The 72,089-nt window shown below is 32.9% G+C and overlaps 2 protein-coding genes and 2 long non-coding RNA genes across 7 annotated transcripts; 3 read left to right on the top strand and 1 right to left on the bottom strand.

Moving 5' to 3' along the window:
* Nucleotides 1–11,860: 11,860 nt before the first annotated feature.
* LOC8261199 (14-3-3-like protein A) lies at nt 11,861–15,165 on the bottom strand. The gene is made up of 5 exons (XM_002516700.4): nt 15,015–15,165; nt 13,464–13,976; nt 13,148–13,270; nt 12,530–12,646; nt 11,861–12,317 (listed from the first exon to the last, which is right to left on the bottom strand). The coding sequence occupies exons 2-5, from the start codon at nt 13,947–13,949 to the stop codon at nt 12,249–12,251; spliced, it is 795 nt and encodes a 264-aa protein (XP_002516746.2). The 5' UTR covers nt 13,950–13,976; nt 15,015–15,165; the 3' UTR covers nt 11,861–12,248.
* Nucleotides 15,166–47,222: 32,057 nt separating this feature from the next.
* Nucleotides 47,223–50,325, top strand: LOC8261200 (uncharacterized protein DDB_G0275933). Its single transcript, XM_002516701.4, has 3 exons — nt 47,223–47,470; nt 47,573–47,720; nt 49,909–50,325. Exons 1-3 carry the CDS (start codon nt 47,416–47,418, stop codon nt 49,979–49,981), a joined length of 276 nt encoding a protein of 91 aa, XP_002516747.2. The 5' UTR covers nt 47,223–47,415; the 3' UTR covers nt 49,982–50,325.
* A 1,065-nt stretch (nt 50,326–51,390) lies between these two features.
* On the top strand, nt 51,391–52,505 carry LOC125370156. The gene is made up of 2 exons (XR_007216053.1): nt 51,391–52,055; nt 52,143–52,505. It is a non-coding gene; the product is annotated as an uncharacterized LOC125370156 (long non-coding RNA).
* Nucleotides 52,506–57,648: 5,143 nt separating this feature from the next.
* Nucleotides 57,649–60,644, top strand: LOC125370053. 4 transcript variants are annotated; one of them, XR_007215730.1, is made up of 4 exons: nt 57,649–58,237; nt 58,525–59,184; nt 59,261–60,049; nt 60,123–60,644. It is a non-coding gene; the product is annotated as an uncharacterized LOC125370053 (long non-coding RNA). The 4 variants fall into 4 exon arrangements; XR_007215728.1 differs by having other exon boundaries at nt 57,649–58,232; nt 59,261–60,644; XR_007215729.1 differs by having other exon boundaries at nt 58,525–59,175; nt 59,261–60,644.
* The last annotated feature ends 11,445 nt before the right edge of the window (nt 60,645–72,089 follow it).

The raw sequence follows: 72,089 nt of genomic DNA, 5'->3' as shown, positions 1-72,089 counted from the left end.
TTGATAAAATTTCTACAAGCCTTAAGCAAGCAACCCGAATTCTTCAACACAATTTTAAATTTCAAGCAACCTAATAATCTTGCAAGGCCTTATTCCTGCAATATCATTAGCTTCCAATTCTCTTTATATTAATAGCTAAGTTCCTATCAATCTAGACATATTAGGATTCAAATCCTTATTGTGATTATTAATCCGTTTACTAACCTACCAAAAATCGTCTCTAAAAAATACACTTATTTTTATTGAAAAGTTTATTCTCTTTAATGATTTCTCATAGTATATATTTCTTTCTCTGTCACAACTGATTGTGATACCTACATTGTCTTTGCTAGCTGATTTTCTTTACAAAACTAAAATCTTTCAATCTAGCTTGCTTTTGGTATACATATAGTAATTTGTTAGTACTAAAAATTATTCCTAGAAGATAACCTTCTTCAATATTTAAACTTTTATTTTCTTCATCATTATCAACAAAACCAACTTATTCTTCTTTTATATCTAAGTTTTTATGTCCTTTAATATCATTGGAAACATTAAATTCTTATTTCACATTATTACTAGCATTATCTTCATCCTCATCAAGCGTATTATCATCTCCTGAATATGCATTTATTAGATTAGTGCATTTTTATTTTGAGTATAACTTGTTTCATCAATTTAGATGAATAATCAGCCAAAAAGGCCAAAAAAAGTTTTTTCGCGTGTTAAAGAAAGAAAAGGGAAAAAGATTTAATTTGATCTTTAAGAATTTAGATATTTTTACTTTGGAAATGAAATAAAAATTTTGAAGTCAAGTGCTACCTATATTAATTTAGATTTAGTTTCAAGGTGTATTTTATGTGTTACTTTGGTATTTAAACTTTTATAGAAAAATATAAGTTAATTGAAAATAAATACAAAATAAAGGGACAATATGAATATCAATTTGGCACGATAAAATTTCTTAAGATTTGTGCCACTTTTATACAAAAGCAGCCATGTATTTGCACGTGTTGAATGAATCATTTATTGTTATTGATCTAGATCTAATTGGGCCAAATAGCATTGTCCATAAAATAGTAAGATAACATAATCTAATACTATTGTTACTAACATGATAAAAGTAAAAACTACTAGTGAAAAATTAGCATCAAAGATGACGGATAGTGATATTTGAATACTATTTATTATGTCCAAATCCAAACAAAAATTGTAAGCTTAATACATAATTTCACTTATAAACTTTAACTAATTAACCCCCAACATTCGTCTGTTGGTATTTTAACTCATTAATATCATACTTTTATTTCTAACGTTTTTCACCCTTAAACATATATATTCCTTAGTTATATAACCATAAATTACCAATATAAAAAATACGTGTTGTTTAAACCCCATAAAGCAAGTTAAGACATTATCTCAGTTTATGTGTACTAATCTTATCAAATAACTTGCAACAACTTTCCCAAAAAAGTATTTAAACGATATTATAGTATTTATATTATTTCTTCTGCTTTCTCTTAAATAATAAAATATTTTTATTCACTTTTTCTATTTTTAATTTTTTAAATGTTACTATTGTTCTCTTGTCTCAAAGAAAATAACATGCAAAATGCTATTAAACCGCCACTATCATCATAATGGCATTGCTAAACAACAACACCAGTCATCATCAACCATCATTACTACAACTCCACCGCCATTGCTGCCTCCATCACCGTCCACTGAAAAACATATCTATTAAGAAATCAATACATATTCTTAATTACTCGTTTATAGAAAAAGACTCATCATCAATATTCAAGTATTAACAATTCTCTCAAACATGTTATCAAATACCTTATATGCTTCTTTGAAATCACCACATCCCGTAAGATGCATATCAATCAAATCCATAAATTATTTTTCCATTTGATAAAAATATCTAATAATTATATTAATAATATGTTGAATGTATGTGATAAGATTTTCATATCATAGTGCCTAGAAAAGATGAAAGAAAAGAAAACATGAGTACTTCCATTTGAAAAGATAAAGTTTGTTAAGTATTAGATGAAATATATGAAATTTCATGTCTAAAATATACCAAATAGTGTTAAAGAACCTCCAAGAATAGAATCTATGAACTCTAATCCTTATGAACCCATAAATCACTAACTTGAAAATCCAAAGAACAACTTGAAATCAAATCCTAGGATCATCTAATTAGATTGTAAAATGACAAAATATTAGAAACTAAGGAAAACTAAGTCTCTTAAACCCCAATTTCAAGTATGCCACAATGATAGATCAACTCCTTCATAAATAAGTTTTGTATTCAAACAAGAACACAAGACACAAGCAATCTTGGCTTGAAAGAAAATAAAAATTTTAATTAGTCATAATCTAAAAAAGGCATACGAATTTGACATGTTTTAAAGACATATCCAAAGTCATAAGAAGAATAGAACTCTTAACTAATATGATCTAATGTGAATTTTCTTACAAGCTTAGAAAACTCTAACATCTAACCAAATAGGATACTAATAGCTAAATAAAGCCTTCATAAACTTGGACTTTAAGAACATTAAACAAAGCCCATTCCTTATGAATTTCATTTGGGTCGAATCCTATTGGACTTCCATTGTTAGCCCATTCTTGCATATAGCCATTTAAGGACTCTTAAAGCTTCTTGGCCCTTCACCTTATAATTGGACCTAATGAAAAAAATTAATGGATCATTCTTTGATTCTTTCTTATTGCCCTTGTCAGCAAGCCTATCCAAATCAATATCTTTAAGTCTTGGCTGATCTATATCATTCTCTCCTATTTTAGGATGATTCATCATTGAATCAAGCTCATCACCTACATCAAAAGGACTCAAATCAACAATATTAAATGTGCCTCTCAAGTACTTGAAATGGTCCATCACCCTATGGATTTAGCTATGACTTTCTTTGATTTGGAAACTTTTTCTTGCAAAAATGCACCAAAATCCAATCACTAGGTTAGAACACCACTGGCCTTCTTCCTTTGTTAACCCTTTCGGCTACTCTAGTATTTTGCTTCTCAATCCTCTCTTTAACTTGTTCTTGTAGTCTTTTAATGAAATCTATCTTAAAAGAACCATCGACACTAATAAGCTTGTTAAGAGGCAAATGAATTAAATCAATAGGAGTTAATGGCTTAAAACCATAAACAATTTCAAATGGAAAACAATATGCACTGTTATGAACAGCCCTATTGTATGCAAACTCCACATATAAAAAAGATCCTCCCAAAATTTAAGATTCTTAGAAATTAAAGAACAAAGCAATTGAACCGAAGTTCTATTAATAACTTCAGTTTATCCATCTCATTGTGGATGACAAGTAGTAGAAAATTATAATTTAGTGCATAACTTACCCTATATAACTCACACTAAAATTGACTTAAGAATTTAACATCTCTATCACTTACAATTGTTCTTGGAACTCCATGCAATCGCATAACTTTCCTAAGAAACAATTCAACAATGTAAGGAGCATCATCGGTTTTATGGCATGGTATAAAATGAGTCATCTTACTAAATCGATCCACAACAATAAATATATTATCTCGACCTTTTTTAGTCCTAACCAATCCAAATACAGAATCCATAGATAAATCTACCTAAGGAACATCAGAAATTGGCAAAGGAGTACATAACCCTTTGATTGCAATGCATCGGCCACACACTTTATTCACATCATGTTTCATGCAGGGTTAAGAGAAATATTCAATCAGTATGTCGTAAGTCTTATGCATCCCAATTGACCCATTAAATCGCCCCCATGTGCCTCCTTAATAAGTATCTCACGCAAAGAACAATTAGGAATGCATAGTCGATTCTTTTTGTAAGGATATTCATCAAACACATAGAAATCATTAAAGGCAGCCCCATTAAGTATTGAACACATTACCAAAGTCACTATCATTCAAATATAACTCCTTAATAAACACAAAATCCAACTTAAAATTAAGAGTATTAAGTAAAGCATACCTTTCAGAGAATGCATCAGCAACCACATTCTCCTTACCTTTCTTATACTTGATCACATATGGGAATGTCTTAATGAACTCCATCTACTTTGCATATCTTCAGTTAAACTTGTCTTGCCCCTTGAGATGCTTTAAACACTCATGGTCTCTATCTATGACAAACTCCTTAGGCTAAAGATAGTATTGCCATGTTTGCAAGACACGAACCAAAGCATAGAGTTTTTTGTCATATGTTGGGTATCGAAGTGCTGCCACATTTAGATTTTCACCAAAATAGCAAATTGGCCTTTGTTCCTACATCAAAATAGCCCCAACAATAATGCCACTAGTATCACATTCAATCTCAATAGTTTTGTTAAAGTTAGGTAAAATCAGCAAATGAGCATTACATAATCTATCTTTAAGAAAATTTGATACGAATCCTACTCTAATAAGGAGTCTTGATGATGCAAATCCTACTAGCTCAAGAAATTCTAATCCAATAAGGAGTCCTGACTCAATTGAAAATCCTAATCCTGTAAGGAGTCCTGATGATATTAGGAGTTCAAGCAACAAAAGGAATCCTAATTCAACTAGGAATCATAGTTTGATTCAAATTTCAAGTCAATGAGCTTATCCAAGACATTTGGGCTAAGGACATATAAAGGCTTGAAGAATTGAATTTAAATTCAAGACTCACTAATCTAATTCAGTTTATTAGGCTTGAATGAATTTAATTGGGCTTAAAAAGACCAAAGAAACTGAATTGGAGCATATGAAGATTTTAGGCTTAACTTGGCTTATGTTATGAGACCCATCTATATGACTTATGTAAATTAGGATTTTATGGCTTATTTTGGACGACAACACATGTATTTTAACCTAGTTAGGACTTTGTTTAAGTTATCTCTTTTAGTTATGAAGGTTATCTTTATCCTAGATTAGATATAAATTCTTATTAGTTAAGTAAGAGTTCTATTCTTACTAATAATTTGGATATGTTCTTAAAACATGTCAAATTTGTATACCTTTGGCAAATTATGATTATTTAAAGTTCTTATTTCCTTTCAAGCCAAAATTGCTTGTATCTTGTGTTCTTGTTTAAATGCAAAACTTACTCAAGAAGTTGATCTATCCTTGTGCCGTACTTAGGATTGGGGTTTAAGGGACTTAGTTTTCCTTAGGTTCTAATTCTTGATCATCTTTCTAAGAAATCCGTCTTCTAACCTTTCTTAGGGGTTGAACCGAATTAGTCCTTGGGGTTTTTATATTAGTGTGTTGGGGGTCCGCAATTCAAAAGGGGTCTCAAGCTTATTCGTGGAGGTTCCATATCAATTGGTATAAGAGCTTTGACTCTAGATCGAGTTTTATCCTTCATATTTTCATTAGTCAATTTTGATTCCTTGTGTTTCTTTGTTCTTTCTTTTAATTTAGTTCTTATTGTTGTTCTTTGTTTGACTTTTATTTTGAATAAATTTTTTTTATCAATTCATATTCGTTTTAAAAAAAAGGAATAAAATAATATTCATTTCAGTGATTTAATTTTGTCCTTTTTTATTTATTCGTTTATTAAGATAGTAATTCTTCATTACATCTTATTGTTATATGTTTTATTATGTTTAGGCTTAATCTTGTTCATTAAGTCTAATTTTGTCTTCTTCTTGTTGTGTTGTTTAATTCTAATTTATTTTGAGTGTTAAACACGCGAGTTGTATGTGAGAGATGTATTATCAAGAGGAGAATTTCCATGAGCAACAAAAGGACAACTTGTTTCACACAAAATGTCCTGTACAAGGTAAGACATGGCATATCATTATTGAAAGTGGTAATTGTACAAACGTTGCTAGCACTTTAATTGTAGAAAAATTAGGATTAAATCTCATTCCACATTCAAAACCTTATAAGTTATCATGGTTAAACAACTATGGTGAGATAAAAGTGAATAAACAGGTTATTATGGCTTTCACTGTTGGGAGGTATTCAGATGAAGTGTTATATGATGTAGTGCCAATATATACTAGCCATATCATGCTTGGTAGGCCATGGCAATTTGATAGAAGGGTTGTCCATGATGGGTTCCTTAATATGTACTCTTCTGTAAAAAATGGGAGAGAAGTCACACTTACACCACTTTCAACAAAAGAAGTGTATGAACACCAATGCATAATGGAAAGAATGAGAGTAGAGGCTGAAAAAAAAAGAGATAAAAATTAAAAAAAGTACTTTAGAGGGTAAAAATAAAAAGAGTGTTTTGGAGAGTGAACAAAAAAGATTGATGACGTAGAAGAGTTACAATGCACTATTGAAATCAATGAAGATACTAAAGGCATAATGAGTGAAGATGGTAAAAAAGATAATAATTTACAACTTTTGAGCAAAATCCAAGATGAAGAGATCATTCTTGAAGATGAAGCAAAAGTTGAGTTGGTGAAGAATGAAGATGTTTTGTTGATGCCATTGAGCCAATTGAACATGTTGATTTTACTGACATTGAAAGTATTATTTATTCTAAAGTTCCTCTAACAACTTTTGTGAAAGATCTGCAGGTTGATAATGAGTTAGTATTGTTCTTGGAGATTATATGTTTGCTTATTTCACAACATTGTGGTAAGATTCGAGGATGAATCTTTTTAAAGAAAGGGGGAATGATACGAACTAAATTAGCACAACGAATCCTACTCCAACAAGGAGTCTTGATGATGCAAATCCTACTAGCTCAAGGAATTCTAATCCAATAAGGAGTCTTGACTCAACTAAAAATCCTAATCTTGTAAGGAGTCCTGATGATATTAGGAGTTCAAGCAACGAAAGGAATCCTAATTCAACTAGGAGCTATAGTTCGATTCAAATTGCAAGTCAATGAGCTTATCCAAGATATTTGGGCTAAAGACATATCAAGGATTGAGGAATTAGATTTAAGTTCAAGGCTCATTAATCTAATTCAGTTTATTGTGCTTGAATGAATTTAATTGGGCTTAAAAAGACCAAAGAAGCTGAATTGGAGCATATGAAGACTTTGGGCCTAACTTGGCTTATGTTATGAGGCTCATATATATGACTTATGTAAATTAGGATTTTATTGCTTATTTTGGACGGTCATACATATGTTTTAACCTAATTAGGACTTTGTTTAAGTTATCTCTTTTAGTCAGGAAGTTTATCTTTATCCTAGATTAGATGTAAATTCTTATTAGTTAAGTAAGAGTTCTATTCTTACTAAGACTTTGGATATGTCTTTAAAACATGTCAAATTTGTATGCCTTTGGCAGATTATGATTAATTAAAGTTTTTACTTTCTTTCAGGCCAAAATTTCTTGTATCTTGTGTTCTTGTTTGAATGCAAAACTTACTTATCAAGGAATTGATCTATCCTTGTGGCATATTTAGGATTGGGGTTTAAGGGACTTAGTTTTCCTTAGGTTCTAATTCTTGATCATCTTTCTAAGAAATCTGTCTTCTAACCTTTCTTAGGGGTTGAACCGAATTGGTTCTTAGGATTTTCATGTTAATGTGTTGGGGGGTTCACAATTCAAAAGAGGTTCTCAAGCTTATTCGTGGAGGTTCCATATTAAAATTAAAAGTATTTTTTTTTGTGCATCACCCCAATTAAACCCAATATTCTTCTTGACAATCTCATTTAAAGATGCGACAATGCTATTAAAGTCCCTAATGAACCTTCTGCAAAAACTAGCAAGACCATGAAAACTCCTACCTTGGCTAATGATGGAATGTGTCGGTTATTTCTTAATTGCTTCTACTTTTTCCTCATCAACCTTTAGACCTTAGAACTAACAACAAAACCTAAAAATATGACTCTATCGATGCAAAAACTACACTTCTTTAGATTACCAAGTATTTTTTTCTTTTCTAAGAACATTTAAGACCCTATGCACATGCATAATATGATCATCAAAAGACTTAGAATAGATTAGAATATCATCAAATATACAACTACAAATTTACCAAGAAATTCATGCAATACATGGTTCATCAACCTCATGAAAGTGCTAGGTGCATTAGTAAGCCCAAATGGCATTATAAGCCATTCATAAAGATCATACTTAGTCTTAAATGTTGTTTTATGCGAATTTGATAATATCCTGAACGCAAATCAATCTTAGTAAAGTAACATGTACCAAGCAATTCATCAAGCATATCATCTAACCTCGGGATAGGATGATGATACTTTACCATTATTTTATTAATTGTATGACATTCCACATATATTCTGCAAGTGCCATTATTATTCGGAACTAAAATGATCGGAACAGCACAATGACTTAAACTCTCTCACACATACCCTTTAGATATCAATTCAAAATACGCCATAAGGATAGATCAACTCCTTAATAAGTAAGTTTTGAACCTAAATAAGAACACAAGATACAAAAAATTTTAGCTTGAAAGAAAGTAAAAACTTTAATTAATCATAATATGAAAAAGGCATACGAATTTGACATGTTTTAAAGACATATCCAAAGTCTCTTACTTAACTAATTTGATCTAATATGAGTTTTCTTACAAGTTTAGAAGACTCTAACATCTAACCAAATAGGATACTAAGAGCTAAATAAAGCCTTCATAAACTTGAACTTTAAGAACATTAAATAAAATCTATTTGGCCTTCATAAAGTTGGACTTTAAGAAAATTAAACAAAGCTCATTTTTTATGAATTTCATTTGGGTCGAATCCTATTAGACTTTCATTGTTAGCCCACTCTTGCATATAGCCATTTAAGGACTCTTGAAGCTTCTTGGCCTTTGACCTTGTAATTGGACCTTGTGGCAAACTTAATGGATCCTTCCTTAATTCTTTCTTGTTGCTCTTGTCATCAAGCCCATCCAAATTAATATTTTTAAGCCTTGGTTGATCCATATCAAATAGCATAAAAGAAAAAAAAAAAAAGAGAAATTGAAACAGATTAAACGTAATTTTCTTTTTCAATAGCAGAGCAAAAAGAAAAAGAAGTGACTCTTTTCTTACAATATTTTATTTATGAGATTCATATTAAAATGCGCTTGAATGACATTGATGGCGTCATCTTTAACTACTTGGAACCCATTGACAAAGGAAAAAATTTCAACAAAAACTTCCAACTTTGATATGAGTTAATGAATTAAGAGAAGGCAAGAGAAAGGATTGTCTTTAATTTTTAGGGAAAGTTATATTCGTTAGGTTATCACATGGGTATATTGCTCTTTCGGTATCAAACTTTTAGACTTTGTATCTAGTATATACCAATACTTTTTTTTCTTTTTGGTACTAGTACTTCTAATTTTATTTCAGTGTAGGGTATCTATAAATTTTTCGGCGTATTTTTGTTAATATAGCCGTCAGAAATAAAATATTGATTTATTCTACTAAGTATGTTGGATCCTTTTTTAAATGTGTGTAATATGGAGAAGATTTAGAGGCGCACCCCCTGCATGCTTATAGGATAAATGTAGTTAGTTATCATTGCTGATGTGGCAAATCAAATAAAAATAGGTAAAATTCATCTCTTAGTTCATGTACTTTTTGACTTTATTTACTTAATCCCTAATAATCGATTTTATTTTAATAAATCCTTGCACTTTTATTTTTTTAACTTTTAAGTCCTCATGTTAGATAGTGCAAGCGGCATTAATTATGAATAATAAAAAAAATTATTCCAACAAAATAATGAGCTTTTCAACTTTAGTTCATTGGATCCCTAATGTTTTTTTCTTATTCTAAAGATTCCCTGGACTTTTTAATTTTGATTCATTAGGTCCTTAAAAGTTTATATAATGGCTTGTTATATTTACTGCATTCAAACATTATTTGGGTCATGATTCACCTTGTCATTAGATTTAATATAAAAAATCTTGAATTTGTATAAGAGAATTGTCATGCATTTATCTTATCTCATGTTCATTATTTTGTCTATTCTTTTATTTAATGTGAAAAATAGTTTTCATAAAATTGCAATATAAGATTATTCGTTAAATTTAGATTTATTTTAAAAAATATTCTCCTTATCTCAATGCATCCTATGAAAATTGTAAAATTGCAAATCTAATAATATCCAACTAATAGTGTTATTTTATTTTTATTTTGTAAGCTAGTTTTTTTAATATATATCAATCTAAGCAATTCATTATATTAATGTACATCATCTAAAAAAAACATGGCGGATGATCTTTTGAAATAAGCTGTTGTAAATCAATTTAGGAGGTGATCTTTTGAATTGCATATATACAAAGATGATACTACACCTAGAAACAATTAATTTTAGAAAAAAATTTAATTTTCTATTAGGTTGCTAAATTGCTCTTTAGTTTCTCAACTTTAATTTTTTTATATTATTTTCATTTTTCGACTCATTCGCATTATTTTTCTATTTTGTTGTTTATTTTTAAATTTTTTCTTGAAAAGAAGTTTTTAAAATTAACAAACACTTATGTAAGGACTTAAAAAATAAAAAATAAATAAAAGTTCAGAGATATCTCAAAATAAAATAACTTTTTAGGAACCTAATGAATCAAAATTAAGTATTTTACCAATAAAAGTAGAAGAAGTTATTAAACCATAAAAATATTTCATTTCTAATGGTCATATCAGTAAAGTTAGGCTGAAAAAATTATAGATATCCTAAATAAAAATAAAAATAAAAGAATTAGAGTTAAATATAAACAATTAAAGAATTGGTACCAATTAAATATTAGATCTAAAAGTTTGATACCAAGAAGCAATTTATTAGTATCATGCAGTAAAAAAAAGTTAAGGAAGAGACAGAAAAGAATCCCACAATTCCGCGTTAAGGCAAGTTTAACATACACGCTTAAATGCTATCAGAAGTAAGAGATGTTATAAATAAAAAAACAGGGATGTGTAATGAACTAAAATAACAGTTCAGGACTAATAGAAGTTAAATCAGTTAACGTTCAAAGTTGAAATTACGTATTAAGCCAAAATTGTGGTAATGGTTGCTACTAGTACTAATGGATATATTATTTTGGCAACCCTACCATCACTGGCTTTCAAGGAATGGAATATTATCAAGCACCCTTCACTATTTCGGATAGTATTTATGGTTCTACCTTTTTCTTGTTAAATGAAAAAGAAAAGGAAATCTCAAGTCACCCCCATTATAGTAATTTCATATGTCAGCTACCTCATCACCTAGTAATTTAGCATTTTTGCCAAAATGAAAGGTTATTTGCGCATCCTAGTAAATATTCTTTTTCTTTTTTTTTTTTTGGCAAACGTTTTTCTTGTTAAATAAATTATTCAAATTCCCTCCAACAACAATAAAGAACTTTTTATGTCACCTATCTTAGTTAGCATCTAATCAATAACTTTTCTTCTCCAAGGATATGTCTCTTCTCCTCCTCTAAGAGCCACAGCCACAGCCACAGCCACCCAACATTTTCATGCCATTTCTATCCAATGATCACCACTACTCACCAGTTGCCAAACACTATTCCTTCAATATATTCCTGCATTTTTTTAAGAATCTTTGACAATTTTTTTACGAATTTTAGGGAATCAACCATTAGAGATAAGATATGCTACATTCTCTCAGTTCCCACTTACCTGCCTAAATGGCCAACCGGCCAACTTAAATGCTACATAATCCACAACAAAATAACATATTTTGTTGAAAGAATATATTCCATTCCAATAAGAAATAAACTTACTTTCTTAGAGCACTTTACGGTGAATGTGCACAATCTAGCCCCCTCTCTGACGACCTTAGATGTTAACTAGCAAAGGGCTAACTAGCCCCAGTGACGATCTTCTCTCTTCTATTAATTTTCAGAAGTGCAGAACAATCATTTGGAATGAAGTTAATGGGATAGCGCATAACGTATCTAGCGAAGACAAATTGTGAATTTTGACTTCCAAGCACCGAGAAAAAAGAAAATGTACAGCACTATATAGGAATAGGAGGCCTCTTTTGTGGTTTTCTCCCAAAGCAGTAATTATTATTCCAATACTTCAGCATAAAAGAGAAAAAGATGAAGGATGACAACAATAACACCCAACAATTTCTTGTAAATTATGTAACTTGGAAAAAAATGGAACACCTAGTTTCCATGCTAACACATTGGTAAAGCGACGGAGAATACCAACTTGCATTCTAAACATCAATAACAGAAGCTCTGATAATCTGTTGGATTGGAACATTTGAATCCTAAGTGTTGTCAACACCCAAGGTTCACCAAATTCATTAAGCAACCACCAGCTACAACAGCCACAGTGGCATCTACGCAGAGGTCACAAGATAAGAGAAGTACAAAGTAGACATCCTATAAAAATCAACTCATCACTGCTGCTGCTGTCCCTCGCCTGACTCACGTTTTGATGCCTCCTTGATATCATCGCCAGCATCATCCTAAGGCAAAACAAATTGATAAGTTAAGTGTGTAATCAGGGCAATGTAAAGTGATGGGCCACATTGACCTAAACGATACTGAAACCTCAAAGACATCAAGAAGTTGGATTGGATTTTATGTCTCATATTTAATTATGAGGTAAACCTATTAATCTGATCATAATTTAAGAAGTCAAGTCATATTTATTTATCAAGCTAGCATGTTTGCATACCGTGATATCAGAGGTCCAAAGTGTCAGATTGTCCCGGAGAAGTTGCATGATCAATGTACTGTCCTTGTAAGATTCCTCGCCCAATGTATCCAATTCGGAAATCGCCTCATCAAACGCCTGTGCAAGAAAAAGTAATGCAGTGACGATGGAGAGGGACCCAAAAAAAATTAAAGCACTCCAAAATGCAAAGATCATGGAAGAAACATTACATAAACCTAAAGAAAGACACTGCCATAAACATCTAAATATACACAGAAACGAAGAAATTTAGAAAAGAGAATGGCTTCTAAGAATTACAAGTTACAAAATGAGATTAAGCAAAACAAACATTACTACATCCAGAAGTACTGTTGGCTTTAAAAGGGGAGCAAAGTCAGCTTGCTCAAATAACATTCACTAGAACATATTTCAGTTTTAAAACTAGTAACCAAAGTCAATGAAAGCTAAAGAAGAGCCAGCTAAATGACACCACAAGCATAACAGCAAACATAAAACAGTTCATGTTAATTGCAAATGTCACAACTGAATAGAAGAATATATGTCCCACATTGATTCAAACAAGTAGACATATACAGGCCAATTGGTATTGTATGTGGTAACAAAATTCAGCAGTAATACCTGCTTTGCAAGATTGCAAGCACGGTCAGGTGAGTTGAGGATCTCATAGTAAAACACAGAGAAGTTAAGGGCAAGTCCGAGTCTTATTGGATGAGTAGGAGCAAGATCAGCAAGAGCAATATCCTGCAATTTAAAAAGACAACATATACACACATTTAACAATCAAATAAGAAAATACATTGCAACTGTACTCGGTGCATAAAGGTGAAGACCAACAGAAACAAGAGCAGAAATAATGTGAACATTGAAAAAGGAGACAATGAAGAAGGATAAGGACAAGGATGAAGGAGAAGTCAGCATCCCATTGATTACCCACCTGAGCAGACTTGTAAGCCAACAAAGTGCTCTCAGCAGCTTCCTTCCTCTCAGCCCCCGTCTTAAACTCTGCAAGATACCTGTGGTAATCACCCTTCATCTTGAGGTAAAATACCTTAGACTCGGCAGAAGAGGCTGAGGGAATGAGATGTGACTCAAGGAGGCTCAAGATCCCATCACAGATCTTGCTCAGCTCTGATTCAATCTTACCCCTGTACTCCTTAATAATTACAACATGATCCTCATTTCCCCTGCTCTCTTCCTTCTGCTCAATGGAAGAGATAATCCTCCATGAAGCCCTCCTAGCTCCAATAACATTTTTGTAAGCCACAGAGAGAAGATTCCTTTCCTCAACTGTTAGCTCCTCAACATCGACAGTCTTTGCAACCTTCTCCATGAACTCCACCATTTCCTCATAACGTTCTGCCTGCTCAGCCAACTTAGCCATGTAGACATTTTCCTCACGTGTTGATTCAGTGGGCGACATCCTTGCTATATCAAACTAAAAAAATAACTGCACAATAGTTCCCAGAACAAGCATCATTAGCACGATCCAAACATTGCTAATAGCAACCACATTTCAAAAGCCAATTTAAGATAATATAATCAATCAATCAACTCTGCAATCAACCACGCACCATTTTGAATTGTCTGTTGGAACTCATAATTCCATATTAAGTGTAAATTAAGAACAGCTTAAATCTTTAAAACCTCTACATCACAGCTCTGTTTAGCAATATAGTAGATCTGTTTTTTATAGCAGAGTACTCATTTATCAAATCTATAATTAACGAGCACATATCATCAATTTTTTAATTTGCTGGGGAAAATCAGGTTACTAAAACACAGAACTTAAGGCTTGTCTGAAAGAGAAATACATTATCCTAAAATAGATTTAAAAAAAAAAATCAAAATCAAAATCAAAACCGTAATTCCTTTTCTTTTTTGCTTATTCAAGAATCACATAAATCTGAACCAATATTGTTTTATTCAGTGGGAAAACCTAAATAAAATATAATATAATATAAGAATCCAAGTCAACTATCAGTTCTTTTACTTTGTCAAAGACTTACAGATCAAAGTCATATTCATGGCATCCAAATTAAAAAAAAAATGAAAAATTGGTGAAAAAAAAAGTTGTATATTTGTTTCTCGACCAGAAAAAAAGAAAAAAGAAATAACCTCCACTTTTTCTCAAGAAACAAACAGATCATTAAACCAAATATCTTTTTTTCTGGGTGTCAACAGTTTTAGATAGGTAAGTTAGCCAGAACAATGAAGCATAAAATCCAAAGAAACAGCTAAAAAAGGTAAAATCTGAACAGATCGAGTAAAAAGAACACATAAAAACAAACAAAACAAAACAAAAATATCAAATCGAATCAAAACATAGAAACCATACCAGATCTCGAGCACAAAGTCCAATACAAGAGAAATGAATAGAAGAAATCAACAAAAATTAACGAGGCAAATTAATAATAATAATAATAGAGATCTGAAAGATTTAAATCAAAAGCAAAAGAAAATAATAATTAGAAGAAAAAGAAAATACCTTTAATTAGGTGAACTGATAGAGGCCGGGCGTGTGTTTTCTAATAAGCAAAAGGTCGAAGAAACGAAGGAGAGAATGGGAGAGACTATAAAAAGAAAGAAACAAGGAAATGAAAGAGAAAGAAGAGAGGGGTCCAATAGAGAGGTGAAAAGTGGTGGGTGGACGGAGATTCCGTGGTGAGAGTTCAACACGCGCTTCTGTTGGGTTGACCGTCAACGCACCCTAACCCACACACATCATATTTACTTTCACATCTCCATATTTGCATTAATCATGTGGTCTCCAATTCAAAATTTTCCGACAACTTGCATATCTTCTTGATATTAATAAAACAATTTTAGTAATCATTTTTATTAGACTAACTATAAATTTAGTGTTTTAATTTTTTAATATTTTTATCAAATATCTAAATATATTATTTTATATATATTATTAGTATCCTTTACAAATTTTATAAATTAAAGTAATAATCTAATTTATTTTACACATAAAATAATCTATTCATATTTATCTTTACTTATAATTTTTTCTATTTTTCGTAACTTTTCTAAATTTTATCATTTTCTATCATATCTCTTTTTAGCACTAAAAAATGTTAGATTAAGTCTTTTTAAATTTTTATTCATTCTTTAGAAAAAAATTTACTCATCACTTTTTTATTTTTATTAATCTTTCCAAAACACTTATTACTTTTATTTTTCTCCTTTTAATATTTTAAAGTGAAAGAATATATTTTATTTTTATTTTTTAAGATAAATGTACAAGAATAATAAAATTAAGTAAATAATATTTAATTTATTTCAATTTTTATTTGAATGAGTTAAAAAATAAAAATAATTCTTTTGTTTTAATCTTTTGAAAAATAAATGATTTAAAAATAGTGTTGAAAAAGAATAAAAATAAAAATTAATATTATTCTAAAGAAAGATATTTAAGTCTATTTATTATTCAAAATAAGTAAAATAAGCACTTTACTCTATAAAACCTGCTAAATACATTATATTAAATATTTTTAACATGTTTAAATACTTAATTGAATAAAATAATAATTTAGATACCAAATTAAAAAAATAAAAAATAAAAATACTAAATTTAAAATTGTTTCTTTTTATTATAGGATTGCTCCTAAATTAAAATTTTAATTTAGTAGAATTGGATTATGTAATTAAATCTTTAATTTATTATTAAAAATGGCCTAATACATTATTATATTTAATTTTTAAGAATTAATTTACTTTTAATTTGTTTAGTTCAACTCTTCGGTTAGATTTTTTTATTCAATCCAGTTTAATCCACAATTATTTTAATTTAATTTAGTTTTTAGTTCAATTTATTTATTTTATATTTATACAATTTTCATTATATTTTTAATAATAAAAATTAATACATCATTATAAATAGACTAATTATTTCGACAGCTATTTGAAGTTTGACTCCATAAAAGTCCATTTGGTTTTCTTACAAATGAGTCAAATCTAAACTGGTTAAAGCTTGATCATTAATTTATAAATCGGCTCATTAATATACTTGTGAGCTAATTCATAAAATATAATATTGTTAATTTAATAAAAATTTATACTTTTATCTTTTAATATCTACAAAATAATGTATTTAAACTTCTTATTATAATAATTATAAATTTCAGTAAATATATTATGATAATAAATATTAGATATTTTTAAAATAATAAATAGTTTAATTTAAAATTTATATAATATATTTCTCAATGAAACTCATTAATTAAGTTTAAATAAATTCAATAAGTTTTATTTGAATCCAAACTAATCAATGTCAGCTCAATAACACTACATCATGCAAATCTTTGGGGGATATATATAGACTAAAAAAAGCAATAAATAGAAAAGTAGGCAACAGGTATAAATAAACCCTTAAAACTTTTTTAAAACAGTCAATCATCCTTCTATTGATTATTTTAGCACAATTAAACTCTAGACTTTCTAAAATGACACAAATAGGCTCAAATCACAAGTCCATTTTAATAGGCTAAATCAGCCCCTTAACTTTAATCTGAAATGCACATAGCATCCCAATCTTTATTTTTCCTCATGCAAACCCTCATCATTTTTCATGTTTTATCATTCATGCCCAATATTTAACAATGTCAATTTTTTAGTCTAGGTGTTTAGTTTCTTTCGTTAACGAAAATATTATGCTTATATGTAAAGCAAGTATGGGATCCATGAATCAAATTTAATTGACTAAAAAAATGACTATTGTTTATAGACATTAAGAAATGAGAGAGGAGGAGATTACAATTTTCAAAGCATACTAAATCCTAAAATAAAAACACATATATTGATTGAATTTAAGACCAAATCCTAAAATTCCCAATAATTGTGTTCTTTTTTTTAGGATTTAGTCCTCTAATTTGGAAATTTTAATTTCCTTCCTCTTTCATTTCTCAACGTCCATAAACAACAATCCTCTTTGTAGCCAATTAAATTTGCTTCATGGGTCCCACAATTAATTTATATATCAGCATAATATTTCTGTTAACGAACAGAAAAAAACTAAATATATAGATTAAAAGATTGATGTTATTAAATTTCATGCCTAAATGATAAAGTAAAATGATGTGAATCCAAGTTCAAAGTTTAAAGAGATCAATTTCTAGTTTTTTTCTAATTCAACTTATCATAGAATTTTTTCTATTGGGGAGTTAATTGATGAAACCTACAATTCCCATCACAAAAAAAGGATGAGGGTCCTTTTATAAGGAAAAGTAAAAATTAGGGTGTATGTGCATTTTAGACTAAAGTTGAAGGGCTAATTTGTACATTTTAAGCCTTTATTTTATCATCAATCATTGTAGGTCTTACTTAAAAATAATATAAACATAGCCAATTAGAATTTAAAAAAATAAAAAAGATTTTTATCATCTTTGTCGTTAGAGAAAGAATACCAAATGAAAAATGAATAGTGTTTAATCTCTAATCTCAAAACTGGTAAACTATTTGATCTAATACCATTTTTAAAAATTCAGCAATACTTGTTGGTCTAAATTTTTTAGAAACCCCATAGCCTTTTTTTTTTTTTTTTTTACTTTAGGGTGTTAATTGCAACAACTATATATAAAGGAGTTATAAGTTGTAATATTGAGAATATGCAGAGCAAATATCTACGGAATAGAGGAAAACAGTGAAAATCCACCAAAAAAATGAAAGAGAAAGATTAAGACGTTAGAAAGTTTTTCTTAATTTCTTTTAAGATTGGAAGATGTGGACCAACTTAAGGATAATTTTTCTAATTGATGATCAAAATATTGAACAATTATGAGATTTAATTCGTTTTTAGTGGCACAGTAGATGGTATGTTGGGAAAGCAAATGGAGCATTTGCAATATTTTTAACTTTCATGAATAAGACATTATAATTATTTTTTTGTTCCTTCTACGTATTTTAATTGAATTAATGAACATAGTTTGTAACTTTAACAAAACAATTGAAGCAAGAAGTTAGTATTAAGTTACATCTCTTTAATTGTTTAGGTATAATTTTATCCATTAATTTTTAATAGAATTTGATGTTTCTAACAAAAAATTATATCAGTGACAATGATAGATTTATTAGTCGGTTTTTTATTATTTAATTATAATTATTTAATATTTCTTTTGAGAAAATAAAAAAAATTAAAAATTTAGGTGTCATTTATTTATTAAATTTTATTTTTAAATAGATCTTACAATTAATAGGGCATGTAATAATGTTAGGAAGTGAGATTTAATTACTCCAGTTTTAGAAATATTTAGGATTTAATTGTGCCAAAATGAACAATAGGGGGATAATTGACTTTTCCCAAAAAGTTGAAGGGTTTTTTTCTTGACCTTTTCTTTACCTAAAAAGTATTTCAGAATAAAAGAAGAATAAATAAAATAATATAAAATGCAAAGAAAGTTCAAAAGTGGGGGTGTGACTGTGAGTGGTGAATGGTGAATGGTGAATGGCGTACCCATACATGAAACCTATCAGTGCTTTAGAAAGTGGGGTTGTCTCTCTATCGACGGTGCTTTTCAGTTAGTTCTTTTCCTAAATCTCTACTTTTGACTTGCGCATTTATTTCTTTTTTCTTTAGATCATTGGCTTCTTCACCTAAACCCAAGTCATCCCCTGCCAATTATTATAAATCTCCACTTTTTCTTTTTTCTTTCCTTTCTTTTTCTATAAGTAAACTTAGAAATGTTGAGAGCACCTAAGTAACAACTATTGATGTGATTAATATTTGTGTCTGCATATTTATATTTAGAAAATAATATCTTATAATATGACTGAGGTGGCAACTAGCCAGGTCGGATCGCATGGGTTCAAATAGAGTAGTTTAGAGTTTGAATTGTGCTAGGTTAGAGTTAATTTGGATGCCATTTCTTTTAACAAAGTATATTGATTCAGGTCTGATTTGTTATCTGTCGAAGTTTTACATAAAAGAAAATTATACCAATTATAATTTATCTTTTAATTTCAAGTTCTATACATATCATATTATTCACTTTTTAAATGAAAGGGTCATTTTATAGTGTATATGGTGTATTGATGCAACCAGACACTTTTCATCATCTTCTTCCAATCCCTCACGAATATCCTCCCAATGTCAGTTGCCCTCTTCCACTAAAAATTAGGAATCAATCGCAGAGAAAGATGATTGGAGTCAAATGGATGCCATGGTAAGTAAACTAAGAAGTTCTTACCATGCCAGAGTCACCAACATTGGCTAGTTCTAGAAAGTCCACTAGGCAATGGGAAACGAGTTCTAAACATGATCTCAGACTCCATGAAAGAATATCAAGCAAGACTAGGTGACATTTCAAGCTGCTAGCAGCCATCATGAAGTGAGCAAAAATCAACTGTTTGAAAAATCCAATCACTCAAGTGGGAATACTTAATTCCCAAATTTCCCTTTTCCCTTTGTTTTATCCCATATAGGAAGAGAGACCTTGATTGAGAGAAAGACAGAGAATTAGAGAAATATCAGCTCTTTGAGGATAACTAGTGAGGAAGAAAGAGAAAGAAGAGAGGGATTTGCTAACTAGAGCTTCAAGCCCTACCTTAGGTGAAACCATGACGACACATGAATAGGTTCGTGATTATGAGTAGAATTGGTCATGTGTGATTCACTCGTGTGTGCTTCCGAATTGTTACTCTTTCTTTAAATCAAATTTTAGTTATTTTGAATCTTTCCTTTTATTTTAAGAGATTGAGATCATGAATTTAACTTAGGGAACTCGTTCAAGTGAGTATTTCTTTTATGTGATCTATACTATTGTCACAACTATAAAAATAATTTAAAAAGTGAATAATCTTATATGTATACAACTGTTGAGTCGCCATGGTCCTGAGCTAGAGGATTCAGGATAGTAGTTATAGACGCACAACTAGAGGAGTAGACACAAGTGGTGGAATGAAGCCAACACCAAACATGCAAACCATGTGATGCATAATCCGCTTGAGATTTTCTATGCAGGCGATGTACTCCTGATCTAACTCCGCTTGTAGCTTGCGTCTGAGCGCCTCTTGCGAGCTATCAGAGGTACTGTTGCTGAAGCTGCTAGAGCTACGATGCTAGGTGAAGGTACGCGCCTCTGAACCTAGCCCGTATCTATGCTGCTTCTTCTCCCCGTCCATAACATCGACGAACAACTGCGACATGTCAACTGATGAAGGATCATAAGAACCCTCGTCGGGCTGAGATGCTAAATATAGTACATAATATTCATTCTTACTAGTGCCCGCCGGTGGTCGATGGCCAACCTTAACCTAACAGTGTGATGAGCAGGACCTGTACTAGGGTCGGCAACCTCAATGAGATGATGCCAGACTGGTAGGGGTTCTGTACCAACTGTTTTATTCTTAGTAAAACTCATTTTATTCCTGTGAAATGGATGATTGGTTGGTAAATACTTTCAATGGTTGTCAAACCATGATTTTTCCACTAAACTTAAGAGAAAAGCTTGAGAGTTGTCCATGTAATACGTACATGCTGACTCTTCAACAATTTCCCAACCCGACAACATCGAGTATGCAAGAAAGTCACTAATAGTCCACATCAATGCAACTCACATCTGAAAATTCTGTCTCCGTGAAATTTCATAAGTCCATATACCCACCTCCCATAACTGTTTCAACTTTGCAATCAGTGGTTGTAAAAATACATAGAGCTTATTCTTTAGATTTCTTAGTTCTGAAATTAATACAGATAAAATTATGTACTATTCCATTATATATAACCATGGAGGTAGGTTATACGGGGTCATTACTACTGGCCATGAAGAGTATTATTATCCTAACTGACCAAATGATTGAAAACGTCGGTGCAAAGATCCAGTCTAACATTTCGAGTTCCAGCTTCAAAAGTTGGATGAGTCTCGTTGAAGTGCTTCCAAGTCAGTGAATCACATGGATGGTGCATAACCTCATCTTCAACCTCGTGCTTTGTGTACCACCTTATATCCTTCGTAGTAGTATTTGATGCATACATTCTCTGCAATCTAGGGGTCAGAGGAAAATAATACATCTTTTTGTATGCCACACTTCTTTTTTGTCTTTTATCTAAGCACTAATGTGGTTTCTTTTTTGTTTCAATTTTTACATCCTTGTGACTCATATGTTCACTTCAATGGTAGGCACCTATGCTATTAAAAAATGCATTGTCGTTTCAATTGTTTACTGTTTATTTACATATACGTAGAAATTTTGGCAGCATTTCCCCTAGTTCTCCGAGTGCACAAAATGGAATATGAGTTATCACATATTCCAATATGCACACAAAGAATAAAATGGATATACTGTCAATTAATCTACATATGGAATGATTAAACTTCAAACAATATTTTTACAGGTCCACACTGGAATTCAGTGACCTCTCACTCTCTAGTGAGAAAGACATCGAAAAATATTCTACGATTTTTGTTACATGGGAATATTCTTTTATCCTTACCATTATTAGATTTTTTTTAAATTTAAATCTAATCTTAAAACTTTTTAAATATTTTAATCCTTTTTTTTGAGATATTATTTTATTTTTAAAAATAATAAAATTACTAAGTTAGTTATTAATTATAGTTTTATCCAAACCTTTACTTTTAGGGATATTCTTTGACCCTTAAAATTCTACCGAAATTTCAATAGCCTCCCCCGTAATATGGGCATACCTCCTGTAAAATGAATCTAATTCCTAAGTAAAAGACATTTCAAATGTATCCACAGACGAAATTACTAAGAATATTTACATCCACAATACATATATCATGTACGCCAAACACAGTCTTATTTAACATTTCACCTAAAAATACAGCCTTATTTAACATTGCACTTAAAAATACAGTCTTATTTAACATGCTACCTAAAAATTACAGTCTTATTTAACATATCATCTTATTTAACCAAGTTTGTTAAACATGTCGGTCATACCAAGAAAAAATATTAATCATTGTTTAATAAATAACCAAAAAATAATAACTACATAGCCACAAACAAAATTATTAAATTTGTATTGCCTACTAATATATTTTTTTTAACTTATTCAATAAATTAAAAAATATATACATACTAGTTACTAATCCACGTACGTATCTTTGATCGACTTTTACCGGAAAAAAACTATCCGAAAATAAAAAGATTAAAAATTGTAATTAAATAATTAAACTAATAATACATAATTAATAGAAACCATAATAACTACAATAACAAAAACTTAAGTTAATAAATATAAATTAAATTACGTAATATAAAAATATAATAGCATAATTTTTTACTTAAATTTTAATAAAATATTACAATAATTTAATAATAAACTTAACCTATTTTTGTTATACTTAATTTCTTGACCTACCTTTTTTATCTACTTAAATTTATTAAATTTTTTAAACTAAATTTTAAGAATTTAACTTAATCAAATATACTTAAATGAAAATAAATATAGTAAAAGTTTTATTAATAAATTCAACCTAATTTTTTATTTAACTTTTTAATCTGATTTTTTAAAATATAAATTAATAAAATATAATTAAATTCAATATAACATAAATTTTAATTAATAAATTTCACCTAATTTTGAATACTTAATTTTTTAACCTAATATTTTACAATATGACTTCATAAAATTAAATTAAATTAAATATTAACATATTACATATTATTTTTATATTTCATTTTTTAACCTCATTTTTTAATAAAAGATATTGTAAAGTCATTAAATTAAATAACTTACATAATTTTTTAAAAATAAGAAACATAAAAATTAAATAAAATATTATTTGTCAATGCCGAAGAGGGGAGGAAGCCGGAGCTGGAGAGGGGAGGACGTCGGAGGGGCTAGGACGACAAAGGGCTACATTTTCTCCAAAAAAATAAATAAAAATATAAAAAAACAAAAGAAACAAAAATAAAATCGGTCGTACCTGGTCGATAGCAGCAATAACAACATTGGGGAAGGGGAAGGGGAGGTGGAGAGGAAAGAGAGATGGATGAAAGGAAAGAGTAGGAAAGGGGAGAAAGAAAAAGAGAAAGGAAGGGACTATTGGGTTTTTAAATCCTTACAATTTAGCGACAGATGGTGTAATGACCGAGAACCATATCACATGAGATATTGTCCACTTTGTCCCTCACTGGCCTCACGGTTTTATCCCTTTGGCGGTTTTGAGAACTTTCTAGGAGGTCCCCCATCCTAGAATTTCTCTGAACCAAGCATGTTTAATTTTGCTACAACTCCACGGCCAAAAAACCAAAAGACGTCTCATATGATTAGTTCCAACTCTTTATATATATGTTATCAATCATTCCCCACTCCATTTCGATGTGCAATTCGATTCATTCATGTACCCCCATACCTTAGAGTGCTGCCATCCTAGAAGCTTGCCAGAAGTGGCTCCTTATCCAGGCATCCTATCTTTGCCTCGGCGTCTACTTCCCGCTCTCGTCGAACCGTTTCTCTCGGCCAGGCTATCACATGCCCACCAGCTTCCACCTGGTTCGTCCTCGAACCACACATTTACTAGAGGGGTCCTGCTCTGATACCATTTGTAATGATCGAAAACCAGATCACATGAGATATTGTCCACTTTGGCCCCCACTAGCCTTACGGCCAAACAACCAAAAGACATCCCATGTGATTAGTTCCAACTCTTTACGTATATGTTATCAACCATTCCCCACTTGATCCTAGAAGCCTGCCAAAAGCCGCTCCTTGTCCAGGCATCCTATCTTTGCCTCGGCGTCCACTTCCTGCTCTCGTCGAACCGCTTCTCTAGGCCAGGCTGTCACAGATGGTGTCCTTATTAGAAAAATTGTATTGAAACGGCATCAATAAACACTTTTAGCGATGGACCTATGTCACTATTCGTTGCTCCTAACGATAATATTTCTGCCTGTCACTAACAAAAAGGAAAGGCGCCAAACTTTTTGGCCTCTTTGGCGCCAATATTTAGCTACAACTTACACGCCATCGCTAAAAAATTGTCGTGATATCGTCGGTAATCTGTCGCTAAGGATGCAAAAAAGCTGCATTTAAGCTTTTTAATGTTTAGGCTTGTCTTCCAAAAATTTAATTGTACTCGAGCTCGGCTCGGCTCGATAAATTTTTAAATTTTTAGAGCTCGAGCTCAGCTCGTAATTAACTCGATCATATATATAAACGAGCTAAACTCGAGCTCGACTCATTATTAGCTCGGTATTTATATAAACGAGCTAAACTCGACCTTGGCTCGATTTCAAGCTCGTTAAGCAAACTCGATTTTACTAAATATGTAGCTGTAAATTATGTAATTATAAATAATTATACACAAGAGTAAAATATACATATAAATTTAAAAACTAAAATAATTAAATCAAGTTCTCGATAAAGAAAATAAAGAAGTCTATGGGTATAAATGAGTCGAGCCTAGCTTCATAAGCTTCATATTAAGCATATTATAAAAATATTTACTCATGTTAATTTATAACAGTTCTTACTCCAGTATCTTTTCTTTATCAATTATACTATAATACCTTTTATTTTGATTTATAAAGCTCTTACACTATTTACAAGCTTCATATTAAGCATATTGCAAAAATATTTATTCATGCTTCGTTAATTTATAAATTTATAGACTATAATTTTAAAATATCTTTAAGCATTTACATAATATATGCTTATTTATTCAACGCTCAAATTACATTATTTTATAGTAATATCTTTAAGAATTTACATAATATATGATTGTTTATTCCAAACTAAAACTATATAGTTTATGTTGATTTAAGTTAACTATATTATATATAAAATTATATTATTTTTATACATAGTTATATTTTATTATTCTACTTAAATTAATTTATGACAAAAAAATAAATTGGTAAGACATTAATAATAATTAAATGCACCATAATTAACAATGTTATTAAACTAGTACTTGGTTAAATAACACTAAAATTATTCAATTAGAATATTTCCAATTAAAACCTAATTTATTAGTGTATATTATTACTTTAATATAATAAAGTTGAGTTCTTATAATCTATTTATTTATTTATTTATTTATCTTTTCAATTACAATATAATACTTATTTATTATTTATTGAGCTAATGCACGAGCTAGCTTGCAAGCTCCTTAAACGAGCCAGCTCGCGAGCTCATTAAACGAGCCAGCTCACGAGCTCATTAACAAGCCAGCACGCGAGCTCAAACGAGCCTAGCACTACTAAGCTTGAGCTCGGCTTGTTTTATAAATGAGCTCGAAAATAAATCTCGAGCTCGGCTCGTTTATCATAACAAACGAACTCCAACGAGCTTTTACTGAGCCCAGCTTCAAGTAGCTCATGAGCGGCTCAACTCATTTGTAGCCATATCCGTCGCTAATGTATGCGCCAAAATTTAGCGCCATCATTAGCGACGGTTACTTATCTGTCGCTACACTGTTGCCATTTTAATATCGACAACACCATTCTCGCTATTTTGTCACTAGATAGTGATGGATACTGTCCGTCGCTAAATGCATAAATTCTTATAGTATAGGTTAAACTCTGATATATTCCTTGGATTCGATTTGTTTCACCAGCATCAGTGTTATTTTTGGGATGATTTTCTTAGACAATTTTAAGCACTCGTTTTTCAAATCTATATATCAAGGGTATTATAGAAAATCTAATGATAAAAGTTGTTATTTCTTCTGAGTCTCGTAGAGTTGAGGTCAAAATCCAGTTAGGATTATGGATAATTAAGGTAAGTATTACTTTTAGAAATTAAATTGGACTAAATTGATTAAAAAATTAAATTTAAGAATCAAAATTGAACAAATTATAAAATTCAGGGACTAAATTATAAAAATACCTAAAATTAGCCAACCGAGAGTGGGGATGGCAACGGATAAGGTACTTGCCCATTTAATAATATTCAAACCCAAATCCATTTAAACAATACATACGTAAAACCAACCCAAATTCTAATAAAAATACTCATGTACTATCCGAATCTGATTAAAATCTGGTTAGATTAAATGACTATTAAATAAATTTTATAGTTATTTAAAGAGGTACCAGGTATCCTACCCGTTAAAAATATATTTATATGTACACTTGGGTAATTAAATGGGTACCCGTTTACCAAACTTGTTTACAATAATTCAAATTAATGTCTTATATATAGCATAGTTATAAATATTTGTTATGCTTAATTAATTATATCTACACGGTCCATAATATTACTCACAAATATGTTATAATAATTTTGTATAGTAATTACGCAAGAAAAATACAAACTATCTACAGTTACTTTTTTTCTAAAAAGAAAATTATACTGAGTGTAATTCATCAATCTTAATTGAATTGATCCAATTTCAAAAGACCAACAACAAAACTTTGGTATGTCTTGGTTGAATATGCTACCACTATATTTTTAACAAATGACAACATTCACTAATAGGAAATTAGAGTCTAATCTGATCATTTGGTCGACAAGCTAATTTTGTAAGTGCAACAAATAATTACATTGTCTAGAAACGAAACATAATAAGTTTAGGCACTAATTGAAGGATGTCAAACACTAAAGGAAAAGCATGAAAAAGTCACAATTAACCATTTTAATCTTCAATAATAAATTATCCAGAGCCCACAACAAACTATTTTAAAAATCAAGGACTCCATAACATTGGGTTATGATCTTTGGGCAGCCAGATGTGAGCATCTATTAGTCGTGGCTGATCAAGTAATGTTTATTTGCATACATTTAGTACAAGATAGATGTCAGTTATATCAATGCTAATTATTGCATTCATGTTTTGCTAATGTTTTTAATTTTATGACATATTCTTCTTAAACTTCTTTAGAAACTAAAAAATTATCAAAACCTAATATTCCACTAATATTCCAGCTCTAGTCAATTTTTAAATTAAAAAAAAATAAATAGCAAAAGATTGAGGTGTAAGAGCTAGATAAGAAAAAAACAAAAAGAAGCAATCTAGAAATCTGAGAGTTGAGGTGTATATATATTTCGCAAAGTCCTATAATTAATTCATTAGTTAAGTTTTGAATATTTAAATATTGTTATATTTAAGTCAAATTAGAATTAGATTAGGATTCTCTTAAATTAAATATTTCTAACTAATTTTCTTTAATAAAACTTGTAAAGAACAAAATATAGTTTATATGATTTATTAACTATAATTTTTTATTAAAATATATTTGATATTGGATATTTAAGATCATATATGATATCTTTTATTAGAAAAATAAAAAGAAATCATGTCTTATATCTTCTCTCTAGCTTGAAGAGCCGAAAATATTTTTCTTTTCTAAAAATTTAATAATTTTTTTGGCTCCCTCTCTTTTCTTCTTCTCTGTTCCCTCACTCATTTTTCTTAATTTTTCTTTCTTTCTTCCGTGATAGACAAAAGCTATTGATGGGTACTACTCGTGTTAGCTACAATATAAGGTAATGTACCTATCGATGCAGTCTAGCACTAATGGCGAGTATCAAGGTCGTATTCCTCGAGAAAGCGAAAGCCAAGAGTTACTTCTTTGTTCTTTGTTATATTAACCTAAAATTGATGATGAATAATTTCTAAACTAACTATTAACTACAAGCTAAGTTCTGAGAGAGATGCAGAAGTAATTGATAAATGAAATAATCAAGACAAGAAGACAAACCCAAAGGGAATCTAAACTAGTTGGCAACCAAACAAAAGATAAAGGATCTATGAGTCTAATTATGCTACCCGTGGACGAATTCTTAACCGAATTCGGTTTCTCTCTCGAGATAACCAAATTCCTAAACCTAATAACCTAAAGTTGGAATCTCTTCCTAACGATTGATTCTTAAATTAGCATTAAGCTTTAATCCGCCTCTATTAAGCTTTGTTAATTCTTAATCCGGCTAGTTAATTATCCTTATCTCTAAGCGATTATTAACCAGTTCTTGCTATTCAAAATTCCAATTGCCAAACGAATTTCTCAATCTCATAAAGCAATCTAAACATCACAATTCACAACGTCTCATGAATAATGCATTATCTTATTAATACTGAAAGCAAGAAGAATACAAAACTAATCCAACACAATCCAACAATATAATACTAAGCCAACATAGTAAAGAAATCCCAATGGATTTAATCAATCTAGCTAATCATGTTCATTATCAAAATACACAAGAATTCAATTACAACAATGAGCAAAGGTAGAGAAAACCCGATTACACCCTTGGATGAGAGTAAACAGCCCCAAATCCTTTTGCTCCAATTGAATCGATTCTTGTTCCTCTTGCTCGATTTGAAAATCAATCGACGAACCTCGCCCAATCTTTGATCTTTAAAGGGGATCTGATTGAAACCTTGATCCAAGTCTCCTTTTCTCTTGGTTTCTGAACGGGTTGTCGAAGCCCTTCAAAATAAATTACTGATTTTCGTAAACTAACTTGTAGAAATAGTAAAACCAAGTCGAATCCCAAGGGAACCAATGTGGATAGCTTCTCAAAGTAAAATAAAAGGGGGGTTTTTGAATGTTTGAATCAAAATTATAAATAAGCAGAAAATAATGAAGGCTGAATAGTAAATAAAAATCAATCTTAACAAATTTCCAATTCAAGAATGCTAATTCCATCCAATTGTAATCATGATCATAGGCTAAAATATTAATTCTTCTATTCAAGTACTTAGTCTACTTATTCGATAAAAAAGCCGCAACAAGTGTAATTCTCCTAATATAATTGACTCGAACCCAACATCCAAATCAAAACTTACCATTAGTCAACTGGGCACGATAGCGTTCCATATCAACTTAATGATAGCATTAAGAATAATGAGAATGACTAAACCAACATTAATTTAATTGAGATAACTGCAATTGAAATAATCTTGTTCCTTTATTTCCCTAGAGCCTATCATGCAAGCTATGTAATTCGAATAAGCCGTAATCACACACACATGAGCCAGCTCCTTGCTACTTGTGTCAATCGTTCATGACAATTACGGATCACAAACTCAAAGTTTAGCAATAGAAAAATCAATATCAAAGTTGAGTCGTCAGTTCAATCAATATCAATAATTCATAAATAATAAGAACAAGAAATAAAGAATACTTGAATTAAAGAAGAATTCTGTTAAGCTCAAAGCCTCACAAAATCCCAACTGGAATTTATTCACTCTTGAATTAGGAACTAAAAAAACTTAGCCACTCATGGTGGAGTAAGAATTCACAAGAATTGTAGAGAGTAGAAGAAGAAATAAGAATATGAATATCAATTTGAATCTGAATCTGAATGCCTTTGCTCAAAGTATCTAGCCGTCCTTATATAGGAAGTAAAACCCTAAACCCTAATAGAATCCTTATAAAAAAGAAATAAGCTTCCTATTTAATCTTATCCCTACAAGAAAGGATAAGATTAAAAGTGATCTAAATAAATTAAAACCCTAAATACATGGAAGAAAGTTCTATTAATCCAACACTTCCAAAAATAGAGGAGATTAACTAGGGATAGGTCCACCACAATGAAAACTCCGAAATTTCAAGCTCTCCTTAGCATCTTTTAAGAACATGGGGTGCAAGGCGTGGTCACGCCTTGGCCGATGAGTCTTCGCATGCATTTCATGAGCTTATGGGTCAAGGCGTGGTCACGCCTTGTCGACAAGTTGATCTTCCGTGCGATTTCGCACTTCCTCCAAAAGACTTGGTTTCTGATAAATGATGACTTAAAACATGTCTTTAGGCTGGATTTTGCTCCATCCTTGATATTGCATCACCTAAGTCAGAATAAACATAATTTCTATAATTAAGTACATTATTCAACCAAATTGCAAGGAAATTCAACACGATAAATATAACTATTTGTGACTTATCAAAAACTCAGAAAACTCTTAGGAAAAGAAAAATTAGGGTTTGGGACGTTCTAACCCTAGCCGCCTTCTTCTTTTCCTCTCTTCTTTCTTTTAATTAATACCCCCTGTCGCCTCCAACACGGCCGTGTCCCTGGCCGTGTTGGGTACACGGACTGGTGTTCTTGGCTGTGTTACTCTCTGTGGCCGTGCTCCCTAAAAGCTTTTTTTTTCTTTCATGTTTGACGCATCCAACACGGCCGTGTTGGTGACCGTATTGGTAACATGGCCAGTGTTGAATATAACACGGCCGTGTTAACCTTCTGCATATGCATACTTAGCTCGTTTCAGCAGATTTGACGTCCAATTATGCTCTAGTTCTTTCCTTTATCATCCTTTGACCTCTTTTGGACCTAATGCACACAAACATACGTATAGGGTGAGTGTTGGGACCAATTCACATCCAAATGTCCATAAAATCAATCTTAAAAACCCCATTTAGATTGTGTATTTTACGCACATCAAATAACTCCACACTTAGCTCATTGCTTGTCCTCAAGCAATCAAAAGTAAAATAAGGAAAATAAACCACTAAGGAACAATACTTAAATTAACAGACAAGCTAGAGAGCTCCTATACATATCCTTAACAAGCGTAAGTCAAACAAAAAGAAAAGAAGCAATCAATTCAAGTATCACAACCAAGATGCCAATAATTCACACAATACTGGCTCAACGAAATTATTCAGAACCAACTCCTCACCAGATTCACTCTAAATCACTCAAAGGGTTTAAAGGGTAGTGTTTAATCGCTCAATGTATCAACTACTGCCTTACTTACTATATGCTTGCTCTTAAATCCTACTCCTACCACTTATGGAGAGTCAACAACCATGTCAAGAGGTCTTTATAAAGGTTGTAATGGGGATTAGGTAAGGGTAGGTAAATTTGGTCAGAGTTGAACCTATGGTGTTCTGCAATGAAATACATGCCTGCACACAAGTCACAATAATCACAAGGGGTAAACAATGGATAGTAGTCCAAGGTGGGAAATAGAAATCAAGTTAACATGTTTAGCTCACTTACTTTCTTTCTTTCCATCACCTTTCCCTCTTATTCTTCTTTTTATATATTTTTCTTCTTTCTTTTTTTTTTCTTTTTTTTCCAAAGCTATTCCCAAGACAAAAATTTCCAATAATAACAACTCATGTGCAAAATCATAACCCAACGCAGAATAAAACTAAGTGGTAATGGAATATGATAGAAAATGGTAAAAGAGGGGGTTATCTACAGAATCAATAAACGAATGAAGGCTATTTGGCTAGAATGAAAACCTAGTGCCTCTATCATACCAAAGTGTTAAACTCTCCTTGTGGCCCTCATAAGCATTACCGAGCAAGTTCTAAAAGTAAAGACAGTAATCGGCACTCTCAACAAGAAATAAATACAAGCATATAAAGTGTATGCTTACAATTTAGGCTTAGTTTCTCACAAGTGTGCTTTTGAGTAGGTTCCAAACAAAAATCATCAAAACATAATTAAATAAACCAAAGCAACTTAGTGCAAAACTCAAACTAATTATCTTACACTCTTCCGCAAAACTCAACACTATCGGTTTTACCTGATCATATGGACATAAACAGGATTTCAAAATCAAGTCAACAGTAAGAGCATCGAAACAAAGTGAAAAATTTTCAAAATTTTACAAAAATTTGCACAAAGAATAAACAAATAATTAAGATGGGATAACTATCACCCACAAAAACTTAATGGGTGTTACTCGTGTTAGCTACAATCTAAGGCAGTGTACCTATCGATGCAGTCTAGCACTAATTGCGAGTATCAATGTCGTATTCCTCGAAAAAGCGAAAGCCTAGAGTTACTTCTTTGTTCTTTATTATATTAACCTAAAATTGATGATGAATAATTTCTAAACTAAATATTAACTACAAGCTAAGTTCTGAGGGAGATGCAGAAGTAATTGATAAAGGAAATAATCAAGACAAGAAGACAAACCCAAAGAGAATCTAAACTAGTTGGCAACCAAACAAAAGATAAAGGATTTATGAGTCTAATTATGCTACCCGTGGACGAATTCTTAACCGAATTCGGTTTCTCTCTCGAGATAACCGAATTCCTAAACCTAATAACCTAAAGTTGGAATCTCTTCCTAACGATTGATTCTTAAATTAGCATTAAGCTTTAATCCGCCTCTATTAAGCTTTGTTAATTCTTAATCGGGCTAGTTAATTATCCTTATCTCTAAGCGATTATTAACCAGTTCTTGCTATTTAAAATTCCAATTGCCAGACGGATTTCTCAATCTCATAAAGCAATCTAAACATCACAATTCACAACGTCTCATGAATAATACATTATCTTATTAATACTGAAAGCAAGAAGAATACAAAACTAATCCAACACAATCCAACAATATAATACTAAGCCAACATAGTAAAGAAATTCTAATGGATTTAATCAATCTAGCTAATCATGTTCATTATCAAAATACACAAGAATTCAATTACAACAATGAGCAAAGGTAGAGAAAACCCGATTACACCATTGGATCAGAGTAAACAGCCCCAAATCCTTTTGCTCCAATTGAATCGATTCTTGTTCCTCTTGCGCGATTTGAAAATCAATCGACGAACCTCGCCCAATCTTCAATCTTTGAAGGGGATCTGATTGAAATCTTGATCCAAGTCTCCTTTTCTCTTGGTTTCAGCTCAGAAAACCCTTAGGAAAGAAAAATTAGGGTTTGGGACGTTCTAACCCTAGCCGCCTTCTTCTTTTCCTCTCTTCGTTCTTTTAATTAATACCCCCTATCGCCTCCAACACGGCCGTGTCCCTGGCCGTGTTGGGGACACGGGATGGTGTTCCTGGCCGTGTTACTCTCTATAGCCGTGCTCCCTAAAAGCTTTTTTTTTCTTTCATGTTTGACGAATCCAACACGGCCGTGTTGGTGGCCGTGTTGGTAACACGGCTAGTGTTGAATACAACACGGCCGTGTTAACGTTCTGCATGTGCATACTTAGCTCGTTTCGATAGATTTAACGTCCAATTATGCTCCAGATCTTTCCTTTATCATTCTTTGACCTCTTTTGGACCTAATGCACACAAACATACGTATAGGGTGAGTGTTGGGACCAATTCACATCCAAATGTCCATAAAATCAATCTTAAAAACCCCATTTAGATGTGTGTAAAAGCTATCTCTTTTGAAAAAACTGCCTCCTTTAAATCTTATTAGGATATACAACATAGCTGTGAGATTTTAAGAGAAGACCTAGAAAAGCTTTATAAATCTCTAATTGTATAATGGAAATAAGATCAAACAAATAGAGCAAAATGAAAGCAAAGAAGCAACGACAAAAAAGAGCAATGGCAAGTGCTATTCAAGAACTACAATGTGATCTCGAAAACAAGGCCAATGATCTTAGCAAACTCCAAAGAGGCGAGCTTCTCTAACTTTCTTCTTTGTCGAATCTTATGCTCACATATTTAAATACAATTATCTTTTATTGTAAATTGTAGACCTTAACATTGGTGTATGATGGGATTGTATTATTTATAGGATCCTTTGATATTAGGCTTGATAATACTTGCAGGCAACAACTCTGTTTTCAAAGCTTGATACTATTGTTTATGGGTTGCTCTTTTGTCAACATTTTGTTCCTCTAAAATCAATCTATGGCCGTTGGTGGCCCATTTCTAATATGCTCTTAATTTTCAGATGACATAATTAGTTATGTGAATAAGTTGGTAACTACTTTTATCATTGTACTTACTGTCAAACTCTCTTTCAATGAAACTGCTAATCTTACTCTAATTTTAAATGTAAAAAATGGGAATATACTTGAGCTACACTAACCTTGAGGTACAGAAAACTCTACCTATCTATATTCAGTTTATCCTAAAATTTTGAATGATAACCATAGTTCCTTTTGACGAGCTCGCGATCATATTTTCCCCCTCTCTCCAATTGAGAAGTAGGCTATAAGAAGAGTCAAGAGGAAGATCACTAACATGGATTCTTATATGGGTTCCTTTTTACACTTATTTTCTTATCCTTATACTGTCCATGAATGGTCTGGTTAATGCTGCTAGAGTGAACAAAGTTGGTGATGAATTGGGATGGCAAGAGTCTGGAGGTAACATTTGTACTGTTGTGTATATACAGTGAGCTCAAAAGAATCGATTTCGAGTTGGAAATTATCTTTTTATAAGTTTATTCCAATTCGTTTTACAATGTTGATGATTTTTTTTATGAATTCTCAATTTGGAATGTATGTAATAAAGTCTTAGCAAAAGATTTGGTTTTTGTAAGCTAACATTTAATTTTCTAAATCCAATAACAAGATAAACATTTGCATGTAAGTTGTTGTTACACACCTTATGTTGTTGTTGTTATTGTAGAATAACTGCTATTTTAATGTTAAGTCAGCTAGTTAGCGATCTACACTTGGCTTGAGTATGCTTATTTTTGAGGTTGCACTTGGCTTGTCTTTATGTTTCTTCATCATATAAACCTACTAGTATTACCATTTAGCTCAAACTATCTTATTAAGATACATCACAGGCTCATACAGGCTAGTCATCAAGAAAAAATGCTTCCCTTCTACCTTAATTTTTATTTTAATGATATAGATCATGGTCTCTTGTTACATATATGAGGATGTCAATGGAATTATGTAAATTGGTATAGGTATCGAGTAATGGTATAGTGAATGCTACTTTGTATTAACTTAGTAGATGATATGTAAACAAACCAAGATTTTTGTCTTATGTGTTTGTTTAAAAAATAGAATAGGCTACACTCACTACCAATATATTTTTATGTATGTTTTATTTTTTGGGTCTGGTTTATTTGTATAATATGACATTTGTGTACTGAGGATCTGAGGTTTTTCCACGTATTAATTTGTTGCTTAGGTATAAATTTTGGGTGTAATTGGTAAGCTGATGGCTTCGAGTAGTTGCAACTTAATAATATGATTAATAAAAAAATATTTGTTATTAAAACAATTCAAGAATGAGTAGTTTAGCTGAAAGTATCATTACAAGTAAATAAGTGATAAAAAAATTATTTCTTTCTTCTATATTCTTTTTGTTGCAACTAAAATTTGCTTATTTATTTTCTTGTTTTGCTTTTTTTTTTTTGTAGTGTTTGCGTACAAGAATGACTCAGTTTTTAAAGGGGAGAGATGAGGTTATGTCTTTTGCACTAACAAGAAACTTAATGTTGCCTTCAACAATAGAAGGAACACTTTCAGTCTTTACACGGTGACCATATTACATCATAAATGGAGCTCCTAACCACTGCAGTCTCAATAGTTATTGTTTCTACATAGTAGCTTTATTTATGGTCATATTAAACTTGTTTCTTTTGGGTCTAATTACTGTTAGATTCTTTTGTATTTGAACAATTTGGTCTTTTCAGTTATTAGTTTGCTTATTGAATACTTTTGATTTTAATCTTCTATGAAATAGGCGTGTTCATGTAATTTTTAGTATTTGTTGTTGTAATTTCCTGTTGTAGCAACTACTTAATTAATCATAGTTCATTACGAAAAAAATAATAAAATCTAATATGTAATATTAGGAATATTAATAGCAATGAGTTCACGATAAAAGCTATTAAAATGTTTAATAAATTATTATTATATTTATTTTTAAATTCATTTATAATAATTTTTCTATCACTTGAAATGGCAATAAGTCATGCTAATACTATTAATATAGTCGCTAAAATACTATTTGTAACACATAAAATATTGTAGCAAATATTATTTGCTACGATAAGTTATAATTGCCATAACTATTTACGATGAACAAATGGTAGTCGCAAAATATCTCGTCTTCTATGTTCGTCGTTTTTTACATTATTAGTGACATCAACCTTTATAGTTATTATAAAAAGTATATTTGCAATGACACTCACAAAAAAAGCATTAGCAAGGGAGGTATTTGCAATGATGAGCGATAGCTTATATTTTATCTCTAAAACAACTAGCGACGACAATTAACTATTTGGAAGAAAAATTAACCCTTGAAAATGAGTAAATTCTTGTAGTATAACTTCTTCTATGATCAAGTAAGCAATCAACACAAATATCACTCTTTTTAACTTAATTTCTTTTATATGTTGCTTAAGACTTGCAATAGCAAATGGCAAGTTTAGTTCTAAACTTAATGGAGGAATCTTAAGATACTTATTATAATGAAAAGTAATAAGATATATAAATTATCATATGCCATTGAAGTAAAAGCAATGTAGGTTAAGATCACTTATTGGTTCAAAACTTCAAATGGAAAATACCATGAAAGCTTACAAGTTGATGCAATTAATAATTTAGCACCAAATAACAAATGATCAACACATGATATAATTTCAATTAGAACATATTGATCGTTTCAATTAGAATATATTGACTTGACTTGATTATTTATAAAAAAAAATTAGATGTAAAGAGGAAATATTACTAATAGTTAAATATTAAATTAATATGACATACGTTGATGACATTAAGCTTGTAGGCTCATCGCCTAACAGTGTTCAATTTCTAAATTGATCAGGGTCTCCTTTAAATAGAAGATAAATTATATTCTACATGTTAATAGAACATGACTTAGATCTCATGGCATAGGAATTTGCTCTTTTTGATCCTCAAAAAGCATGTGTCGTTGCATAAGAAACTAATCAGTATTATCCATCTTATTATAGTAGCCTCTTTTGCTTCTAGCTCTAACACTTGATGAAGAAGATATGAGATAACAATAACTATATTCTACTACTTAATTTTTAAGAAACAATACAACAATGATATCTCAACAAATGCATAGATTTTTCATGTCAAATTCTATGGAAATGAATACATTACCAATATTACAGAAATAAAAAATCAATAGTATATTAAACATTTATATCTAATTAAACAATGATGATGAGAAAAGAGAAAATTTATAGAGTAGGAAAACTAAATTATATAAAATAAGAAAGAGAGAAATAATACAAAAAGAATAACAATACATTAAATGGAGAGAGTTGACATTAAAGTATAGAGAGAGCAATGTAGCAAAAGAAGAATTATGGTATAATGTTGTGATGGGCTACTTATGCAACCTACACCTAAGGCAATGTACCTATCGATGCGGCCTAGCACTAGTGAGTATCAAGGTCGTATCCCTAGAGATCGGGTGAACCTAGAGTTACTACTGTTCACTATGTTTTCTAGTATGCAATAGAGTGTGATAAGTCTAAATTAATTAACTAATGATTATGAATGCAAATAAAGGAATAAATAGCAACTAACAATTGAAAGAAAAACACAACAAAAGAAACAATCCCAAAGGGGACCTAAGTGATGGAATTCTAAGGTTGATTTTATAATTACCAATCTTGCTACCCGTGCCTAAATCCTGAATCGAACTCAGCTCCTCTCTCGAGCTCACTAAGTTCCTAAACCTGCACTAACCTAATGGAATATCTTCCTATCAGATTATTACAAATTAGCATTAAGCGTGATTTCGATCTATTAAGAGTTGTTAATTCTTAATCCGGAGAGTGAATTAACCTTATCTCTAAGTGTTAACTACCAGTTCTTACTATTAAATTTCCAGTTGTAACAAGCATTTCTCAATGTCAAGAAACAATCCACAATACAATTAATTCAACGTCTCAAACTAACTGAATCAAACTTTATTACTGAATAGCAAAAAGATTACGAGAAAGGCAATTACAAATCTAACAACTAAGCACAATCCATCACAATAAAGACCCTAATGGGTTCAAAAGATCTAGCTACTTATGTTCATAGTTAAATCAAAATAAGGAACAAATAAGGAAAAGAAAATTGAAGGCATGTACACCCTTTTCTTTCAAGTTGGATGAGAAACCCTAATTTTCCAATCCAAAATATCAAATCCTAATTTGCCTCTTGAATGCTCCCAAATGTTGTTTTAATCTTCAAATCGATGTTGAAAACAAGTGTAATCCTCTCTCAATTGATGAATTTGATCTCCCAAGGTCGACAATTGAGGTCCATAAAATAAGTGAATTGAGTGTATACTCGAATTAGGTCAGAGAAAATCGAGCCTCCTCCAAGAAAATTGAACCTTTGCCTATATACTCTCTTTAGCAAGGCCGTGGTCAAGCCTGTGCTGGTCAGCACGGGCGAAGTCCAGGCCGTGATCCCTAGGGTTCTGTTGTGTTGACCTCTTCCAGGCTGTGCCCAAGCCGGTGCTAACCACCACAGGCCATAGTGGAGGCCGTGGTGGCTACGGAAACCGTGCCAAAAGGCACTCTTAAAAGGTAGCTAGTTGGCAATTCAGCACGGCCGGAGTCAAGGCTGTGCTAAACCCTCGGGGTGCTAGTCCTCACCCAATTTGATGGATTTTGGTCCGTAATCACACGTATTTCCCTCGATTGTTGATGGTGTCCTTCGAAAATAACCTGAAACGAGAAAGGAAACAAAAGATAGGTGATTCTAGCATAAAACGGGATAATCATGCATAAAAAATGTAAACAATCGGACATGAAAACATGTGTAGTATGATGCCTATCAAATCACCCCACACTTAAGCTTTTGCTTTTCCTCAAGCAATCAACAACTCACTCCTCAAATAAATTCCAAACAACTCAATCAAATACTTCGCAGAAAGTTAGCTCAAAACAAATCTCAAAACTTCGTAATGAATTTTCATAAAATCCCCAAATCACTAAATCCTTAAGAGAGAGAACAAAACTAATAAAACTGCTAAAATTAAAATGATAAACCATTCAAACTGAGGAATTGAGAAACATGCCTCACAAGATGTCACTCGAAAACACATAAGTATATATTGGTGAAAGAGGATCGCCAAGCTCTCAACGCAAATTACAAAAAAAAGTGCTTACTATAGGCTTGCTTATAGATCCAATCTCCACTACTGTGAAATAATCAATAATCATGATTAAAGGGTCTTGAGCCAGGTTGTAATAGGGTTAAGGTAGGCTATAGAGAATTATGGAAAGTAGGCTAAAAGTTGCTGGAAAATTATGCAGGTAATGCAAGAAAATAGCCCAGGATCAAATGCTGTACCAAAAATGAATACTAAGTTGCTCCAACAATAAGATGATGCTCAAAACGTACTAAAGGAATACTAAATTCTTCTTTCTTTCTTTTTTGATATATACCATGTATATATATATTACAGCAGCTTATGTAGGAGCTGCTGTGGTTATTGACATAAACAATAAGAATGAATATCCAATTTTGGATTGAAGGGAGCATCTATGAGAAATCTAGCAATTTAGTGATTATGTATAAAAAAAGAATGCAATTTGATCCAAAATGAAATGCAGCATAAACTTACATAATTTCGAGCAACAACAGTAGAAAGAATGGAAGTGATAAAGTGAGTGTCAAAGGTGAATCACAACGAAAGAAAAGGCTAAGGCTCAAAATTGGTTCAATATGGGGAAAACAGGGTTAGGCTTTTGGCCAAATTGTGTAAATCCTAAGTGCCTAAATCATCTCCATGACTATCAAAAATTCATGTAATCTCAAAAGGAATCACAGAGCAAGTTCTAGAAATAAAGATTATGTGCAATGCTCACTCAACAACAAGAAAAGGAGCATAAAAAAGATAATGATGCCTAAGTTAGCTCAAAACCTCACCATTTGAGTGGGTCAAAATTGCATGAATTCTCAAATCAAAGTTTAAATAATCAATTATAATAACAAGCAGCAATATTAATACTGTTCTATTTCTGAGATAAAGTAAAATGGAAAAATTGAGGAAAAACACCAATTTTACCTGGCTCGAGTGAAATTAAGAGATTCGTTCATTTCCTTCTTCCAACAAGATTCGATAAAAGTTATAAGGGTATCTATTCAAAAGAGGAAAATCATTAATTGCTTGATTGAAGCAAAAGTCAAGCCCCACACTTAAGTATAACACTGTCCACAGTGTTAGAAAGATTAAAACTGGGTAAGCATATGACTCGCACATCATAGTTATTGAAAATCATGCATAGTTTTCAGGTTGGGAAGCATAGCGTGTTGCTAAAATAACTTAACATAATATAAACAACTGATAGGAAATAAAATAAAATTCAGCATACAAAAGTAAGAAAATAATATAAATAAAATAAAATAATAAAGGAAAGAAAATAAAAAGAAAAAGGAAAAAGAAAAGTTGCACAATTTTTTCTGCTAGGAGTCGGCTGATGGTATATCGTCACTGCTTGGACCTGCTTGAAGATGAGGAACAGAGGGCTGCGGTGGATCAGAGTCCATGAAGCAACCTGCCAGATCGAATTCCATCTCATCGATGAGTCGCTGATTTTGTGCTCTAGCATCCATCAACTTTTTCATTTGCTCCACAAAAAGTCCGTCTGGGTGACCTGCCTCTCCAACCCATTCATAAGCTGCTGAAGCACGGTGTTCATTCCGCCAAGCTGTGCCCTAGTCTCCTCTTGAAATTGCACAAATTGAGTATGGTGTTGCTGCTGTAGATCGCAGACTCGATCTAGTCGGTCAGCCATAACACTAATCTGAGCATTCTATATTCCTGCAGAATAAGAGGATGAGGCTCCGGATGGAGGCATAAACACTCTAGCTGGGTTAGGGATCCTAACATTCAAAATCTCAACCGACGGACCTTGGCCTCTTCTAACCGCTGCCTCTCTAGCCTCCCTGACTATGGTGTTCACAAGCATGTACTCTATACTATGTGGGTGTCTAGTAGCCATGATCATTTGCATGTTGATCATCTGTCTGATCCCTAATGGTGCCATGTCACCAATAATTGAAAGCTCTGACAGATAGTCATCTAATACGTTTAGTCTCTTGGCTAATCTAGTCACGTACGGGCCAAAACAACAGTGCATCTTCTTCTAGGCATCTACTATAAATGATCGGACTTGACGAGCAAACAAATATCCTAAGTCCAACTTCTTCTGATGTTGCATAGCCAAGAGGATGAAGACATCGGTCTGTGTCACCGCTCCAAAACTATCTCCTCTGCCTGTAATGGTGTAGGCTAATAAGGTATGGAGATAACAGAGATGATCCGGAAGGCTAGACACCTTAGACCTGCTTGGGTAGTATGTTTACGGCCTTAGTACCAATGAGTCCCACATGGCGTCGTAGGATATTGGGTGGATATAGAGGCATCCCTGATATTCCTCCCCCGAGATCTCTTGTTCAGTCCATAATCCCAAATGCATGCCGAATTACGGGACTAACATTGAGAACTCTCTTCCCCCAAGTCTGAAATAAACTACATCAGGCTGATGCCAGCTTGTGATCTGTTTTGCAGGAAGAAGGTGCTGAGGAACTTAATTGTAAGCTCACTGTAGGTTGGTTCAATGATATCAAAAAATCGCGCATATGGCAGAGGCTCAAACAGAGTGCGCACATCCTGAACCAATCCCACTCTTTCCAGGGATGCGAAGTTGATGCAACGACTCGCCATCACTTGCTTCCACCTCATGACTTGGAACCGACTCTCATTTTCTGCATTAAGAAATGTCCACAGTGGATGACGACCAGGTGCAGGTGGGTTCTTACTATTCAATTTCCTGTTGTAACAAGCATTTCTCAATGTCAAGAAACAATCCACAATACAACTAATTCAACGTCTCAAACTAACTGAATCAAACTTTATTACTGAATAGCAAAAAGATTACAAGAAAGGCAATTACAAATCTAACAACTAAGCATAATCCATCACAATAAAGACCCCAATGGGTTCAAAAGATCTAGCTACTCATGTTCATAGTTAAAGCAAAATAAGGAACAAATAAGGAAAAGAAAATTGAAGGCATGTACACCCTTTCCTTTCAAGTTGGATGAGAAACCCTAATTTTCCAATCCAAAATATCAAACCCTAATTTTCCTCTTGAATGCTCCCAAATGTTGTTTTGATCCTCAAATCGATGTTGAAAATAAGTGTTATCCTTCCTCAATTGATGAATTTGATCTCCCAAGGTCGACAATTGAGGTCCAGAAAATAAGTGAATTGAGTGTATACTCAAATTATGTCAGAGAAAATCAAGCTTCCTCTAAGAAAATCGAACTTTTGCCTATATACTCTCTTCAGCACGGTGTGGTCAAGCCTGTGCTGGTCAGCACGAGCGGAGTTCAAGCCATGTTGATCCCTAGGGTTCCATTGTATTGACCTCTTCCAGCCGTGCCCAAGCCGGTGCTGACCACCACGGTCCGTGGTGGAAGCCGTAGTGGCTATGGAAACCATGCCAAAAGGCACTCTTGGAAGGCAGCTAGTTGGCAATTCAGCACGGCCGGAGTTCAGGCCGTGCTCAACCCTCGGGGTGCTAGTCCTCGCCCAATTTGATGGATTTTGGTCCGTAATCACACGTATTTCCCTCGATTGTTGATGGTGTCCTTCAAAAATAACCTGAAACGAGAAAGGAAACAAAAGACAGGTGATTCTAGCATAAAACAGGATAATCATGCATAAAAAATGTAAACAATCGGGCATGAAAACATAGTAGTATGATGCCTATCATGTTATTTTTAATTGTATATAGATTTAAGAAAAAATTTAAAATATAAATCTAGCAAGTTTGATTTCAAATATAGATGGCATCAAATTATTTGAAAATTAAAAAAATATGGATCAACATGTGCTGACTCGTCAAAACTTATCAAACAACGAGTTTCAAAACTTTTCTTTATTTCTATCTCCATAACCATACATATGTATCCATTCTTTTATTTATGGCTTAAAATTAAATTGTGCCTCTATTATTTAAATGAAGTTTGAGATTTCAATACTCAAATATTATTTGTCACGACCCGATTTGTGAGCCCGTGACCGGCACTAGGGAATGGGTAGGTGTAAGGCTACCAAATTCCGTAGTAAACCTGACTATTCACTAACTTCAAAAAAAATACAATATGAACTCTGTCAATTGGCACTTTTCCACAATTGACCTTTAGTGAGCAGATACTACATTTAAAATTTTGTCTGCCAGCATAAATAGACAAGACCTAAATTTACATAAAATGTTAAAATGAAAGTCTGAAATTTCTACTGCAGAGATTCTAGAAGTTTAAAAGTCAAACATACCAAAAGTTAGTTACATTAACCCGAAGATGAAGGATTCGGGCTGCTAGAGAAAAGAACTGCAGAAAAGCTAACAACACCTGAAAACAGTAAAATTGAGACTGTCAGTCTCGGGAGTGAGTTAAAATCATATATCCCAAAAATAATATGAACACTTCAATAACACATTTGTTTACTTTAAAAATAAAATCATATACAAAAACACATGTCATGCCAGGCTTCTTATAAAATAAATTTTACATACTACAGGACGGAGTACCTTAGTAGAATCCTAATCTCCATTACTAATTAGTCTTAGCCTTTCGGCTCTCTCATTCCAACAGAACTCGCGCCTAGTGATCGAAGCTCGACCAGGATCCTTAAATCCAGTCTGGTTACTTAAATTTCCAATAAAGCCGGTGGCTAGAGAGTAATGCTCGATTAGTGACCTTTACTCTGGCAAACTCACTATACTCAGCCTAAAGAGTTAAACTCGATCAGGGCAAGTCCTAAACCATTCTTCTATTGCCTGACTAAAATTCATATCGGTCTGCACGCGGTCCTGATACAATCCATCAGGTGGCATGTTCTACTGCCTCTCATCCCGAGTCAACATGCAATCACAATAGCCATAATGCAGAAAATGAAACATATATAAATAGTAATTAATTAAATAATTAAAATCTTAAACCATTTAATCAGAACTACTTATGTAAAACTTAGCATGAAGCACAAGTATAGCAAATATATGACTTTAACTCACAGTTCTGACGACCTCCTAGCCCTGCTCTGATGCCTCGAGTGGAGCGAGCCAAACTGACGGATTTATCTAATCATGAGAATAAATCAATCAGAATAAGTAAAACATTTGATAAATAACCCTAGGCCTAGACTCCTAGAATTAACTATCTAAGAATTTCGACCCAGATAAATTTTACCGAAAATTTGGCAGAACCTCCCCTAAACACGGACGTTTACCCCCCGTAAGACGGGTCCACAACCTGTCAAAAACACTTCAAATATTTCAACAATTCATTTAATAGGAATTGGGTCACCAAGACTTCATTATTTTTTTCCCGACTCCGCCACACATCACAAATCATTACTATTGGCAGATAGTCCAACAAAAAATTATTTTAACTAACAATCCTCACAATATTTTTCTAATGCTCAATACAATAAATAAATATATAATTTTATATCAACAACCTTTAAAATTTATGGTCTAGAGAATTACAGAGACGCTTGATAACTCGGTCGACTCGCCTTCAGCTGCTAGAGTCCGATCGACGATCTGAACGCGCCTACGGACTCGAAACAATGCGCTGATGATGATCCCAGCACATGATCTGGAGAAATTTACGGACGATCTCGGCCGTCGATTTTCAAATGGAGTCCGATTGCCACGAAACCGGTGCCATTGGAAAGCTTGAGCTGAGGAGAGTCAGGATATGTCCTCTGATTGGCCATCCCTCGCCGGAGCTCGCCGAAAAATGCCCAAAATCCCAGCTGCCCCTACTTTCTCTCTCCACTATTTACTACGAACGTCGGCCACCAATCGCGTCGCCGCTGCTCCCAAAAGGAAGCCCACTCTCCGTCTAGCTGATCGCCACCCTTGGCGCTGCTGGACACGCCATGAACAGTGCCGAAAAACTGCCTCTTCTTTCCCCTCATTTTTTTTTCTCTCTGCCGCCAGCTGAGCTCACGGCCAACTTTCAGAAGGTTCTCGACAATGCACCAAAAGCTCCCTTTCCTTCCTCCTCTCTCTCTTCCCTTCCCCGTGCCCAACTTCTTCTCCTTATTTTCTTTCCTTCCTTATCAACATTTGGTCCCTGAACTTTTCTTCTTAACCATTTAGTCCCTCAACTTTTTAATTACTAACAATTTCGCCCTGAAAAAATTTCCTACTTAACCCTTCAACTTTTCTTTAACTTTTCAATTAAGCCCCTAACTATTTAATTTGGGCCAAATTAAAATTATTGAAAATATAGAATTACTTATTTACCCTTATTTTTAAATGTAAAATTATCAAAATAACTGACACATTTAATTATAAAAATACCAACCATACAAATTTTTATTTAAAACCCCAATTTAAAACAATTATATTTTAATCCTTATTTCAAAATTAATTGTCAATTTAATCCTAACACTTTAACTTAATTAATCAGTTTTCTAACTATTTTTCAATTAAAATCAACACCATTAGCTAATTAAAATTTATCATTCCTAAATAAATTCTTTTATAAAATATTATTTATTAATTCTTTCATAACTTTCAAATATAGAATTTCAATTCATATATTCATATTGGGAGAAAATTAAGTAATAAAAAATATAATTTATTTTTCAAGAAATATACTTAATTACTTTCTTGACAATCAAACTAATTAAATATAGAAAAATAACTCTCTTACTTTTTATCTAGTATTAAAATTCTATTTTAAATCATCTCAATTAAATTAATTAAAAATAAAATAATATTTATTTAAATAAAAATTTGTTATTAATTATTACTAATATTATTATTATTATTAAAAAGAAAAATTTTCATATATTACATTATTAGTGCTACCACAGCTTGCTATGATCCATGGAGAGATGAGACTTTATCGTTGCCATGTCATTTTCAAATCAAGTCCTATTACTAATGATTCATATATAATTTATTAAATAGGAATGTATTATTATTTGGGATCCAGATTCAAAGATTTCTTATGCATAAGTGATTTGTATAATAATGTTTATATTTTGTACTATTAATCTTTAGTTTTGAGTTTATATTATGGGTGTGAATTCACTTTGTTATTACTGTAACCATAGTTCTAGCTTGAGGATTCTAATTCTAAATTTAGATATGTTTCTATCTTTAACTTTTTTCATATGATTTTTGTGTTTTATACAAATAATTTTATTGGTTTTTAGTTCCTTTTGAGTTCTTTTATTATTCTAATGCTTTACGGTTATAATGAGTTTTGGTTGATTTATATTTTTCAATTTCGATCAAACATAAATTGTATAAAGAATTAAAACATATTTTTTGAAGTATTGAGCACAAGTTTTTTTTTCTCTTTTATAAATTAAAGAGTTTGGTGATATTTGCTAGTAGTTATTAATGAGTTTTGACGAGTTTGATGAGTCATCTTATTTTTTTTGGTAAATTTGTTAAATCAATTTGTACTTTTTTTTTTTGGATAAATGGTTAATTTGTTTCTGAACTTGTGTTTAAGAGTCCAATATATAAAATTTAATTTTTTCAATAAATAACCCTCTAAATTTATATTTAAGAGTCAATATATCCGATTTAAATTTTTTCATCAAATAGCCTTTTGAACTTATTCTTAAGAGCCAAATACCCAATTTATTATTTAAAAAAGTAAAATAATATTAAATTTTTAAGTTTTAATTATAAAACTTAAAAATGCTATTTGTCGTTAATTTATTGATATAAAATACAGTGACGCACTATAAAAAGTATATTTGGCAAAATTTAAAATTCGAATTAATTGACTCAAAAATAATAAATTATGAGCTAATTTATTAAGAAAGTTAAAATTTGACTTATTTAATTTTAAAAAAATTAAAACTTAACTTATTTAATACTTGTCATTCAAAATTTAAAATTTTTCAAATATATTTTTATATAACACATCATTAGATTTAGTATCAGTAAATTAATAAAATAAATACTACTTTTAATTTTTATAATTTAATTATAGTTTTAATTTTTTTAAATAATTCAAATTAAATGTATTTAATCGTTATTGATAAATTTATGAGACCACTTACCGGAAAAATTTAGATTGGATCAGTCTCGGTCCTTTGAATCACTAACGAGCTATTGGGTTGAGGGTTTGACTTTCGAGGACGAAGTAGCCCTTGGGCCGTTTGGCCCGATATCTGACTTTCATTTCGACAGTGTTTCATCTCTCTCTCTTTCAGCAATTGCACCCCAGAAAAAAAATTATATAAATAAGACACAGTTTCCACTTTCCATGCTTGAACTTGAATAGCTTATCGAGCCTGCTACAGAGACAGAAAGAGTAACTTTGGGAAAATGGGTTATATACAGGAAGCACGTGAAAATCATGTGAAGAAGAAAGTCGAAGAAGGTACTACTACAACCCTAACAAGAACCCACTTTAAATTTTTCGAGTTTCGTTTCATTTTCTTTTTTGGTCAAAAATAAAATTAATAAGTTTTAAATTGTGTAGCATTAAGAAGCAAAATGAAGCAAAAGGCTTTAAAAGAATGTGGTGAATTAACTTCAAAGTATGCACAATGTGCCTCTGGAAGAACACTTTCTGTTGTTTGGCAGTGTCGTAAACAGGCTAAAGAATTGAACAATTGCCTACATCAGTTGTAAGCTTTCTGCTTTTTTTTTTTTCTTTTTTTTCCTTTTCCTGCAATCATATTATTATATTTAGATACCCATTTGTCCCCTGTCTTGATTCTTATTCAATGGTTATAGTTTATATTAGTATGTTTTCTTGTTATTGACTTGTGTTTCAATTGATGAGAGAGAGTGACCTTAATAAATTGGTGTTCTCAACCAGGGAATTTTGTTCACATTCGTAATGGTTATTTGCATATGCTGTATTTCTTTGGATAAGTTGATTATTGCATTATAGTCATTTGCAAATATTGGAACAATGAGTTTGGAGATCTTTGTGATTGTCCTATGAAATAATTTTTAGGCTAAAGGTGTTATTTTGAGGTCTTACCTTGTTGGATGTTTACTTGAGATACATTGCAGTTTTGTAATTGTGCTTCACTTGTTATGAGATGATATCACTTTATGTGAAGCTTCTTTTGATTGCAATATATGACCTCCAAGAAAAATTCTAATTAGTTTTCTGCTGTTCTTTTGATGATTAATGTTATAATTTGTTTCTTTTTAGAATTACCGTTCATTCTTAACATCCTGACCCATGAGGATCCTAGATTTAGTGCTTGTATTTTGTTTGGAAATTGAGATGTTTCTGGAAAAAGAAAAGAGTTATGCTTGGTGTTAAATCTATAATTTGAATTCAGTATTCTGGCTGGTGAAACTATTAAAAATGGGATTATTGATTGCATGATTTGTTCTTCTATTGATGAAATACAAGGCTCTGAGAAACAAAGATAAAGTAACCTTCGGCTTTTGATTTAGTGAACCTGAGCTACTTTTCAATTTTCATATTTTATTTCAATATCAGGAATGTGAGTTTGATTTGGTGGATCAGCAAATGTTTGTCAAAATTAAGGATTTGATGGTTACTTCAGGTTCATTACATACAAGGAATTTTGGTTCTGAATTTTTGGTTGTTGAGGAAAAACTTGAGTAAGGACAAGAAGTTAAAGTCTTGATTTGGAATCTTTTATTGTTGTTAAGATGAAACTTTAGGTTTTCTCTTCCAAACAAGCTAAAAATTTCGGACTTTGAAAACCTGATTTCAGACTTTACGTTTGCTCATAATTTGAAAGGTCTTTAGTGATAGATTGATAAACAAAATTGAGGCACTGTTTTCATCTGTGTTCTAAAATACTGTCTTTGTAGAGCTTACTTGTTTCTGCTCGTGATAGAAAGTCGAATTTTAGTTTCCTAGAGATTTAAAGAAGTTAAACAGATCAACCAGTGGATACCGAGTGACTGAATCTACATCAAATGTATTTACTTGGTTTGGTGATTCAGTTTTGACTGAATAATGATTGTTGCTACACAGATTTCTAATTAATCTTTTCCAGTATTTTGATTCCTATATTGAACAGATCTTTTTCTTGTGATATCAAAAATTCAGAATTGCTTCCCGGCATAATGCAAGTAATTCTCAACTAATAGCTTCTCATGTGAGAAATAAAGAAAAACTGAAGGATTTTTGCTTGTTTTAATTCCTTGGGCAACTGCCAAACTGGTGAAGATGCTCTATATGTTCTAACAATGAACAGAAAAGAAGCAACATATTCTTAAACATAAATACCATGATCACTTTCCTGCCTGTTTTCACTCATTTATGTGTGAGTAAAGACATATCCTTCGAAACGCTGCAAACTTGACTCGTTTTTGCTCCATTTTATCCCTTCGCCATTGAGGTGATATCCAAGGGCATAGTTTGTTGCTGACTTGGCAGCATAAAGCTGTTGCTTTATAGTCTTATTACTGTTTCTTAGCGAAAACCATAGTTATCAACAAACATTATATCTTTTGTAAAAACTTTTTTGGTATTGCACCCAGTGCTCGAGCTTTTTCTCCTCTCTTTATCTATGTCCTTTTAGATAATGAATCTGCTGGAAAGTATGTGCTGCCCATTAATGTTAATCAGGAAAAAAGATGCATTCATATACTAGTGAAGATGAAAGTAATAGGACAAGTGATTGCAAGGGATGGCTTTTTCCAAAGGTTATTATCTGCATTTTTAAAGTGACCTAGATTTTGTCTATGTTTCTACTTGTGTCCATTTCCAACTTGTTCCGGTTTTGATTATACAATTAGCTGAGATACGATACCATTCATCATATGGTTGGGATCTATTCAAGTTTTCATTTTTCATTATGCCGTCTTTTTTCACAGCACGAATGATGCCGTCTTGGAAGAGATGAAGAGAGAATACATACTTCAACAAGATGACAAGGGCTCTCTGTGAGAACCTAAGCAAACTTCCCTCAATCCATTGTTTTTCTTATTAAGAGAGCATTTAAATATGAAGTACAAATTTATGGAAGTTTATTCTTTTTAGTGATGCATATGCATGAAAGTTGCTTTTTTTATTTGCCATTGTAAAGTGGCTCAGCAACAGGTCGCCGGTTATAAATGTTAAAATTTTATGTTGTGCTTGTTATAGTGATGTTGAATTTAATATGAAGGATTAGTAGGTTTTTGCTTTTTCTATATTTCCTCTATTATCTCTTAGAGATTGCAGGAGTTCAGAACTTTGTTAGACGGATAAGTTGGAAATAGGATGTATTGAATAAATGATCGTGTACTGTATCTTACTGTGCCAATTTTTTTTTTTTTTTTTTCTTTTAAATGTTTTTGCAGAATTTCAGATGGTGAGTTTGGAATCAACTGAATTTTTAAGTGTCTCCGATTGAGATTTCCCTGATTTTTCACCAATGTTTTTTCACCAGTATTCGATGTGAAAATTTGGAATTGACGTATAGGATACATTACACAACGAGACAAGTAAAGATTTGGAAATTTTTAGGGTTAAATACCTTTTAGCGTATATGGTTTGGTCTTATATATTAGTTGTTAAATCTTCTTTTGCTGAAAATTTACTATTATTCTCTTCTTTATTAGTTAAAGAATTAAACTGATAATTTATAATTATAATTTAATTTTTTAATTTATTATTAAGTATTAAATTTATTTAAATTTAATTTTATTATCAATTTAGAGTAAAATTTTATTTTTAGCACAGTTAATTTAGTGTCTAATTAAAATAATAAATTTAATATTATTTTTTACTCTAATTTTTTATTTTTATTACAACTTAATTCAAGAAAATTTAAACGTTTTAAAATTACTTATATTTATAATAATATTATTAAATTATGATATAATTTAATTTTAGTTATTAATATAAAATAAATATTTTAATTAAAAATATTATTCAATTATTATTTTAATTATATATTATAGTTAAATTATATAAAAAATAAAAATTAAATCAAACAATTATTTTTTAATCTACTCAAATAATCTAGACACTAAATTGATAAATTCACTATCAATGAAAAAATTATGATAATCTTATATGTTAAAATGAAACTTTATATCAACAATTTAGATGAGATTATTACTAGTAAAATTTTTATTTTTAATATAGTTTAATTTTAATGTTTAATAAAAATAATAATTTTTAACTATTTATTTTATTTAAAAAATTTAAAATTATTAATATTAAACAAAGAGTAATATGTTTAAGCTTTTTTAGAATTAAATTATGCTAAAAAATAAAAGATATAAACATAATTTTAAATTTATTATTTTTGTTAGCGCTAAAATTAACTTGTATTAAAAATAAAATTTTACTTTGATTTGATAATAAAATTAATTTGGACGAGTTTAATACAATGATTAAATTATAGTATTAAATTATTAGTTTAGTCTTTGGACTGATACAAAATGAGGTAGTAAGTTTTATTAAAACTGAAGAGAGTTTTAATGTAGTAAAAAAATTACAGAGACTAAGTCATATATTAGACTAAACCTCAGGGGCTAAATAATATTTAACCCAAATTTTTATATCCTATGTAAATATCGGATAACATAAATTTGATATCTAAATTTTTTAATTTTTCTATTTTAGTGTTGGCAACATTTTTTATTTAATCGTATGTCTGTAGAAAAAAAATTATATATCATTGTGGTGTTTTTAGGTCTATTATGGTTGCCTGATTGCTGATTAGGCTAAATGGGGCATCTGTTTTGTCACTAAAAAAATTAACTCGTAAAATTTCCATAGTAGAAAGAAAATGAAAAGACAAAAATGACTTTATATGAACTTAGGAAGAATAAACCACAACAGTTTAACTACTAAAACTTAAGAAAACCTAAATTTATCCTTCTACTCTTTATAATGTAAGCCGTTGAAATTGGGAATCAAGAATTATAATATGATCTTTAATCGATTTGAATTGAAATTCACAGTGAGACTTTGATGATTTAAATTAGAGATTGAAGTAGTTTGCTAGATGTTGCCTTCATATGAAAAGGTACTCACACTTCTACTTTTTTTTACAGTTAATTTGTATTTTATAATAATAAAGTTTTATTTCATATAATAAAGTCTATGTCTGTAGTTGTTTCTTTATTCTGTAGGTGTACTTGAAGAAGGCATTTCACATGAAGAAAGTGAAGATACTGAAGTTGAGAGAGGAGTTGAAAGAAATGAAGATGCAGATATAGAATATATGTGTGCGGAGGAAGATCCATATTTGATTTAGTGTGAGTTTCTTTCTGGTGATGATAAGGAGCTGGAGAGGACTAGACATGTATACATAAATTTAAGAAGAGTTAAGTTGGAGGAGTAAGCGCATGCCAAGAATCATAAACCCACAATTTTGTTCTTCCATTACTTTGTTGTTTTCTCTCTTTTTTGAATGGATATACTCTTGTTTACTTTTGATTTCCTTCCTTTTCTATTTCAATTGTTCTTTTGCTAACTTCTTTTAAAATTTTATATCTTTAAATTGCCGCTTTTAAAGAGGTTAAAAAAGATTAATTTGAGTTTTTAGCATTTGTCTATTGATTTTAATGTCAATCTTGTCTTTCTATTATGTAAATCTTATGTATCTATCTCTTTGTGTTAAAGCACGCTCCACTTAACCCAGTCAGCACTCAAGCAATTGTAAAAATTTTAAAGAGACTATATTGATATCTATTATCTCCATTCAAATACCTAATTGAACAAAAAAAATTATATGAACACTAAATAGTTTACACACTAAATTTATAATTATCTTTTATATATTTATTAACTTCACATAATTCAAGTGTATGATTTCAGAATGCATATTGCATATTAAAGCTTTAATTAAAATCCATAAAAAGTGGAGATGAAGTATAATAATAATTCATCATCTTTGATTCATTGTTTATCAATCGTTAAAACTTTGTGACTCGATTTTATCCAGATCAAATCAATAAATGTAATTCTTAATGTTGTCAATTGCTAGTTGAAAGGTAATTTATACTTCTTTTTGCCCATGAATTTGTTTTTAAATAAAGCTGTTCACACCATATTTTTTCAACTCAATAAATAATTGAGGCCTAAAAACTAGTAATCTCAGTCTAAAACTATAAGTCTTGTATGTGAATATTTATTATTTTATAAATTAAATTAAATTAATTATTTTAATTTTATTCACATGGACAGTTACTTAAATAAGTGGAGCAAAAAAAAAAATTCAAATAAGAAGTTATTTGAACTCCCTCCATAACAATCACTCAAAATTTTGGCTCATTGTGCTCATGTTGACAATGACAAGGATTGCCAATTATTCACTTCAAGTGGGTTTTCACTTTGCAGTTACACTATATGGTGGTTACAAAAATTTTAAAAATAAAAATAAAAATAAAAAGGGGAAAGACCAAAAAGAATAACACAATAACACAAAAAAAATCAAACAAATTCAAGAATAATCAAATTCTCAGCATTTACTTTATAAACTAAGCTTTCTTTGTACTAATTTTGTAGAAAATTAAACAAATTGTGGTTTAAAGACGTTTTAAATTTACAATCAGTTTTGAGAAGAAGTCAGAAGCACAATTAGTCACGACACTTCGTACATCACACACTTAGCATACCCGTAACCAAATCGAGCTAACATGATTTGGTACATCTAGTGGGATGCTGTTCTACAATGGTCGCGAAGAACAAAATGTAATTTTTGAAAAGAACTAATGGAGTATCAGGACATCAGGTTGATGCTGATGAAGCAAAATATGAAATTCTTATTCCATAAAAGTAGTTAGAGAGAAATATGGCGCCTCATTATATATTCATATATAATAATATTAATATTAAATTAGTATATAATATATATAATATAATAAATTAATATATATAGTGTAATATAGTATAATAATAAATTAATACAAATAATTATAACTAAGGATAAAATTCAAAAACTATCCTATGGTTTGACATTTTTTCACTTGAGGGACGAAGATTTTTTTTTGCATCAAAGAAGTACTGTGTGTTTTATTTTCTTAGCAGGTACACATTTATATTTTTATTATTTTTTATATAGTTTTGCATGTATTTAATATGAACTATTACTAAATTATAATTTTATACGTAATGTGGCATCTACCAATGCATCAAAGAATTCATAAATATATTAAAATGTTATTTAGAAAATTATTTCTTAAATTTAGTTATAATTAAAAATATATATTTTAACAATTTTTCATAATCACAAAATATCTAATTAGATGCTAAATTAATTAAAAATATATTTTATCAAATATTTATATTTTTATTAATATTTACAATCTAAAAAATGAGCAACATATTGAATGTATCTAAATAATGCTAAAAAAAGGAAACACATGTTACTCCTTTAATATGAAAAATACCTCTATCCCTCAAGTATAAAAGCGACAAACTACAAGGTTATATTTTTTAACTTTACCTTATAAATAATCAATATAATATATATTATATAATATTAATAATTAATATTAATTACATTAACAATATAATAATATAAGTGTAACTAATAATAAATGTTATAATAAATAAGGCACTTCTCAGCATTGTGAGGCGCTACCACCTACGGGAAGAATGAATGTGGCTTTTTCACGAGCCAGCCTCAAGTGCTGAGCGACCTCGTCATTGTGTTTAGATACCGTTCTTCGTACTAGACCTATTTCAAAATGAGCCATTTGGATGAGGGCTCTAAGGGATTATGAATGGCCTTAAGACTAATTGGAGAAGGAGTTCTCACCCAATGATATCGTGACAAGTTCAGGAGTGAGGATGACAGCTTTGTGCCCCTCTGATTTTAGGTTTGAAAAGTTAGGTATGGATAGGGAAGGTTTACGAAAGCACCTTTATCCGCCTAGCCTCCATTGGAGCAGACAGGCCTTTACCTATCCTAATAACATTGCCTTAGCGTAGTTTTTGCCCTATATTCGATTTGGACATCGACCTTTTTATCTTCTTAACATGTGAGTTGAGAGACCATGAGACTAACCTAAGGAGGAAGTACTTTAGTACCTTTGCTAGTCCTAATCGGGAGGCACTTTGGTGCCTTAGGTTTTACCTTGATTTGCCATGGTGTCCACATCTCTTGCAATTTTTATTAACCCTAATCTTTTAGCCTTAGCATTTGAGGTGAGTACATGCAAGACGTGAGGGGAAGGGGGGATTACTTTGGTAAGTTTCAAATTTTATTCTCTTTTGCATGTGGGGTGATCAAAATAATTGTTAAGTCCCATTTTATCCATTTATTTACATGTGAGATGATATCCTAGGTAATATTTAAACATACATAAAAGGAGAGAGGAGAATAGAACCAGAAAAAAGATTAAAAAAATCAGGGATTAACTAGAAGGAATCTCGCATGCAAATAGCCTTAATACAAATTAATAAATAGTACTAATAACAAAATAATAATTGATCCTCGTGAGGGGGCAGATCTCCGGAAACTACTTACTCTACATCTTAGGTTAATGATTCAATATGAAATAAGCCATAAAACATATGATGAATGAAACTGCACCAAAGGAGAGATAAATTAAAATGGGGCAAAACTAAAAAAAGTTAAGGTAAGAAATAAAATAACATAAAGAAATGCATAAAAATACTTTTTTTTGTCTTCATCAAAAGGCTGAATTCATACGTGTATAGGGTTAACTCACGCGAGGTTAGTCTCCTCAGGACACAGGAGGCTCACAGCGTTGTTTGAGACGCTAGCCTTTGATTTCTGGAGGAGAGAGATTGAGCTCGCACGAGGTCAATTTCAAAAGCCAAACAATAGGAAGCACAATGTCGTTTTGCTCAAAAACCCTTGTTTAGGTTCACGTGACTCCTAGACTCGTGAAAGCAAAGGGTAGCCTCGCGTGAGCTTAGGGCCCCGGAGTTTGGAATACACCAAATGCATAGTTGAAAGCTTAACAATTTTGTGTTAGGGCCTCAGGATCCCTGACCTCGCGCGCGTAGAGGCTAGCTTTGTGCAAGCTTAGTGGAAAAACATATGAAAAAAAAGCTTAATCACTTACATAAATAGGGACTGACCTCACGCGATGCTCAAGAATAGAGACAGTAGAAATTAACAAAAAATAAATAAAACTCAAAAATCTGAAAGCGCAAGTAAACATAAATTTTAAATGAACACTTTAAATATGGAAAAACAAGAAAAATGGAATCTAAAATAGATTTCAGCCCTTAAGAGGCTACCTTATGATTTGTTAAACAAACAAGTTTGGAATTACAAAGAAAAAGAAAAAAGAAAGGAGAAAAGTGAGTCCCCCTTTTGGAAAAGACATTATAATTTTCAAAGAAAACCTAAAATCCTCTTTAGTTTTCTTCCTCTAAACAATTAATTTTTTCAGATCCCCTCTATGATTACTTATTGCTAACCCTTGACCCAATGCAAAAAGTCAACTATTTATGGTGTTTAACAGGTGCTAAGAGGCCATTGGAGGAAAAGCTCTGGCCTAAAGTTTCTTCCAATTGACGAATGGCACGTCGCCCTGAGCTAACTCCTGCTCAGACTGAATTCGAGGAGGTCAGAGGGGGGTCTCGTCCTGTGCTCACATGAGGTCAATCTAGGCTTGTGTGGGCTCAAGGTGAATAGGCACAAGGTCAAGGCTAGAGGCCCATGCCCCCATATTAGTGCTCGGCTCGTGTGAGTGCTGGCCAGACTTACTTTGGCTTAATCTAGACTTGTATATGCTTACCTTAAATGTGCACAAGGTCAAGCTTCCATGCTTGCTCAAATGAACTCGCGCGTGGTCAACCTATTCTCGCACTTACTTACCTTTATAGGGACTTCTAAGATTTTAGGCTCTCTTCTCTTTTCCTTTTACTGAAGCTAATAAAAAAAGAGATTTTGGAATTTCAAGGGCCACAATCTTTCTCTCTTTTTTCCCTATCTCTCACAGCCCGATTAAACTTTCTCATCACCAGCCTTTATGTAACTATAGTTTCCAAATTTTCATGATAACAATTTGCCCCTTACTTTGGAGGAGGAATATATAAAATAACAACTTTAACTTAAATCTTTTGAGTTTTATAGAAAATTAGTTTTGAAAAGCATGAGTCTGCTCAAAGTAAATGAGTGGGAAGTTTCAAAGATCGTACCTTATTTATTGCAGCACGTCATTGTGATACCATCATTTTGAGAGGATGCATCAACATAATACTATCATTTTCTTAGGGGTGCATCGGTGTGACACCTTTCATCTTCTTAAGGGTGCGTCGGTGTGATACAATCATCTTTTTTATGTTGCATCAATATGATACCGTTGTCTTCTTAAGGGTGCATTAGTGTGATACCGATGTCTTCTTGAGGGTGCGTCGGTGCGATACTGGCGTCTTCTTGAGGGTGTATCAATGCAATAATAGCATTTCCTTAGAGGTGTGTTGGTACGATACCAACATCTTCTTAGAGGTGCGCAGGTGCAATGCCAGTGTCTTCTTAGAGGTGTGCAGGTGTAATACTAGTGTCTTCTTGGATGTGCATCAGTGCGATATTGGCATTTTCTTAGAGGTGCGACTGTGTCTTGCCCCTTTCTTCGAGAGGGGCGGAGATAAGTCGAAGCAAAACAATACACAGTGGAGGCAGTGCTTGCAGAAGGTACTTACCTAAAAAAAGAGCACCCTCAAAGTGGGTCTTAGGCGGGGGTAAGAGGAGGTGAGACCGTCAGGTCTCTCCCAAAATAAATCAAAGTATTTAGAGTAGCTTGCTAGGCCAGGCAGACGCGAGCTCGCGCGAGGTTAAGGTTTTCCTCATGTAAGCTTAACCGTGTCCTTACGCGTGCTCATGTCTGAGCTCATGCTAGCTTAAGCTTATCCTTGCACGAGGTCAAGGCTGAGCTTGACGAGGTGAGGAGGGACCCAACAACCTATATAAAGGTTTGATGCCACCATCATATGTCACACTCGTTTTACTTTTAGCATCTCAATTTCTCTAAATCTTTAGTACTTTCTTAGTAGTAACTTGTAAAAATTTTCAAGAAATTACAGGAAGAGCTTAAGACGCTAACCAACTTTCAGTGGACCGAGACTTGAGCTAACAACTATCGAGGTTGCGCGGACATCTGGTGGACATCCCAAGAGAGCCAACAGCGGTAGGATTGGAGCGCGAGCATCACTTCCTTTGTGACTAGGCAGAGACCCTGATTCTGGCGACCCCATCGACGCATTGTAACACGAAAGTGTGAGGTCGAGTATGCTTTTTTATTTCCTATGCTTTTACTTGAATAATATAGTTAGGAAATATATGCATGTTTGTAGAATTTAGCAACACTATAAAACCCCTAAAATGTGGTAGAATTTTAGAAAATATATGGGAATATTTTAGAAAAAAATGTGGTAAATCATCTAGAAAATGTGTGAGAATATTTTTAGCGAAGATGTGGGAATATTTTTATTCCAGTAGAATTTGTAAAGTGCCTGAATAATAGTTTAGGTTTGAAATGTACCTGGGTCTTACCTAGAGGTCTTGGCAGGAGGCCACGTTGTTCTATGGGCTGGCTAGCAATATTACTGGCTTGTCATAGTGGTGGGTGCTCCTCCTATCCTGGATAAGGGACTGTGTGGAGGCGATCGACTTTCATCAGTTCTTGGGCACCTTATCGGGGTTCAAGCCTAGGAATGACGCTATCGCATTGATAGATCTGCTACAGAGGTGGTCCAACACCACCCATACTTTCTTGCTCCCTTTCAAAGAGATGACCATCATGCCCTTAGACTTCATAGCTCTTATCGGAGTCGATTCAGCGGGGTACTTGTGCCCTTAAATGATAAACAATAGCCCGACCCTCGTCCTTTAGTTACTTAGTTGATTGCCTATTATTAAGGACGAGAAGTAACTGCGATACGGGGATCTAAAGGCCCACTAGCAGCCGAGGCGGAAGACAGCTGCAGTGCCATTCATGGATGAGGAGGTGGACTAATACGCTAGGAACTTCCTGATATTCTTATTCTAGGCCAACATTTCTGCGGACGTGGAGTCGACTATTCACTTGAGCTTCTTGACGAGTATGGTGGACCTGAATGCCTTGGGCTTATTCGCTTAGGCTTAGGCAGCTCTCTGCCAGCTTTACAGCTTTATGGATTGCGACTGCAGAGGTGGCGCGAAGGGCCATGGCTTTGCCTAGGTACTGCTGGTGAGTTTATTAGTGGGATGTTGTCACTTTCCTTTAGATTTTTATGATATATTTGGCTATTATATTTCCTTTGCAGATGTGGGCATATGAGTACCGATTGTTGAGGATTGGTGCTCCAACTAGTGCCATCAGATACTCATTTTTGGATCGCTAGGTTGATTTGCGGTCGGAGTTCAAGAATCCGCATCAGCTGTATTAACATCGCTAAAGGTTGAACACGATCACTTGGCCAGAGGTAAAAAAAAGTTAGTTTTGACACTATGTGTTACAATTCTTACATGTGTGTTTGACGTGTAATGATATGCATGTGAGGGTGGACTTACGGAGGAGTTTGCCTCATGGTCCTCTGCTGTGGTTGATATAGTAGCATTCGACGAGTGCCGATTCTTAATGGAGAGTTCTATGTATCGATAGTAATAATTTGATGACCGGATCACAGGCCAGAGGGCTGGTCCGACTACACGCCTCGTCCTATATGTGCTACTGTTCCCAAAGGCTGCAATAGGGCCAGGGAGGTTGGTCGATGAGGAGCTAGAGAAGGCTCATGCAATGATGTTCTTTGAGGGTGCAGGGAGCCAAGTGCCCTCGTATGCAGCTGCCCTGCCCTTAAGATGGGTTGGCCCTATTGGTGGTGCCCTTATAGCTAGAGTGCCAAGGCCGGTGGCAAGAGGTCATAAAAGGGCTCGGGGCCCAAGTAGTAGCTCATTCTCAGCTTTAATTGCCTAGTCGGAGGGCATAGTTATTAGTGATCTTGCCACCCCTTGTTCGGTCATCATCTCTGTTTCTCGTGACTGGTGCATTACCTTAGTGATGGCTCTTGTAAATCCAAACTCCATCCATCCTACAGCCTGCGGGGACCATTCATGTATATCCTTTTACTTTTTGAGTTCTTTTTGTTGTATTTTTTAACCTTCCCAATTTTTATCTCTTATGCGTAGGTGCCTCAGCGTTTATGGACCAATTGTACTGGATCATTGAGGGGTTCCAAGCACTAGCCTTGGGCTAGCATGTAAACTACCTAATGTTATGTATGCATTTTTTAGCGTATGAGTGTTTCATTTATTTCTTTTATTTCGGTTAGGTGGAGCATTGGTGCCGAAGGAGATGAACATGGAGAGTGCTCGGATTGCTGTGATTTGGCAGACTACCTTCACGAATGAGGACTTAATTGAGGCACCTGATCCACCACCGGCCGATCCTAGTGCCCCTGAGCCCAGCCATCCTCACTAGGCCTGCTGCTTATTCATCTTGTCTTTTTTTGCCTTGTGTGGCAGCCTTTTTATTTTCCCAACCTTAGATACAATTTTCATTTACTTTGCATAGTTTTGTACAATTTGTTTCTTTTTTCCACTTCAAGGTTTGATGCAATTTTACTTTTTTCTTACTTCATTATTTGCTAGATTTACAATATCTGATTTTTTTTTCATTCATCGCACTATTGCTTCCACTTCTACATGTCACTTTGGATTTCTAGAAGAGAGACTGAACGGTCTGAAAATAAAACATATAAATTAATATAATAGTAACTTTGAGAAGGAATAAATTAAAGGAAAGCATACACCTAGGCCGCCATCACGACTGCACTAATGATGTGTGCTATCTATGCAGCTACAATCTAAGGCAGTGTACCTATCGATGCAGTCTAGCACTAATGGCGAGTATCAAGGTCGTATTCCTCGGGAAAGTGAAAGCCCAGAGTTACTCCTTTATTCTTTGTTATATTAACCTAAAATGAGTGATGAATAATTTCTAAACTAACTAATAGCTACAAGCTAAATTCTAAGGGAGATGCAGGAGTAATTGATAAATAAAATAACCAAGACAAGAAATTAAACCCAAAGGGAACCTAAACTAGTTGGCAATCAAACAAAAGATAAAGGATTAATGAGTCTAATTATGCTACCCGTGGATGAATTCTTAACCGAATTCAATTTCTCTCTCGAGATAACCGAATTGCTAAACCTAATAACCTAAAGTTGGAATCTATTCCTAACTATTGATTCTTAAATTAGCATTAAGCTTTAATCCGCCTCTATTAAGCTTTGTTAATTCTTTATCCGGCTAGTTAATTATCCTTATCTCTAAGCGATTATTAACCAGTTCTTGCTATTCAAAATTCCAATTGCCAAATGGACTTCTCAATCACACAAAGCAATCTAAACACACAATTCACAACGTCTCATGAATAATGCATTATCTTATTAATACTGAAAGCAAAAAGAATACAAAACTAACCCAAACAATCCAACAATATAATATCAAGCCAACATAGTAAAGAAATCCCAATGGATTTAATCAATCTAGCTAATCATGTTCATTATCAAAATCCAGAAGAATTCAATTACAATAATGAGTAAAGGTAGAGAAACCCGATTACACCATTGGATGAGAGTAAACAACCCCAATTCCTCTTATTCGAATTGAATCGATTCTTGTTTCTCTTGCTCGATTTGAAAACCAATCAACAAACCTCGCCCAATCTTCAATCTTTGAAGGGAATTCGATTGAAACCTTGATCCAAGTCTCCTTTTCCCTTGGTTCCAGCTCAGAAAACCCTTAGAGAGAGAAATATTAGGGTTTGGGACGTTCTCCCCCGCTCTTCTTTCTTTCTTTCCTCTCTTCTTTCTTTTAATTAATTCCCCATGTCGCCTTGCCAACACAGGCTGGTGTTTATACCCGTGTTACTCTCTGTGGTCGTTCTCCTTAAAAACTTCTTTTTCTTTGATGTTTGACGCACCCAACACGGCCGTGTTGGTGCCCGTATTGGGAACACAGCCAGTGTTGAAACCAACACGGCCATGTTCAGCTTCCTCATGCGCATACTTAGCTTGTTTCGGCAGCTTTGACGTCCAATTATACTCCAATTCTTCCCTTTATCATTCTTTGATTTCTTTTGGACCTAATGCATACAAACAGACGCATAGGGTGAGTGTTGGGACCAATTCACATCCAAATGTCCATAAAATCAATCTTAGAAACCCTATTTAGATGTGTGTATTTTATGCACATCAAATAACCCCACACTTAGCTCATTGCTTGTCCTCAAGCAATTAAAAGTAAAATAAGGAAAATAAACCACTAAGGAATAACACTTAAACTGACGGACAAGCTAGAGAGCTCCTGCACATATCCTTAACAAACGTAAGTCAAGCAAAAAGAAACGAAGCAATCAATTCAATCATCACAACCAAGATGCTATTAATTCACAAAATACTATCTCAACAAAATTATTCAGAACCAACTCCTCACAAGATTCACTCTAAGTCACTCAAAGTGTTTAAAGGATAGTGTTAAATCGCTCAATGCATCAAATACTGCCTTACTTACTATATGCTTGCTCTTAAATCCTACTCCTACCACTTATGGAGAGTCAACAACCATGTCAAGAGGTCTTTATAAGGGTTGTAATGGGGATTAGGTAAGGGTAGGTAAATTTGGTAAGAGTTGAACCTATGGTATTCTGCAATGAGATAAATAATATGCACACAAGCCATAATAATTATAAGGGATAAACAATGAATAGTAGTCCAAGGTGGGAAATAGGAATCAAGTCAAAATGTTTAGCTCACTTACTTTCTTTCTTTTCATCACCTTTCCCTCTTATTCTTCTATTTCTTTTTTTTCTTTTTTTTTCATAAGGGAAGAACATTCACATAATAGAGTGAATTTCTTTTGGATTGAAGAAAGCTGCTATAAGATTCCACACCACTTCCAAGACAAAAATTTCCAATAAAAACAACTCATGTGCAGAATCATAACCCAAAGCAGAATAAAACTAAGTGGCAATGAAATATGATAAAAAAGATGGTGAAAAAGGGGGTTATCTACAGAATCAATAAACGAATGAAGGCTATTTGGCTAGAATGAAAAACCTAAGTGCCTCTATCATACCAAAGTGTTAAACTCTCCTTGTGGCCCTCATAAGCAGTACCGAGCTAGTTCTAAAAGTAAAGACAGTAATTGACACTCTCAACAAGAAATAAATACAAGCATATAAAGTGTATGCTTATAATTTAGGCTCAATTTCTCACAAGTGTGCTTTTGAGTAGGTTCTAAACAAAAATCATCAAAACATAATTAAATAAACCAAAGCAACTTAGTGCAAAACTCAAACTAATTATCTTACATTCTTTCGCAAAACTCAACACTATCGGTTTTACCCGATCACATGGACATAAATAGGATTTCAAAAGCAAGTCAACAGTAAGAGCATTGAAACAAAGTGAAAAAATTTTAAAATTTTACCAAAAATTGCTCAAAGAATAAACAAATAACTAAGATGGGATCAATGTCACCCACCCCACACTTGAAGGACACACTGTCTCCAGTGTACAAAATATAAGAAATAAAAAAGGAAAAGAAAAACTAATACTGCCCTGACTATGGCTCCAGAGTGAAAAGAGGTGCATCATCATGGATATCAGGGCGTTGGCTAGTATTTGGTAGAGGAGTGGCTGCAAATAATTAAATAAAGACTTAAAATCGAAACTGAAACAAAAATTAAATAAAATATGAAAACTAAAACTAATAAAATATTTCAAAACAAAAGGTTAAAATATTAGAGATTAAAGATTAAAATTGGGGTGCCTCCCAAAAGCGCTTCTTTTTGATGTGATGAGTCTTCTTAGCTGGACTCATGGTGAAAAGCAAACAGGCGTGATCGACGACCATCCATCCTTCTTCCAAGGAAATGTCTTCAAGTATCCGCTTAGAGGGATAATCGTCAATTTCCTCTTCCCGTCTATCAAGCAAGCTACCAGTATGATGGGCAAAACTCGTTCCTCGTATAATTGCACGTAGTCATGATGCTCTAGGGGCTCTTCCAATTTGAAAGCTGAAGTTTCACCAATTGGAAGGATCGACGGTTGGGCAATTTCTTCAGGAACGTCGATGGTTTTCTCTAGTCCTTGGATTGGTTCACTTGCTAGAAGAAACTTGAGCTCCTCCAAGACTTCTTTATTTAATAACTCGTGCTCATCTTCCATCATCGAAGGGACTTATGGAAAATCCACCAAAAATTCCTCTAATTGCAACTCACAATCATCAACTGTACGTTCTTGTTGATAGTCTTTCAAAGGAATCATGTTCGCCTCTTCCTTTTCTGGTTCTATCTCCATGTTCAAAGAGTCGTCCTGCACAGAAGCATCATCGTCAAACATGATAGATAACCCAGAAAAATTCTCACCTAAATGCAAAGTGACGATGCTCAAGTGTTCCTCGGATTCAATAGCATTTGATGGATTTCCCAATTGCTCTTCAGCTAGTAACTTGAAGATTAAGACTACTTGATGCTCTATGTTCTTAATCGAGGCTTGTTGATCTTCAAGTATCCTCTCTGTTTGATGGAATCTATCCTCAAGACTTGCAATAAACCTCGTCATCAGCTCCTCTGACACTAACTCTTCACCTTGAGTTGATGGTGCAAGATTAGGCTGCTGAAATTCTAGTGGTTCTTGGCCATCTAAGCTCCATCCAAAGGGTGAATGAATGCTCGACTCTTGATTGTAGGTGCTTCCATACGAGTCATTTGGCCGACTTCCCATATAATTCACCTGTTCATCGTTATAAGAACAATGAGCAACATCACTATATAATGGACAATCATTACTCAAATGTAAACCACAACAAAATTCACAAAAAACTTGAGAAGAAAGGATAGGAGTGGAGAGTTGATCGGTAGCCCTACAAAACGATTCCACTCGAGCTTCTAAAGATGCACTGGTATCCCAATTTTTAGCACTCTCTTGGTTCCTGATCCCATTTTCCAACGTGTCATACAAAGAGTTTAGCATTGAACCTCCTTATCATCAACTATCTGAATCATAAACTTAACTAAATAAATATGTACAAACAAAACAAAAATAAATATAAATAAAAAAAAGGCTAAATTAACAAATAGGAAATTTCACTCTAGTTTTCAAACATTCCCCGGCAACGGCGCCAAAAACTTGATGTGTGCTATCTATGCAGCTACAATCTAAGGCAGTGTACCTATCGATGCAGTCTAGCACTAATGGCGAGTATCAAGGTCGTATTCCTCGGGAAAGTGAAAGCCCAGAGTTACTCCTTTGTTCTTTGTTATATTAACCTAAAATGAGTGATGAATAATTTCTAAACTAACTAATAACTACAAGCTAAATTCTAAGGGAGATGCAGGAGTAATTGATAAATAAAATAACCAAGACAAGAAAACAAATCCAAAGGGAACCTAAACTAGTTGGCAATCAAACAAAAGATAAAGGATTGGTGAGTCTAATTAAGCTACCCGTGGATGAATTCTTAACCGAATTCGGTTTCTCTCTCTCAATAACCGAATTCTTAAACCTAATAACCTAAAGTTGGAATCTCTTCGTAATGATTGATTCTTAAATTAGCATTAAGCTTTAATCCGCCTCTATTAAGCTTTGTTAATTCTTAATTCGGCTAGTTAATTATCCTTATCTCTAAGCGATTATTAACTAGTTCTTGCTATTCAAAATTCCAATGGCCAAATGGACTTCTCAATCACACAAAGCAATCTAAACACACAATTCACAACGTCTCATGAATAATGCATTATCTTATTAATAGTAAAAGCAAGAAGAATACAAAACTAACTCAAACAATCCAACAATATAATATCAAGCCAACATAGTAAAGAAATCCCAATGGATTTAATCAATCTAGCTAATCATGTTCATTATCAAAATCCACAAGAATTCAATTACAACAATGAGTAAAGGTAGAGAAACCCGATTACACCATAGGATGAGAGTAAACAGCCCCAATTCCTCTTGCTTGAATTGAATCGATTCTTGTTCCTCTTGCTCGATTTGAAAACCAATCAACGAACCTCACCCAATCTTCAATCTTTGAAGGGAATCCGATTGAAACCTTGATCCAAGTCTCCTTTTCCCTTGGTTCCAGCTCAGGAAACCCTTAGAGAGAGAAATATTAGGGTTTGGGACGTTCTCCCCCGCTCTCTTTTCTTTCTTTCCTCTCTTCTTTCTTTTAATTAATTCCCCATGCCGCCTTGCCAACACGGCCGTGTTGATGCCTGTGTTCCCAACACGGGCTGGTGTTTATACCCATGTTACTCTCTATGGCCGTGCTCCCTAAAAACTTTTTTTTCTTTGATGTTTGATGCACCCAACACGGCCGTGTTGGTGCCCATATTGGGAACACAGCCAGTGTTGAAACCAACACGGCCATGTTCAGCTTCCTCATGCGCATACTTAGCTTATTTCGGCAGCTTTGACGTCCAATTATACTCCAATTCTTCCCTTTATCATTCTTTGATTTCTTGTGGACCTAATGCACACAAACAGACGCATAGGGTGAGTGTTGGGACCAATTCACATCCAAATGTCCATAAAATCAATCTTAGAAACCCCATTTAGATGTGTGTATTTTACGCACATCAACTAATACGAGAAAAAACTGGTCAAGGTCAAGCCTTTACTAATTATGAGGCTCTTCTCCCTACATTATACCAAAACCTATTTTTTATCTTCGGGTCCACTGGTCCAAGTCATGGCCGAGCTGAGCTCGCGCGAGGTCGGCCTAAGCTCGCACGAGTAGAGGGTGAGCTCATGTGAGGTCAGTCATGATTCTCTCTCCTTTATTTAACCTAGGGTGACTACTCTCTTTTTGCTCAACTTCCAACCATCCTATCACCATCATGAGTGAAACTACTAGAGGTGCCTTATAGCCCTTACTGAACTAGATTAAAAAGAGCTCATGGGCCTTGTTGGGTTCACCTTTGGCTAGTCTGAGGTACCTTCGAGATGTCAGCCTAGATCCTCCATTTCTTTGTGCTGCCGTTAGCCTTTGGTACTCTAAGGCTTATGAATTTCGATTTGGGACCTCTAAAATTTGCCCTTTGTTTGAAGAGTTCTCGTCCATCCTTGGTGTCAGCACCTATTTTCTAGATCTAGTTATCAAAGGAATTATGGAAAAACCTATAGTGAAAGTTATTATTTCTCTCGAGTCTCAAGTAATTGAGGGCAGGTGAGTCCAAGTTAAGATTGAGAATAATCGAGTCAAAATTACTTTTCTAGAATTAATTTGGACCCTATTGGCAGAAAAAATTAAGTTTAAGAGATGAAACGACAGTTTTCAAAAGTTTAGGGACTAAATTGCAAAAAAAATTAGAACTTCTTTTACCCTTAAAGCCAATCGGCTCTGTGTGCAACTGAATCAGCTCTACACAGAGCCAATCTGATGAGCATAGAGCCAAATTGGCTCTATGCAGCGATTATCGGCGATTCGACTCTATAGAGTGCCGATTTGCTATTTTCCAAAATCGAATGTCATTTCACGTATATTTTTGACGTGAAACACCAAAATTTGTCAAAAAAGAAGATTTTAGACAGTATCTGTGATAATTATTAGGATCTTAAAATATATTTAGTGATAATTATTGAATTTTAAAGATTTTATTTCACTAAATATTTATCTAATAAAGGAAAAGATAATCGATTCTTTTAAAAGTCTAAATAACTAAGTGTTTATTGGCTTCTCTAGGATTTCCTAACCCTATTACTGCAAATAAAATAACATGACCTAGGTCTAAGGGGCTGCGCTCATTAATAATTAGAGCTACATTCATTAAGCATAGACTACTAACATAGGAGAATTTACAGATGTACAAAAGCAGAGTGAGTTTTAGGAAATAAAAGAAAAAATCACTAAGTAAGAACTCAAATTTGAAAAATTTGTTTGCAGAATGATAGAAGATTTTCCAAAGCCAAGCAACACTAGATTCTTAACCAATATTCGATTCCACCACCTCATCATCTCTAGAGGCTCGAAGATCAGCATTCAACAATGACAATCTGAAGGTTCCCTAAATCCAATATCACCTGCATCCTCATTTTTACGAATTGGTCCTTTTAGTTTATGTTTTAGAAACATGATTAGGAATGGCTTTTTTTTTAAAAAAAAATTCTATATGATTCACATGATTAGATCAGGGTTTTCCCTGAATTAATATGTCTATGATTTTATTAGGTATTGTCTGATAACATGCAATATGCTGGGAATTGAATATGATAACGATAACATGTAATATGCTGGAAAATGAATATGATAACATGTAATATGATAGATTTTATCTTTGATAATTTAAATGATTAGAATAACATGTTAGATTATTTTTTTATTCGATTATGTTTATTTTATAGGAATGCATGTTCAAATCTAGAATTTGTAATGTAAAGTTTTTCTACCTTATATTAGTTCATTCTTTTGCATGTTTACACCTTTTCTATGTGTTCTGGTCTAGTTTGATATGTTTTTATGTCCTTGGCTTTGATTTTTTTGAGTTTTAATCATGTTTTTGTCTCTTGTGCATGTAAAATTGGCTTCAGGATGTGAGAACTTCAAGAAAATCGCAAAACTAGCCAAAGAAAAGCCCTAGAGCCGATCGACTCTATGACTTCAGCTGGTTGGCTCTGCATCATTATTTGCTATAATTCTAGATTTTTACGTATTTTGATTGATATTAGTATAGTGTAGCTTAGTTTTAGGTGTTTTCTTTCAATTCATTAGTTATAGGAGGCTTATAATAGTTAGAATTAATATCCTGCACTTTATTTTTGTTTTATGTTTGATGGTTGCCAAATATCTGCTATATGATTGTCTAATAAAAACTAGACACAAAGACTTTACGTTAAAAATTAGATCTTAGCATGAAAAAGGTAGTCCATTAGGTTATAGGATGGCGAAACATGCTTAAATTTTAAATCCATATAGACTTAGTAGGTCTTGTCATGGTTTAATTAAATTAATTGGGCCATGTTAGATTTAGAATCACTCAACTGGGCCTCAACATAAAAGGTAGTCATTTAGGCTTAAAGGCTGGAATTAAATGCATAATTTGTAATTGGGCTTAGACTAAGCGGGCATTCTACATAATTAAATAGTTAAGTAGGCTAATAAATCACACATGGGTTTGGCTTAATAAAAATGGGCTAAAAGGACCTCACTTATTGTAATGGATGCTTGTAAAATATAAATTGTCGCATTTATCGGGAATAGCTCGTTAAACAATAAAATTAAAGACTAAGATACACAAATAAGGAAGTTGGCTTTTGGATCCATATCTAGATGTGGCGAAGCTTCCTTATAGAATCTAGTACACCACTCGATTAATAAAAGTGTCCCGGAGAATTACCTAGGTGGCGACTTCCATCTCCGCGCTAGTCTTTGTGATTAGTTAGCGTGTTTCCATTAGGTTGAAAAGCCTTATAGTGTTGTAGTCGACAAAGACACTTAGGTGCGCGCCCGAAACTGTTGCCCACACTTATTCTAACCCCCTTGGAGGTCTTTTCACTACACGAGGTCCTAGTTTTTTTTACTTAGAGATGCTTGTCATCCGAAGTCATATTACCTAGTCCTGACCTCTTGTCCCTTATTGGACTTCTCAATATGTTTGCCCCCAGTTCCCGCACCTAGCTTTAAATTTTACATTTTTGCCTGATAGCCCAGTTCCCGCACCGTTGTTCCGCTTATCCTGGCAAATATGTTAGTTGGGATGGACCGGGTTAAAAGAGTCAGAGTGATCAACTTAGCGGCGGTTTAATTGTCTTGTGGTCCTTCCATTTTCTTTTTCTCATTCATTACTCTAACTTTTGCATGAACTGCCCTCTCGGATTTTTCAGTTCAATGAGCGAATTATGCCTTGATTGTTGCCTAAGCCATCTCGTTAGAGGGTTTCGACTTAGTAGGTTGACCTTAACTTTTGCTGAAGCCACCCTTTTTTGGATTTTCAACTTAGGAGGCCTTCTTTCATTTTTTTTTTTGTATTTTATTTCCATTTTTATTATTTCTTATTATTTCTTTTTGCCAAGGTATGGCTACAAGATAGGTTGAAACTGTTGGTCATGTCGGGTATTCCTTTAAGGTTATATGGTCCCTAACACCTTCTTAGCCAAACCCATTCTAAATTCGCAAACTCTTATGCTGAGTGGCGAGAGGTCTTAAGGAATTTCTAGGACACTTACATACATTGGTGTGCTTGTGGTGGCAACTATCCCACGTAACCCTATAGACAGACATTCCTTGTGTAGTTTTTTGCCTGGCCTATAGTTCTACTCCTTTTACTATCTTGCGCGGCTAACCTGCCAGTATGGTCTTCCTTAGAGGCTTCCCCAGATCTATATTGAGTTCGGCCTAGGCCGAATGTTTTCTAGGCTAGTTGAGAATATTGCGAGTTCTTGACCATGTCGCCTTCTTTACTAAATGTCAATTTTAAGGGTGACTTCTCTGCCGATGACGAATACCACTGATGGGTTGCCAGTCAACAGTCTTGAGTGCATTTAGCAAGAGTACTGATTAGCAACTAGAACGCATTAGTTTAAGTAATAAATGATTCTAACTTGCTTGTATTTTAATCATGTCTTTTAACAATTATGCAGTTTGATGACCATCGTGCACTCATTTTATTATTCCATGGAATGCTATTGACTCAGTTTAGGCTTAACTAATTTTTTGTAGGGGTTAAGACTAGATTTCTGTCACTGGTTATCCATTTTGGGCTTTCCAACCAGCTATTTTCTATCCTTAAGACCCTTATTTTTGCCAAGATGGCTCTTTACAGGTTTTTCGATTAGCAGGTCGCCCTAATTTTTGCACAGGAAGCCCTTTGCGAGTTTTCAACCTATCATGCCACTTTTCTTTTTATTATTTTTTTTGTTCTTAGACATAATACTGCTTTATCCTATCACGGTTAATGGGTTGGGTGAACTCATTCCCACTTAGATTAGAGATCTTTACTGCTCTTTTGGAGAATAGCTTAGTCATTACGTACGGTCCTTCCCAATTCGGTCGAATGGTGCCTCCGACGTCTGAGTCGATTGCCTTGACTTCTCTTAAAACTAAGTCCCCTTCTCTTAGTGGTCGATCCTTGACCTTTTTATTGAACATTCTAGCGACTCTTTATTGATATAGATGCATGTGATACATGGCCCTCATTCGCTTTTCCTCAATCAAGCTAGCTGCTCGTATCTACCCCGAGCCCACTCTACTTCTAGTATTTGGGCTTTGATCAAAATTCTCTAGGATTTTAACTCAACTTCCACAGGTAATACCATTTCCTTCCTATAGATCAATGAATATGGTGTCGCCTCCATTGAATTTTGGATGGTCGTTCTATAACCCTAAAGTGCATAAAGGAGCCGCTTTGCCCAATCCCTGTAAGTCTGCACTATCTTGGCCAGTAACTTCTTTACATTCTTATTAGTTGGTTCTACTACTCCGTTAGCTTGCGATGTGTAGGGTAAGACTTGTGTTATTCAATCTCATATTTCATAATCAAGGTCTTGAACTTCATTTAGAACTAGACACCATTATCTAAGGGATTCTATACTGGCAGACCAAATTCTTGTCAATGAACTTGGCCATCTGTTTTGACCCCGATTCGTGCAAAAGATTCGGCTTCAATCCACTTCGAGAAATAATTAATGGTGACTACTATGTGCGGATGTCTGTTATTGGTTGTGCATCTTATTTCCCTAATAATGTCTATCTCCTAAGTTGAGAATGACCATGGAGAAGACATGCGTGTAATTCAGAAGGCAGCAAATGAATTTGGTTGGTATGAACTTGGCATTAGTGACATTTCTTGACGAATGGAACGCAACCTTTTTACATTGTCAACTAGAAGAAACCCTACCTCAAGATCTTCTTAGCCAAATATGGACCGCTCATGTAGTTCCGCATATACCCATGTGGACCTCTTCCATCATCCTCTAAGCCTCTTGCTCATCAACGCATCTTAAATGTACTCCATTCGGCCCTTTTTTATAGATCAATGCCTTGATGGCTAAGCAAATGCAGAGCCAACTATCTTATCTATGCTTGTGGCCTCTTTAGGGTATAACCCTTGCTTTAAATACCACTTATGTCAAAGTACCATGTCTTGC

Source organism: Ricinus communis, chromosome 5 (assembly GCF_019578655.1).
Source record: "Ricinus communis isolate WT05 ecotype wild-type chromosome 5, ASM1957865v1, whole genome shotgun sequence".
In the NCBI taxonomy this organism is placed as follows: Eukaryota; Viridiplantae; Streptophyta; class Magnoliopsida; order Malpighiales; family Euphorbiaceae; genus Ricinus; species Ricinus communis.
The sequence above is the reverse complement of the archived record's forward strand: the minus strand, read 5'-3'. Positions and strand labels throughout refer to the sequence as shown.

What these genes read in the sequence shown, in the direction of transcription:
- LOC8261199 (XM_002516700.4), bottom strand. Translation starts at nt 13,949, where the DNA reads ATGTCGCCCACTGAATCAACACGTGAGGAAAATGTCTACATGGCTAAG. An exon ending in TGGCTTACAAGTCTGCTCAG is followed by an intron (nt 13,271 to 13,463) that starts GTGGGTAATCAA and finishes TTTAAATTGCAG; the next exon opens with GATATTGCTCTTGCTGATCT. An exon ending in CTTGCAATCTTGCAAAGCAG is followed by an intron (nt 12,647 to 13,147) that starts GTATTACTGCTG and finishes TTTCTTGCACAG; the next exon opens with GCGTTTGATGAGGCGATTTC.
- LOC8261200 (XM_002516701.4), top strand. Translation starts at nt 47,416, where the DNA reads ATGGGTTATATACAGGAAGCACGTGAAAATCATGTGAAGAAGAAAGTC. An exon ending in GAAGAAGAAAGTCGAAGAAG is followed by an intron (nt 47,471 to 47,572) that starts GTACTACTACAA and finishes TAAATTGTGTAG; the next exon opens with CATTAAGAAGCAAAATGAAG. An exon ending in AACAATTGCCTACATCAGTT is followed by an intron (nt 47,721 to 49,908) that starts GTAAGCTTTCTG and finishes CTTTTTTCACAG; the next exon opens with CACGAATGATGCCGTCTTGG.